The 72,089-nt window shown below is 30.1% G+C and overlaps 7 protein-coding genes across 17 annotated transcripts; all 7 read right to left on the bottom strand.

Moving 5' to 3' along the window:
- Positions 1–5,812: 5,812 nt before the first annotated feature.
- On the bottom strand, positions 5,813–11,443 carry LOC129295296 (putative F-box protein At5g62660). Of its 11 annotated transcripts, none has more exons than XM_054933799.1 (6): positions 7,932–11,443; positions 7,614–7,854; positions 7,402–7,434; positions 6,990–7,328; positions 6,628–6,724; positions 5,813–6,543 (listed from the first exon to the last, which is right to left on the bottom strand). In XM_054933799.1, the coding sequence occupies exon 1, from the start codon at positions 11,441–11,443 to the stop codon at positions 10,310–10,312; it is 1,134 nt and encodes a 377-aa protein (XP_054789774.1). In that variant the 3' UTR covers positions 5,813–6,543; positions 6,628–6,724; positions 6,990–7,328; positions 7,402–7,434; positions 7,614–7,854; positions 7,932–10,309. The 11 variants fall into 11 exon arrangements, with proteins under 11 accessions (XP_054789774.1, XP_054789776.1, XP_054789777.1 ...); XM_054933801.1 differs by having other exon boundaries at positions 7,735–7,854; XM_054933802.1 differs by having other exon boundaries at positions 5,813–6,166; positions 6,414–6,543; positions 6,990–7,854.
- A 3,028-nt stretch (positions 11,444–14,471) lies between these two features.
- On the bottom strand, positions 14,472–15,694 carry LOC129295299 (putative F-box protein At4g38870). Its single transcript, XM_054933808.1, has 2 exons — positions 15,397–15,694; positions 14,472–15,355 (listed from the first exon to the last, which is right to left on the bottom strand). The coding sequence occupies exons 1-2, from the start codon at positions 15,692–15,694 to the stop codon at positions 14,613–14,615; spliced, it is 1,041 nt and encodes a 346-aa protein (XP_054789783.1). The 3' UTR covers positions 14,472–14,612.
- A 2,776-nt stretch (positions 15,695–18,470) lies between these two features.
- On the bottom strand, positions 18,471–24,693 carry LOC129295297 (F-box protein At2g21930-like). The gene is made up of 4 exons (XM_054933807.1): positions 24,558–24,693; positions 19,514–19,636; positions 18,748–19,137; positions 18,471–18,673 (listed from the first exon to the last, which is right to left on the bottom strand). The coding sequence occupies exons 1-4, from the start codon at positions 24,691–24,693 to the stop codon at positions 18,471–18,473; spliced, it is 852 nt and encodes a 283-aa protein (XP_054789782.1).
- Positions 24,694–27,308: 2,615 nt separating this feature from the next.
- On the bottom strand, positions 27,309–28,789 carry LOC129295292 (putative F-box protein At3g16820). The gene is made up of 2 exons (XM_054933792.1): positions 28,457–28,789; positions 27,309–28,195 (listed from the first exon to the last, which is right to left on the bottom strand). The coding sequence occupies exons 1-2, from the start codon at positions 28,755–28,757 to the stop codon at positions 27,582–27,584; spliced, it is 915 nt and encodes a 304-aa protein (XP_054789767.1). The 5' UTR covers positions 28,758–28,789; the 3' UTR covers positions 27,309–27,581.
- Positions 28,790–46,516: 17,727 nt separating this feature from the next.
- Positions 46,517–53,074, bottom strand: LOC129295295 (putative F-box protein At3g16210). Its single transcript, XM_054933794.1, has 2 exons — positions 53,049–53,074; positions 46,517–47,981 (listed from the first exon to the last, which is right to left on the bottom strand). The coding sequence occupies exon 2, from the start codon at positions 47,826–47,828 to the stop codon at positions 47,280–47,282; it is 549 nt and encodes a 182-aa protein (XP_054789769.1). The 5' UTR covers positions 47,829–47,981; positions 53,049–53,074; the 3' UTR covers positions 46,517–47,279.
- LOC129295294 (putative F-box protein At3g10430) lies at positions 51,576–53,132 on the bottom strand. The gene has a single exon (XM_054933793.1). It carries the CDS (start codon positions 53,091–53,093, stop codon positions 51,942–51,944), a length of 1,152 nt encoding a protein of 383 aa, XP_054789768.1. The 5' UTR covers positions 53,094–53,132; the 3' UTR covers positions 51,576–51,941.
- A 12,487-nt stretch (positions 53,133–65,619) lies between these two features.
- LOC129295302 (uncharacterized) lies at positions 65,620–66,795 on the bottom strand. The gene is made up of 2 exons (XM_054933812.1): positions 66,623–66,795; positions 65,620–66,215 (listed from the first exon to the last, which is right to left on the bottom strand). Exons 1-2 carry the CDS (start codon positions 66,717–66,719, stop codon positions 65,995–65,997), a joined length of 318 nt encoding a protein of 105 aa, XP_054789787.1. The 5' UTR covers positions 66,720–66,795; the 3' UTR covers positions 65,620–65,994.
- Positions 66,796–72,089: the final 5,294 nt, after the last annotated feature.

The following is a 72,089-nucleotide window of genomic DNA, read 5'->3' as shown; positions in this document are numbered from 1 at the left end:
CACAGATTTTCATCAAATAAATTCCGTTCCCTTGAAAAAGATGTCACCGTTCACGTGCGTGCCCTTGTGATGAGTTATGTCAAACAGCAAGATTATACGTTTCATAAATATTAATAAAGAGATATCAAGAAAATTAAACAAATAAAAATCAAGCAAATCCATACTCATACGAAATATTTCAAGGAAAAAAATTACTTATAGCAAAATATAATCGGACATAGATGTCACAAAAATAAATTATAAGATGATAGATGCAACATAAACAAAAGACTTCATAGTTCTTCCACGTATATTCAATCAAGCTTATATAAAATTTAAGGAACATAGAGTTAAGGCTTACCTGTACGAGAAATTGACGGAAACTATACTCTTGCACTTCGAAAGTCTCTGTATAGATTCGTAATCAACTTTGGTAGAAAAATTGGATAGATCTTCTTCATTATCTACACCTATTTATAATATAAAGGAGAGAAGAAAATAAGTATTTTAAATAGTTTTTTATTGGATGTTTATTAAAAGAAATATTTTTTTTATTAGATACAGTTATAAAGAATCAGATTTCTTTCTCTCTTTCTTTTTTTTTTTTACGAACCAATAAGTATGTGAGCTCAACTAGATATAAGTCAAACTCAAATTCAAATGAAAATATTAAAAAATTAGAGAATTCACAAATTTCACATATCTGTTTGACTTTGTTTGTTCAATTTTTATTTAGATAATAATCTGGTTTTACATGAAAAATAAATGAAACTCACGTAAAGTTTTATTCAAAATAAATTTACCTCAAAGATTTAGTTTGAGATTGTCAAGTATATAAATTACAGGAATTTCCTTCTCGATTTAAATTATTTATATTTTAAACTAGAAAAGGTTAACAATATATATTTAATTTCCAATAGAGATAAGTTTAAAATATATTTTACAAATATCTTTTGTACAAAGATCGCATCGGATTGGTCCCAATGATCATATTCCACTAGTTCGTTATGGCGTGAAAACAATCCTTCTCAATTTTAGAGATTAAATTGAACTCAAATTAAATTAAACTATTGGCGAATTAGATAATTCACAAATTTCACACGCTTACGGGCTTGCTCAATTGCTTCTATATAATAATATAGTTTTACCTGCAAAGTAAATGAAAATTAATTAAAATTTTATTCAAAATAAATATAATTCAACTACTTAAATTGAGATTATCATGTTTATAAATTGCAAAAATTTCTTTCTTAATTTTTACAAATCTTTTTCGGTTTTTAGAATAGAATTGTTTATTTTTAAGCTAGAAAAGAATATATACATATACACACACACACACATATTAATTTAAAACAGAAATAAGAAAAAAAAATCTTTTACAAATATATTTTGTGTAACTATCATATCGGATTTGGTCCCAATAATCATATTCAGCCAGTTTCAATTTTTTTTTTTTTTGCCTTTGTTTTCTCAATTTTTCTTTGTATAATAATCTAGTTTTACCTGCAAAATAAAAAAGTTAAGTAAAATTTTAATGTCCGGGTGTTGAGAGAGAGAATTTTTTAAGTTGATAAGAAAAACTAACCCAAGTCAAGTTTAAGATCATTTATACACTCTCGCGTATAGTTTAGGGACAAAAATGATTCTTAACTCTATTTTCTTTTAAGAAAGTATTATTTAATTTTGTATGAAATTAATGTAAAATCAAACACCCTAAAGTAATGTAAAATTGCAAAATTTTTCAATTAAATTTGAGAAACTAAGTAATAAATTGTTATATAGTTAGTAACAATAACAAATTTTAGCAAATAAATATCATATTCCTCTATCTTTTTCCCCCTACAGGAAAGGAGGGGGAAATAATTCCAAAAATTTACTCTTTTATTTTTTGTAAATAAAAGTTTAAATAAGTTAGGTTATGAGAATCCTCAAGCCATGTTTCCATACTCAAAAAATACTCACAAAAATAATTATAGATTGCCTATCAACAAGGCCTTTTGATAATAGATTTGATCCAAAATTTTTCTTTCAAGATAAAAGAATTTGTCATTGAAATGAAAATATTTTAATGTAAAATAAAATTTTGGACCTTCAATTATAGACTTAGAATATACTTGAACCCTAAATTTATTTTTGTTACATTTGAAGCCCCTACCGTTAATTTGGACTTGCAAGTTAATGCCGTAACTCTATGACTCTGGAGACTTCAAATATTTCTGATCGATTCCCAAATCTTTCTTCTGGAGACTTCAAATCGCTTCCTGGTCAATAGTGTCAGGAGCACCATTGTTGGATTTGATCTCCTGGAGAAATATCTCCACGTCAAACCTTGGATCGAGTATCAACCGCCAAAGTTGTTGTTCTTTCAAGGTCACATCCGAAACAAAAACTCCAAGAAGCATCTCCTTTCCAGAAGATGTTGAAAGTGGAGATCATTTATAGAGTTGCTAGAAGAAAAGGAGAAGCCATCGGATCAGCACACACAAAGCTCGAGCTAATTCATGGGGGAGATACTATATGTTCATTCTAACGTCGCTGAAGTTGGGAAGTGCACAAAACTGCGACCAAGATGGGACAAGATTTCAAAGTTGCAAATTTGAAAGCTAAATTGTAAATATATGAAGTTGAATTGTAAATATTGTAAAATCACTTGCAAATCAGATTGAAAATTGTGAAAGTTTTTTTTTTTTTTAATTTTAGAAGGTCACTTGTAAATCCTGAAAATTTAATTATAAATAGTGGAAAACAAGTTGCAAGTCATTTGTATTTTTTTTTTTTTACCTAATTCAAATATTCAAGAGAGAGTTACATCCAAAGACCATTTTAAGAAATTATTCGCAAACAAAAACTAATACAAAATGAATTATTATTAAAATGCAAATGCAATTTGTTTTTATCAAATGAAACTTGTAATTCTTATTTATGAATAATTTGTTTGAATAGTCTTTAAACGTGATTCTCCTAATGCTTAATAACTTGATTTATAACCAACCTTAAACTTATAATTAAACTTCTAATATTTATAATCAATTGACAATTTATAGTTAATCCTCATTAACTAACTCTCATCTAACATATCTCTGTTTCAGTATCAAGTGAATTCCTTTTTTTTTTTCATTTATTTTTATTTTGTAATTCGCTTCCTGTGCTTGTTTTCTCAAATCATGCCAATTAACATGATTGATCTTCTTCTCACTCTTAAATCATCACAATTAGCATGACCTTTGAAATTTTTTGTTTGCCCCTGTAGTCGTGGTGCCAAAAGCAATACTAGCATTCAACTATCTGAAAAATATAATAAATTAATTAGACATAGTTCTACTAACAATAGGGGGTTTTGAAAAATAAAATTAAATATTAGGAGGGTTAATTTTAAATTTTTAAAGGTGAGGGAATTATATACAGCTGTTTCAATGTTTAGGAGAGCTTTATGCATTTAGCCTATTATTTAAAAATATTGTCATTTAAAGATTTAAACATCATTTACAAAAAAAAAAAGACATAATGTTAATAATTTTAAACTATTAAGTAATATAATGTTATAAAATGCTGGAGATTCTTTTCAATCACTACTTTTCAACAGATCACAAGTGTTAATGAATAATAATTTTTAAAAGTCAAATATGGAACTTCTTTACATTGAATTGGTTGTAAGATTAGATTTTTTTTTAAAAGATATATATTTTAAAAACACATTTACGAATGATCTTGAACGTGTTCATTTGAAGTCACAAAAATATGGGAGAATGAAAATAAAGTCCCAAAGCTGATTAAAAAAAATCTCAAAACTCAAAAACTTATTATAGTTAAGTTGATGAAAAAAATCCTGTAAAAAGAAGTTATAAATATTGATTCAAATAGTTAAAAAATAAGAATTTCAATTGCAAATGAGTATTTTAAATTCAAATATCTTATTTGCAGTTAAAATTTTTAGATTATTTGAATTAACATTTACAAATAATTTTTCAAAAAACTTAATCGGGGACCTAACAGTAATAAATTTTGGATTTTTGGCTTTAATCGGGGACCTAACAGTAATAAATCGGGGACCTAACAGTAATAAATTTTTAGATTATTTAAAGTCATCATTAACTGTCAAACTTTTAACGATAACAAGTGCATGTAGTTACTAAAAGTCTAAGTTTCTACAGCTTTTTTTTTATTCAAAAAACTGACAATTAAATTTGAAAACTTAATTCTAAGAGCTTAAAGTACCTTGAATAGATGAGATTCATTTCTTAAATGAAGATGTTCTATTTAAAACAGGGTTCTTAATAACCCTTTCTTTTTCGGTTTATTGTGATCTTTGAGAATGTTGATAGATGGAGAGGGTCATGTTCCACATACGGTTGTTATTGGAGGTTGTAAATGAATAGTTGTCGTAAAATGATAATCATATACTCATTCTAATCTGTCAGGGCATTATGAATGATTAAATGAGGGTGTGTCTCTTGCTATTTTGTATGAGTCGTCTGTTATAAGCTAACTTGCATATATTTTTTGCACCGTTAAACATTCAATTATGTTACTGTGAGTCTAATAATTCTTAAACTCTAAATGCTTTGAGTTTGATATCAGTGTATGCTATAGGATCGATAGGTTTCACAGTTTATTTTGGTTCGTCAAGACATGCACGTCTCTTTCAGGTACTTCCCCAAAAATGGCATTGTCAACTCATATACTTTGCCTATCATACATATTTATTTATTTACACATAAAAAATTTTATTCAACTTGTGCAAAGTTTGGAAGACGCAATTTAGTTATAAATACTTTATATAATATTGATAATTTAATAAGATTGATATGTTAATTCAAGAAATGAGTTATAGCTTTATAAAGATTAAAAATCTGCAGTTTTACAAACGAGAGAGAGGCAGAGAGGGAGGGAGATTAATTATATGCTGTAGTAAATACGTGTTATTCACTTTGAAAGGGATTTGCCACTCAATTCATTCCATCCAATACCATATTAATAAACAAAGTCAAAGACAGATAATATAATTGATGAAAAAATTGAAGTACATTATATTTTTAAAAAAAAAGAAAAAAAGTTAAACATGTCTGTACATGAGCGGTCCACAGTAATACCAATGGATAGTACACTTAAAAAAAGAGAAAAAGAAAAGAAAAGAAGGTAAACATGTTGAATATAATTAGTATGCATTCTTGCCAAGTCTACTGACTTTGCAACGAATGAGACATGATTACGTAAAGAAGGTAAAATTAAACTATAAATTCTTTCAATTCTTCTGCAAAAGTGCTGGCAAGAATGTGACTGCTGAATACAAAATATGCAATTCTACTACAAAAGTGATGGAGCTTTTGGGGTTTGACTTCCCCCAAAAATACGTAACATGAAAATCACAAGATAATGCATAATCATATAATATATTTGAAGGAATTCCTGAAAATGCTGAATACAAAATATGATGTAGTCTAATGCTGCAAATTCAAAATATAAAGCGAAAAAAAAATGCTTAGAATTAACAACTAACACAATAAACTTACTCAGTAATAATGTTCTTCTCCACTTCTCCTTGATGACTCTTGGATTCTGGGTTGAGTTGCAAGATGTACACATTTCACCTATACCCGTCGAATCTGGAATAGAGTGATTGACAATCATAGAATTCCTTTTCTTGCTATTCATTTCAGGAGCAGTAAATGACACGAGTGTAGCAAATTCTACGTCACCAGAAATCCTGGTATGTTTCAGGTTGCTCTTGGAACTGGAGGACTCACTTGGAGTGGAAAGGAGCTGATCACTGTCAAATAAGGCGAAAATAGAAGCCTATATTGAATTTATTTTATAAAGATAAATCAAATGAGAGTTGGTTAAACGACTAGTTCTAACATATAAAAGATTAAATTAACACACTTGTGGTTTGATCACATAAAGGGCAGGATCCTTTGAAACCCAAATGAGCAACAATTTTGTGACACAAATGAATGATAATAAAATATTGTTACATATGGTAACTGTGCTTCGAAGTATGTAAGCTTCTCCAGGATCTCTGGGTCATCACTGCATTGAGACACACTAAGAGAAGATGTTTTTTTGCCTAAGGTTGAATTCACCGATCTTGATTCTCATGACCATCTCTCTTCTAGCAAGAATATGAAGTGTTCGAGGGAAATATCTTTTCCTAGAATTCCGGGGGAAAAATATAGTATACACATGAATCCTGTAGGAATTGACAGTATCAAATTGTCTACCTGTCTGATGAAGGATAATTTTTGTTAAATTATTCTGCAAACTTGAGCAAGCAACTATTGAACAGTAGTTTCTGATCAAATTATTCTGTCAGGATTATTAAAAACCTTGGTAGTATCATCATAGTTTGAAAGTTGAGGATTGTCTAGAAGTGAAGGGAATAACATTTTAAAAAATGCCGGACTGATAAATTAAGAATGAAGAATAAGGAAAAATACCAGATTCACCTTTGTAGAATCCCAGAACACCCATCTGGACGACAACTACAGGAGGCACAATATCTGAAATCTTGTCATTCACAGCATTCAGAGTGGTGTCACCAAACAAACATAGTCTAAAAGTTTTTATCTGAAATGAAAAATAAGGTAGGATTAAAGGATATCATAACAGTGGCACTTGCATATATTATTCTGGATTTGGTAAAGTACTAACTCCTAATCAGCTATACATAGTGTTAGTCTTTTGTAGTTCTCAATCCCAGTCTGGTGATCCTGGATGGAACTGAACCATCGCAAAAACCCCACAACATCTGTAATGAACAACTAAACATTAAAACAGAGAGAATAATGAAAAAGATACCACAGAACTTGTCAAATTAATAAAAAACCACACTAAATATCTGTTTTTCATCCATCAAACATATCTTGTTATTAAGACTGCTCAAGTTCAATGAAGAAATTCATATCCCTGTGTGTTCCTATCTTTTTCTTAAGCCATTTTACAAGTTCAAGTCTAAATGAAGAAAATATTAGAAATGGTGAAAAAAAGTTAGTGCAATCACATGATGAACTTACTCCATAGATAGGCATCTCAAGGATTCCTCAGGTCTCAGGATCGGTATCACTTGGCTATAAAGAAAAACCATTAATGTCAATGTATATGCAGCCACTTTGCCCAGAAGTAGTAAGACGTTTGCAGATTTGCTGGGAGGAGAGAGGAAAAATAGTTTTGAATCAACTATCTTGGAGTGTACATGATTTTTTGTTTTTTTTGTTTTTTTTTTTTGTTTTTTGAGGACGATCAATAGATAGGCATCTCCACAATGAATTTACTCCATAGATAGGCATCTTAACATGTCAGCATTGACAGTCATGAACTTGAAATATTGTAGGGACTTCATATTTAAGGTTGTACTGAAAAATGAAGCAAATGACTGGGTTAATGATTAGTTCCTTCAAAAAAAAAAAATTACAGATAGAAACATACCAGCAGAAATAGACAACAGCTGAAAAAATATACCTGCAGACTCAAGTAAGGGGCATCATCAGCACGAGTTATGATTCATGAATCAAGAATTGGAACAAAGAAAAAAGGCACAGAGCATAGGTAACAAGTAGTAGGAAAACAGAGACCCAAAAATTGAAAACTTGTGAAACAATAATGATAATGGAAAAATAAGATGAATATATGGAAGGTACTTATTGAGCGGTTGAGATGAAGAAAGATCTTTCTCCCCAGGCTTATTGTGGCCAAAGATGGCCAGTCTTTCTTCAGCAGGTGAGATGAAGAAAAATCATGGAACAAAGAGCGACAGCTAACCTTTCTCAGCAAAGACGAGAGAAGTGGAGGCTGCGTTGGCCAAAACCTAAATCGGACTTCTGAAAAAGCAAACGTGTAGTCGCCTCTAAATAGGGCTTTTCTCCCAGCAAGTTGCATCGCCTTTACAGAACAATTCAGGCAAAGTCGCATAAGCACCAATTTCCACATGTATTAATCAAAGAGCAAGTGGCATTTACCTGATCAGAGAGAAACTACACTCTGAGAAAATTGCCGCACCTGCATGTTGCAGAAACAAAGAAACCAAATAGAGAACAAATGAAAGAATAATCAGAGAAATAATTCAAAATTCAAAGTAGAAGATAAGAGGCGCCAGTTACAATGAATGAAAGAGAATGAATAAATAAAAGAAGAATAATAGCAGCCGAATGGATGAGCAGAGTTTTCATTTTCAAGGCCTTTTTTCTAAAAGAAAAAAGAAAAAGAGTTGCGAAGAAGGGCATCAATTGAACAGTAAGAGGGGAGAAATAGAAAGAGAGAGAAATTATACATTATATTCAAGATAGACCATATAATAAATGAATCCAACCAATAAGGGAAGAGGAAAATTCCAACCTGTCCAATAAGATATCACCAACACCCGACCAATGAGCTGCGTTTTACAAGATTTGTATAATAAGGTTGATTGATCACAATTACATAACCCATACTTGCTGATTCTATAAATGGCATGCCATTGGGCTGCAAAATTTTCTTACCTGCAACATGATGGCTTGATAATGGTTGATGATGATTGGTATCTTATAGCAATGAAAAAACATTTTGTTGGCACTAATAGGCTTTGATTTAAACATAAAAGACTATGATTTCCTAAACATAAAACTTCGAGTTTAAGTTACTATAAATATGACATCTTTAGGACTTGGGAATAAGTATATCTGAGTGCTGTGTAGAGGATTCAAACTCAAATTGTTAATGAAAGATATTGTCTTTTCTTATTATTTGAGCTATTTAGATTTCCACTCTATTAATAATTAGTCCCTTTCAGCAATCATTTTACAAAAATTTACCGTTGCCAAAGTTGGTAATATGCAAGATTTGAATCCTCTAAAGTTGATAAATGTAAAATTTTCTTTCTTTTTCCTTAATTTTTTTATCATTTTATAATTTTTCATAAAATATTAAACCTTCTCTTTCTTTTTTTCAAAGGCAAGTTTTACAAAAACTTACAGATCTCAATTCCAAAAAAGTTAAATCTCATTCCATGATATTAAGATTCAGCTAATCCATTCATTTATGTGCAATGTACTACTTGAAACTGAACCATATGTTATAGTTGACAAAGTTGCAGCAAGCAATAATCTTCTTATGGCATCTTTTTTGTCTAAATAGGTGCATGCTTTAATTTTCTTTTGTTTAAAGGTTCAGAATACCTACGTATCCAAGTAGAGCAATCAGGTGTTAGCATCAAAGCAAACACTTCTTCTACCATGTCAAATGAAATTATTACATTGTAGTAACAATTTGTATCTTTCAAACCCATACCAAAATATAGCTCCAACAATGATATAATTTCAGATATACCAATGCCATTTTTTCTATATTCTACTTCCTTCCATGACCCTGAACTTAATAAATACACTTCAACCAGAAGAACCTCAAAAGAGTAACATAAATTATCACTATCTTGTAATCATTAAAAAAAATAGTTTGAAGCCAAATCCTAAATAGAAAGGACACCCTACACCTCTAATAGATACGGACACCTATCTGACCTTGCATAAGAAAAGATTTTCATCCAATCAAAACACAACATCTGGTAAAATGCATCGCTAATTAGACCAAAAGTCAAGTTTTTATGGAAGTCAAGCGCAATGCTATTGTTGTGACAGCATAAAAAACTAAAAGAAAAAGGGAAAGCAGAACAGGGAAGGAGAACTATGATGATAGATACTGCCAAAATAAGATCTTCCCAATGTTTGCACAAGGATTTGCATATGATGTGTAATCTTATAAGAAGTCGATTAAAAATGTCAAAAATAATACCGAGGTCCTTCACATCACACATTGTCATCTATTTCTTAGTGCTCAAGGGAAGAAGGAATTACTCGTAAGGAAGTGAAAAATGGTATGTGACATCAAAAATTACATCTACATGAAGTAAATTCTGTGCAAATATAGTTCTAATCCCCCAATGATCTAAAGAGCACATATCCTCTTGCAAGATGAAAATCTGCTTCCACCAACAATTGCATTTAATAAATTTCTACCTTACAAATGAAATGAAAAGGCAGGATATTCAATTTTTTTCCCCTTGTGAGTGATATAAAATCATCGGTATATTACATGGACAACAAATCCAGCCAAATCCAAACATCAATAACTAAATTATATATCCATCTTTGAAAGAGAACTGAACAACAAAATCTATAAATGAGTCAAATAAAGTTAGAAACGTCCAGTAGTAAATATACATGTGCATTGATATATCTTCTTCGAAGTGCATCAAGGATTACAAGCACAGTCATCACTATTAGTAGTGAGATTGAACAAAAAAGAAAAAATTTTGCTGCATCATTCTCCACTTAACATTTAATACCATCAATGACTCTAGACCTTATACAAATATCACACACAATTTCTTTCCTCCAATTGGCATTAGGCTTTCTGTGTAGGTGAAAATAAAGTTACTTCCATTGACATCACCACATTTGCTGATATCAAACGTCCTCAATTCATTGGTAGTGATATTTATCAGAGAGATTTTTTGTTCATGATTCCACTCTTGGCGTTCATTTTCACAAACAACAATACCATCACAAACAATTTGATTCCTCCAAATACTCACCGGACGTGCCAAGCATGGAAAGAGACAGCTACTACATTTCTTAGACCAAGATGCACCTGTAACATCCTCCATCACCCACCATTCAATCCAAGATTCAGAGTCTTGAATAGCAGGAAAAGAAAGCACAGCAAGTTTGTTCTCATACACAGTAAACCCAGATCTTGAAATTGAAGTAGACCAATCAGGTATTGATGTCAAAGTAAACACTTCATTTGCTATGTCAAATGAAACTATCACTTCGTAATAAGTATCTGTATCTTGTTTCCACCCAAACCCAAACCAAAACATAGCTCCATTAACAGTGATGCTTTCAGAACAAAGACCTACGCCCTCTATCCCATATTCTACTTCCTTCCATGACCCTGAGCTTAATGAATACACTACAACAAGCAGAACCTCATAAGGACAAACAGAATCATAAGTTACCACTATCTTATAATCATTAACAATTGGACTGAAGCCAAATCCTATACTGAAAGGGCTATCTGCACCTGTAATAGAAGGTGGCACCTGTCTGACCTCTCTAGTCGCTGGATTCCACAATAAAAGGGAAGGAGATATAATATAATGATTGACCCAAACACAGAGCAAGCCATTGCTGGAACCGACGACTCGAAAGGTATTCGAGGAATCGATCAAAGGTGCGTTATCAACTTTATCGAGTTGCATGTCACGATTGAGCAACCATAAGTCATTCCGTTCGAGAAGAAGAGAAGGATTTTGATGACTAGTGTGATTGAGATGTTCTTCGATGAAAGATGGGGTCTTGAAGAGATTTCTCCACTGTTTGCACACACGCCGAAATCGGATCAGGGATTTTGCCGGAAGCCGTTTGAGAATGTTTCTGATTATTTCTTCTGGAAGAAACGGCCCGTCGCCAGCCATTACCATATGCTGCTTCATAGTGCTCGACTGGAAAGAAGGGAGCATCAGGGCTCTTATGCTTTATATTTCTACATGATTTAACCTAAATTTTCTATTGTCGTAAAACAAATTTAAAATTTAACCTTTTTTTTTTTTTTTTACCAACTGGCTAGGAGCTGGATTCCCTCCCCTGCAAAGTAGAAAAGTAAAAAAATCAATACAAATCTAGACTGTTATATTAAATTTAAAAATTTAAATTTAAATTAAACAGTCTCAATTTATAATGAAGAGATAAAAAAAAAAAGGTAGTGGTGAGAAACCCACCCTCCGTAGTTAGGCGATCCAAATGTCTTGTCCAAAAAAAAAAAAAGATGATTCAAATGTCTCTTTTTGTTATTAGAATGGTCATACAAATAATTAGGTTAGCTAAAATTACTAAATTTAATTCGAATTGAAAGAAACATTTCTTAAAATATTTACTCCCTTCATTTAAAAATGTAAGACATTTTTAATAAAATCTTATCTCCAATAAAATAGTTACCTACTTTTTAACTAACTTTATTTTTTTATATTTATCCTTATTAAACACCATATAATAAATATAAAGTCATTATTAATAAAAGCACTTTTAAAGAAAAAAATACAATGATTACATTTCAAAAGACTAAAAATATTTTATATTTTTTAACATATAACTTCTCAAAAAATGCCTTGCATTTTTTAATAGAGGGAATACCCATTATTTCTTTTTTATTAATAACATTATGTGATTTTTTTTTTGTAAGACATTTTACGATTTTTATTTAACAAGTTTTTCAAAGTCTTAGAGAAACAAGTTTATCAAAAGAATTACTTCTTTTTAAGCCCAAAAATAAAAAATCACTCAACATTTTTGATGATGTGGAGAGGAGAAGTACTAAAATTAATGCATAATCAAAAGAAAATGTCAAGAATCTATATTCATTCTCATATTTACAATAGTCAAGGGAGTCTTGAATTAAAAAAAATCATATAATTTATGAATTATGAATAATATGGTATGATTTGCTTCAGGCTTTGGGCAACATAAGAAACCACATATGCTTTAATGATAACACAAGTTCAGTAATACATTAATTGACCTGCAGTATTAAAAAGAAAAAAAGAAAAAAATATAATTTTAGATTTCTATACTTTGCTCAAATTTTACTATAAATCATTATTTTTTTTAGGTCCTTATATTTTTATTTTTCATTATTCTAAATATCTCTATAAGTAGTGTTATAAGAACTTAGAATATTGAAAAATAAAAATATAGGGATTTAAAACACTGAAAAAATACAAAGACTTGTAACAAAATTTGAGCAAGATATAAGAATTAAAGTTATGTTTTCCCTAAAAAAATCCAAGCTTTTCAATAGTAATATGCAGTATTGTTCTTAATATTGATTTTATACATTATGCATATTGACTAGGGGAAAGGATTCTCCTATCTTCCCTTTCCATCCTCTTCCCAATTTCTAATCCTTAGACCAAGACTTTGGATGGTCTAGATTTGAACTTCTATAAAATATTTTATTTTATTTTTATTATATATTTTTAATGCTCATATTAAATTTTAACAATTTGAACTTTATTATTTATATTTTTTATAATTTAACATTTTAACAATATATTGGGGGGATACTTGCCTTGTTAGTTTGTTCATTGCAGAACTATACATGCACAAAACTTGTACAGAAGTATGTCAATCAGTGTCAATTGTAGAATTATTTCTTCTTATTTCATTGCCTTATGCTTTATTAATATTTATTAGAAAAATAATATAATTACTATTTTTGTCAATAAAAATTTTATAATTTTCAATAATTTATTTATTTTAAATTTTTATTATTTTTAAATTATTTTCAAATTTAGAAAAAGTTAAATTATGCATAGTATTAATTTTTAAATTAATTCTAGATATATTGTTAGGTAAAAATGATTTTTAATATTTTATATTTTTATCAAAAAATTTTAAAAAAAATAGGATCTACACATCATAATGCTACTAAATAGTTAGAAAAGTCGGGTTTCTGAATTTTGCTTTTAATAACCGTCGTATTAAGGAGTACATGCCATGCCCATGTCCGAGTAGTATATGGTGGAATTTTCACAAATGTGAGTTTCAGTAAAAAGAATAATGATTCTTAATTTTAAAAAACTTAAGGGCCTTGATAATTAATTAATGGTCGTCAAGAATTTTTTTTTTATGTGAGAAGTTACTAAATAAGAAATAGAAAAATTACATAAAAATCCTACATAAAGAAATTAATCACTACAAGAGTCATTAATATAAATTATTTTACATTAATAAATATTGCAGTAATTAATTTTTTTGTATAGGGCTTTAAACATAATTCTTTCTAAGAAATATACAAAAGAGAGATCTATAAGTATCTCTTTACTATGTACATCTCCTAGTTGAAGAAATACACAAAATCTGAAGAATGTATCATACAAATAAAATAAAAAGAGTATTAATCCTTAATGAAAGATGACATATTGATAAAATTATTTCAATCTTTCCATAACAACAAGAGAACCTACAAGAAGTTTTTTTAAATTAATATTGTGGGAGAGATGATTCGTGGCCATCCATTGCCATCTATTTCATAGTGCTTGAGGCAAGAAGCACTTTCTCACATGGACGTGAAAAAATTATGTTAAGATATGCATAAAATGATGAGAAGAAAAATATATATTAAAAGTTGGGGGAAAGCTAGAAATTGAAATGATGGAATAAAAAAAATTCATTTTGTAGGCACTAAAAGGTAAATTTAAGAAAAGAAAATGTTACAAAATAAAAATAAGATTAAAAAACTAACTTTAAATTTAAGTTTAGCGAAATCAATAAAGATTCACAACAGAGAGACAGAAAGAGATTAAACTAGATAAGAATAATCAACTAAGAATTGTATTGTAAAGTGTACAAAAAACTTAAATACTCTTCTAATTCACCAATATAATGATTCAAAAGAACACAATCCTTTGCAAAAGGTGAAAACTATCACAATAAACTGGTAAAGTTAAATAATTTCCCTAGAAGTCAAATAAAATTAAAAAAAACACATATAAATTAAATTTGCTTCACTTGCTTTCTTCTCACACTCAATTACAAGGCTTTCCGAATAATTGAAAATGCCATCAACAATACCTTTAGATTGTATGGAGATAGAATAGTTTAACCCTACACAAACATTGTACCTACAAGGCTTTCCACATAATTGAAAACACGACGCAGATGAAAGTTGGAAAAGTGGCAACGAACCCTATTAAATTCATTAGTAGTGATGTTGATCAGAAAATTTTTTGTCTCATCCCCACCAATTGCAATGCAGATAATTTCATTCCCCCAAATAGCCATTGGACATACACGTGGTGCAAGCGATGTAGTTAAAGGGTTGCTAGTACATTTCTTCATCCAATTCCATCTCTCCGCAGTTGTAACTGTACCTTCCTCCATCAGCCATAAATCAATCACAAAAGAATTCTGGTTTTCACTGACAAAAAGAGAGAGCACAGCAAGTTTTTTCTCATACACAGTAAGCCTTATTCTTCTTTCAGGATGGCTTATTATTGGAGGCAATGGTGTTAATGTAAATAATTCCATTGCCATGTCAAATGAGAGCATAGTATAGTGATCCTCACCATCGATTTTTCCAATCCAAAATATAACTCCATTAACACAGAAACTTTCATAGCTAAGGTTCAAGTGTTCTAAGAACAGACAATCTACTTTTTTCCATGAACTTGAGCTTACTGAATACACTAGCGCTGGATCATCCCAAATATGCGGAAAAATTATCACTATCTTATAATCATTAAGAATTGGACTGAAGCCAAACCTTGTATAGCGATAGCACTTTAAATAATCAATGACAATCTGTCTCGCCTCTCTGGTAGCTGGATTATATTCCACAATAAAAAAGACTCATGGAAAGACAGAACACAAATCAAGCCATTGCTAGAACCGATGATCCAAGTAGCATGTGAATCCACCGAAGCTTCATTCTGGACTCCATGAAATTGCATCTCGCATTCAAGCAAACGTAAGTTCATAGCCCTGTTGTGGTCTCTATAGTCAAAAAGAAGAAGAGGGTTTTGATGATTGGAGTGGTGAAGATGGTCAGCAATGAAAGATGGGCTCTTGATGAGATTTTTCCAATGCTTGCAGACGCATTGAAATCGAATTAGGGATTTTACCGGAAGTCGCCTGAGGATGTTTCTGATGATTTCTTCAGGAAGATATCGTACGGCGCGTCGTTTCATTTCTGTGAAGGATAGGGGGAACTTTCCGATCAACTAGTGGTCTGAGACGATTAAATTCAATCGCAATAAGAACCAAGAAGAAATAAGCGTCGTTGCAATTTTATTATTTTCCCATTATTTTTTTAAATTATAGATAAATCCGTATTTCTCGCCAATATCAGTATCAATAATCAGCAGTAAATTGTTAACTAATAATGCCGTTATTATTGGTATTATTCTACTGCTACTATATAATTTTTTGACGAAAATGGGTATTATTATATTAGGAATTTGAATTTTTTCATTTTTTAACAACATTTGAACTTTTTAATTGAAGGATGAGAATATATAATAAAAAAAGATGGTAAAAATTTATGATTGGATCAAAATAATTTTTTGAATTTGTTGAAGCCGCATTCAAGTTGGTGCTATATCTCTATATTTACTTGATAGAGAAATTTTCGCTAACAGATTTCCCTGTTCTTTTGATAACCACACTTTCCTTAATTATTATCTTAGCTTGTCAAATTCAAATTATAATTGATCAATAATTTAGAGATCATCAATGTATTGGTTATTCAATGTATTATTGTGTAGAAATATATTTTTTAAAAAATTGTTTGATAAATTTATATAAAATTTGGTTAAAAACAATCCTCCTTACTTTTCTTATAATGTAGGTCTAACAACTTCACCAAAATCAAAATCAAGGAAAGGTAGTTAAGTGATGAGGTAAATTTTATTTTAATAAATGATTTATATCGATATTCTTAACCTATATAACAAGGATGTTTTTGTTACCAAATAACACTTGATTAAATATAATTGAGATATACGAGGGATTTTGTTATTTTAAACTGTGTGTATTGTTAAATTTATTTGAAGTATACTTGAAATATAAAATAAATCAAACTAAATATTTTTAGGGAGAATGACGGATGAAATCATGAACTATGATAATCCCAACTGATTAACTTGAAATGGCCTAATCACTTATTCACTCTAATAGTGTCTGGAGACTACTCTAGAATTAATTTTTTTTCACAAAATTACCAAACTAACCCTCAATATAATTCAACTCTCTCACTGTCCAATTCCCCTCTCCTCTCCCTTCTCTCACTCTAAAATTACGGGCGCCGTAAATGGGATCACAAAATTATTTTATATTTGGTTATGATAATAAAAATAATAATTAGTAAGTTATTTTAAATATTTATAAAATAATTTATTATTTAATTATTTTAAAAATTTATGATCAATTTGTGTGCATCTCCATATTTCTACAACATCCTTCCTCATCTTTTGTATCATATTATTTTTAAAAGTTACTTAAAACAATTAGGAATCTACTGTAGGACATTTTTTAATAATTAAATCACTTTTTTAAATTTTGTTCTTTATTTAATTAGTGTGAATTTATTTAATATAGTTATATTATTATTTAAAATTAAAGGTGAATATGAAAGTACATCTCATTTTTTAATGAAGTCAAGAAAAAATTAATTTTTTAATATACATGAAATGATTAAAAGTAATAAAATACTTTTTTTATATTCTGATTATTTTTAGGCTTGTTTGTTTCAGATTTTTTTAATGAAAAATCACTTTATTTAAAACAATATTTTGTAAGTTTCTATGATTTGTTTAGAGTCCATTTGTTTTTAGATAATTTCTAGATTTTATATAAAGAGATTTATATAAAAAGCACATATTATTTTATATTTAGTTACACTAATTGTTGCATCCTATTCAGAATTTTCTGAAGATAAAAATCTGATAAAAAATATTTCTGGGAGTTGTCACCAAAATTTTAAATGATAATTTTGAAATCATTTTCAACCTAAATATTTGTGTAAATATTTCTCTTAGAGTCATTGAAAATTGGGATTAGGTGTAAAAAGGAAAAACAGTAGCATGTATTTTTATGGGAATGAGAACTTTATTGATATATGAATTTGTGCCAAAAATTATTTATACTTTGGACTGGAGGAATTAATATTGAAGAATGAATTCACTAGCGCCGCACTCTTAAGTTTAATATTTTTCCTAAAATGAAAAATTACTTTTTTGAATAAATTGGTTTTTCTTGGCCATTAATTTCAAAGCATTAATTTGTTATATCATACTCTCTTCAAATTAGAGGTTCAGATCAAATTTATGTCAAAATTCAAATCTTTATTTATATAAACAAAATGTCAATAAATCTTGTGAGAAAACTTCCCATAAGTCCTTTTTATTGTGGATAACTTACTAGAAATTTTTTAAATTAATTAATATTGTGGGAGGGAAAATTTGTGTCCTCAAAAAGTGGACAAGTTGAAATGGATGAAAAAAATTTTGGAGGCACCATGACCATAAGGTAAGAGCAAGAAACAAAAATGCCACCATATAGATTGAACAACTAACTAGTATTTAAAATATAATTAAAAGAAATGTCCACATTTAATAGGCCACTGTGTGCAATTGTCACCAATAAAGGGATGCTGTAAATTAAAAAAAAAAAAAAGAAACTAGGTGAGAACAATCAAACATTGTATTGTGGAGTGCACAAAAAGCATAGCATATGCTCTTCTAATTCACCAATATAATGATCCAAAGAACACACACTCCTTTGTAAGGCGGAGAACTTGCTACCTCAAGAAACCGATATATTTAAACAATTTCTTCCTTAAATATCAATGAAATTAAAATAAAATAAAAAACACTGCAAGATCTTGTGGACTGGAAATGTCTTGAACTGATTATAGTATAATGAGATTGAATGGAGATGGAATAGCTTTTGCTCCATTCAATATCACTACACAAACATCGTAGTAGATTTGATTCCTCCAACTGCTACAAGGCTTTCCACATAATTGAAAGCATCACATAGATCAAGGTTGAACAAGGGGTCATTAACCATCTTCAATTCACTAGTAGTGATATTGATCAGAAAAATTTTTGGTTCACACTCATCCCCAAAATATACATCGCAGACAATTTCATTATTCCACATAGTTACTGGACATGCAAGCATTCCAGTTAAAGGGTTGCTAGTATATTCTTCGTCCAACTCCATGTCTCCCGAATTGTACCTGTAACTTCCTCCATAACCCATAAATTAGTTACAAAAGAATTCTGGTTTTCACTAATGACAGAAAGCAGACCAAGTTTATTCTCATAAACAGTAAGCTTTATTGTTCCTCTTCCTTCACGAGGGCTTATTGGAGATATCAAAGTAAACAATTCCATTGCCATATCAAATGAGACCACGAAAAGGTCATTCTCATCCTCCTTTGATCCAATCCAATACATAAATCCATTTACAGTGATGGGATCATCGTGAAGATCATGCCAGTCGTTTAAGATTGTACAATCCACTCCGTTCCATGACCCTGAGCCTACTGAGTACACTTGCGCTGAATACCGAGTCGGATGAATTATCAATATCTTGTAATCATCAAGAATTGGACTGAAGCCAAATCCTGCAAATAAATAGAACCCTAAATAATTAATATATATCTGTCTGACCTCTCTAATACTTGGATTCCACAATAAAAGAGAAACACTATATTTTCCATTCTTATTAGTGCAAAGGCGAAGACAAATCAAGCCGTTGCTGGAACCTATGATCATAGGATTATGCAAGGAATCCATCAGAGGTTCTGTTTCGACTTCAAGAAATTGCATCTCGCGGTCAAGCAAACGTAAGTTCATAAGGGACTCTCTGTCATTGTATTCGCAAAGAAGAAGAGGGTTTTGAAGATTGGAGTGGTGAAGATGGTCAGCGATGAAAGATGGGCTCTTGATGAGATTTTTCCAATGTTTGCAGACGCATTGAAATCGAATTAGGGATTTTACCGGAAGTCGCGTGAGAATGTTTCTGATAACTTCCTCGGGAAGATATTGTGCGTCGCCTTCCATTACTGTGAAGAATAGGGAGAAGCCTTCTGATCAACTTGTACTCTGGAACGATCAAATTCACTAGCAATAAGAACAAAGAAGACAGAAGCGTCCTCGCAATTTTATATTGTTTCCATGATTTTTTTTTAATATCAATAAATCCATATTTCTCGCCAATATCAATAATGAGCAGTAAATTGTTAAATAATAATACCGCTACTATTGGTATTATTATTGAGAAAATTTCATTGAGGGATTCTTAAAAGAACCTTTGAATTTATGATATTTCAACACAGGATCCGATATTGAATTAAAATTAAATTTGTAACAGAAATAATAAAATTATACATATTTAAATAAACAACATACTATATATAAAATAATTTATTCATTTTTATACTATATATTATTCATTTACTTATGAAATGTTGTACATTTTTCACTTCACTTATTTATAATCCTACTTTCACTTGATTTCATTCCAATAACTAGTGAAGTAGGAAAATGAATAATATTCCGTAAGTAAATGAATAATATATAATATAAGAATGAATAAGTTGTTTTATCATGAAACTAACATTTGAAATAAAATTAAGTGAAACTATAACTATAAATAAGTGACGTTAGATAATTAATAATATTTTAGAAGTAAATGAACAACATATAGTATAAGGGCGAATAAATCGTCTTATCTACGTATGTTGTTTATTTAAATGAAAGTAATTTTATTATTTTTGTTGCAAATTTAATTTCAATTCAGTATTGGGTCTTACAGTAAAATTTCAAAAAATTTTGGGTTCTCTTTTTTTAATATGTTCGGTCAAGGGTCCTCACCTGAAAATTTTCTATTATTATATTAGGAATTTGAATTTTTTATTGAAGGATGAGAATAATTAAAAATGATAGTAAGAAATTTGTAGTTGGATCAAAATAATTTTTTGAATTTGGCAAAGACGTGGGATGCAAGCCGGTACTTTCTATAATTACTTGATGGAGATATTTTCTCTAAGAACTTTCCTTATTATCATACTTTGTCAAATTCAAATTATAATTGATCTATATTTTAGGAATCACTGTATCGGTAATTTAATATATTATTGTGTAGAAATATATTTTTTCTTCAAAAAACAATCGTCTAATTTATTTTTGTTGCCTAGTCAACATTGAACTTCCTAGAAACATGGCATTCAACCCATTATCAATAATGAGATGAGATTATGAATTAATTAATTTATATAAAATCTGTTTTAATATACCTTTCATGATTTTAAATCCGATGCTGTATGCTGTAATTCTATCGCACGGGAAGCTTAAACGTCCTTGGTCGTTTAAGAAATTGCCAAATTATTTCCTACTTACTAGGGATGAGATCATCAATTTTATTTTAATAACTGATTTTTGGAATCATCTATATCAATATCAATATTTTATATCTAGTTAAAAAAAAAATCTATGTCTATGTAACAAAAGATATTTTGTTAGCTGAATTAAACTCAACTAAATATAATTGAGATATATGAGGGATTTCATAATATTTAAAATCAATAAATGACCTCAATCTATTTATTTAATAAGTGCCTTATATAGAACGATAGTAGCCGTTCTATTTAATCCATTGGCTAACAAAAATTTTGTTATATAATATTTAAAAAATATCAAATATCAAATTTTTGCAATGGATGTGAAGTGTTTCCTTCTTTCTTTTTGGCTGAAATAGAATGTGGAGTGAAATTATTTTGAATTTTTCAAAAAAATATTGATAATTTTTAAGCATTGATATAATATAATCATTGTAATTGAGGCACTCATTAAATGAATAGATTTATGTTACTCACCAAATATGAATCCTAATTTTTAAAGTAAAATTTAAATCAATTTAATTAAGTAGTTGTTTAAAAATACCTTGTTAAATTCATATTATGCTTGATTAAAATGTATTGTTGTATATAAATATAGTATGTCTTTAAAAAAATCGTCTGATTTATTTTTGTTGCCTAATCAACATTGAACTTCCATTTTAGGCCTAGCATTGTACTTCCTCGAACATGGGATCCAGGCATCCAGCCCATTAGTGATGACAAGACTTTTAGCCTCATCAAATTAAAATAATAATAATAATAATAATAATAATAATAATAATAATAATAACGAGATTTTAATTTATATAAAATCTGTTTTAATATACCTTTAAGGATTTTAAATCCGATGCTGTAATTCCATCACATGGGCTCATGATTTGTGGTCGTTTAACAAATTGCCATATTATTTCCAACTTTCTGGGGATGAAGTCAATTTTGTTTTAATAAATGAGTATTGGAATCATGCTTGTTTAATTTCGTTTAACAAATTCCATCATGCTTGTTTAATTTCGTTCAGGCTTTTTGCCTCGCTGCTTAATTAAAACAAAAAAAAAGAGCATTGGAATCATCTTTATCAATATTTTTTGACCCATTTATTTAATATTAAAAAACAAATAATTTTTAAACAATTTAAAGATTTTATTTAAAAAATTATATTATAAAAATTTTACAAAAATATAGAGATTATTTTATATTTGGTAATTAATTATAAAAATTAATTAATTTAAAAATAATTTATTATTATATTATTAAAATTTTATAGTATTTCTACATATCTCGTTTTTTTAAAATATTTTCTTTTTTTAGCCCATTTTTAAAATATTTTCTTACGGGCGTATCTGCTTGAAGCAAAGTAGGGGTAATTGCCTTACAAGAAAAGTAAAAATTGTACTTAATTTTTGGTTAAAATAGCATTTGCCCCTCCTAAATTTACAACTATCCCTCATAAGAAAAAATTATCGCCCCACATTTTTTTAAAATTATCAAGCATATATATATTTAAAAATATTATTTACTCCTGTTTTTTAAAAGAAATTTATGATATAAATGAAATTAATATACTTATTTTTAAACTTCTCATATAATTTATTTATACATTACTTTAATTAATATTTAGAATTATTATTTTCTAAAGAAATATTTATATTTATATTTAATATAAATATTGCTTCCTCTAATAATTTTTTTTTGGATCTGTCACTGCTCTTTCTCCTCTAATCATTTTTAAAGGCTACTTGAGGTGTTTCTTAAAATAATAATAAAAATTTTATTGGATTTTAAATATTTTTAAAAAAATTTTCCAGAAAATATTTTTAAAACTTTAAACAAATATCACAAAAATAAGAAACATATTTTTTTTCAGAAAATAAATAATTTTTCATTAAAATAAGTTAAAATAAATAATTGATATATGTGAGGGATTTTGTTAAATTTAAATTATGTGTATTGTTAAATCTATTTAAAGTATACATAAAATAAAAAAATTAATCAAAATAAATATTTTTATGGCTACAATCGATTTGAATAAGTTTATAACTTTCTTTAAAAAACCCCTGATTAATTTTTAAATTTATTTCAGTCAATTTTTAATGTAGTTTTTAAATTAAAAGTTAAATCCAATTGTTTGTGTAGTCGTTTAATTAATTGGATCTAACAAGGAGAATTATTTATATTTTCTAATTTAAATTTAAATAAAGGGAGTACCGCTCCATTTGGTTTTAAAGAAGGAAAATAATACATATTTTTATAATTTATAATTTAAAATTGCGCCCAAAACATCATTGATTACATAATTTTTTTTTCATGGATCCAATATACCATGTTATCCATGTCCATCTAATAAAATTGCATCAATTTAATTAAATAAAATCTTATATGTTATTATTTTTAATGATTTAAATTTTATAATATAAATGCATATTTAATTTTTTGTCTTCTCTACCTACTATCATTAGTGATATAATTAATTTATATTTATTGTCATATAAATATTAAGTTTTTATTAGAAGCACGGATGATATGGTACACCAAGTTCATGCAAAAATTTCTCTACATGACATATTGAATAACTAAATCTTACTTCTCTCATTCAAAAATGTAAACCATTTTTAATTGAATCTTACTCTTAAATAAAGTAATTACTTGTCTTTAAATTAATTCTATCTTTTTATATTTATCCTTATTTAAATAGGGTATTTCATTCTAAAAAAATATAAAATCATCTATTTAATAGGAGTACTTTTGAAAAAAAAAATAATGATTACATATTGAAAGATTAAAAATATCTTATATTTTTTTAACATTTAATTTTTTAAAAAATACCTTACACTTTTAGATGGATGGAGTATTATTTCTCCACAACAATGCTATCAAGCATTGTATATCATGTGAATATCAATCAATTTCCATTTACATGGTTAACTTTTTCTGAATTTTCCCACAAATCTCCTCCCTTCTTATTCCTTTCCATGGTTCAATTTTTTTATATATAAAAATCTAGGTGAGTTAGATCTCAAGAGCTTACCATAGTCAAGGCAGTTCAATCAATTTTATATATAATTATTTGATTGTGTCAAATTCAAAAATTATCAAGTTTAATTAGAGATAGATCCCTTCAAAACATTTTTTGCATTCATGCATCAATTTTGTCCTTCCCCTTTATCATGTACATTGATCAATGAACTTCTCTTATAATAAATCTATGGAGTTGGGTTGATCCTTCCATTGTATTAACAAAAAAAAAAAGTTAGTTAATTAATATTGAAAAATGAATTCACTAGCACCGCACTTTTATGTTTAATATTTCTTCTTTATGAAAAATGAAGTTTATGAATAAATCAATTTTTATTGGCCATTAATTCAAATGTCTCTGTTATACTTAAAAATACTCCCTCCAATCCAAAGTATAATTTCTATGTAATTAATTTTCCAGAGTCATTGCAATTTTAATCCCCAACTAGCTTGTTTGGTATTGAGAAATAGTTCTTTATTGAAAAATGAAGTTTATGAATAAATCTGTCATTGCTCTCACAATTTGCAGGCGTATCGGAGAAGGAGATAGGGGTTTTGAAGAGTGGAGTGGTGGAGGTGGTCTACGAGGAAAGATGGGCTCTTGAAGAGATATTTCCAATGCTTGCTCACACGTTGAAATCGGAATCGGGATTTTGCAGGAAGTTGTTTAAGAATGTTTAAGATGATTTCCTCAGGAGGCAATGATATGTCGTCACCAGTCACGATCTTCTTCATAGCCATTGCCGGCGAAGAACAGATCTCTCCCATGAAAGCCTTCGAAATCGAGGGATTAGATATTGGGGGAGAGCACAGTAGAAATATTGCTATTTTTTTTTAAAGCAATAAATGGTAACATTTTTGGCAGCTTGACCAATCTTTTCTAAATTGCTAAATCGAAGTTTCGCAGCAGCAGCAGCAGCTATTTTACTTTATACCTCTTCCAGTTCTATTTTAAATTATAAAATATTTTTTAAAAAAATTTCACATATTAATAAATTTTATTAAATATATTTAAAAATTTTATTTTTTTAAATAAAAATATAAAATTTTAAAAATACTCTTTATATAATAATTTTAAATCTACACTTAATTAGTATTAAATAGATATAAAAAGATAATATTAAAATAATCCTATTTTATTAACAACAACAACCACAACTAAGGCGCTAAATTTTATAAATATTTTACTTTATACCTCTTCCAATTTCATCTTAAATTATAAAATATTTTTTAAAAAAATCTCACATACTAATAAACCTCATTAAATACACTTAATAACTTTATTTTTTAAAATAAAAAAATAAAATTTTAAAAATACTCTTCATGTAATAACCTTAAATTTACTATTAATTAGTATTAAATAGAGAGAAAAAGAAAAATATTGAAATAATCCTATTTAATAAACTTAATATTTTCAAAATATCTTATATTATAGGATATCAAATCTCTTTAAAAAATGTCTTATAATTTAAAATGGAGAGAGTAATATTTATTGGATTTCAAATTTGTTAATGATATATACAACTTTTTATTCAATTGGATTTTGGAGTCTAGGATGCATAGATACCAATACAGGTATCGGCGATGCATAATTGATACGTCGATACTTTTATTTTTAAAAATATAAGATACAATATGTTTCCAATACATACATATATATTTATAAAAAAATTATAAAAATATTAAAAATAATAATTTTAATTCAAAAATATTCAAAACTAGCATACATATATAGTTCTTTATAGTAATACCAAAAAAAACATAATCATTAATTATACTTTTATTCAATTTATGCCTAATTGCTTACCACCTAATCCTTACTAATAAGTATAATATCAATAATTTCTCTCCCTCGACTGTCATCTGTAAAAAGGATAGTTTATTTATCTTGTTCATCGAAAGATAAGTTTGCCACTCTTAACATTTCAGAACCATCAAGGTCATTCCATTCATCTCCACTAATGTCCTACATCTTTGATTTGCCTTGCTTGTATTCTTCAATTTTTTTTAGCCAAGAGTCACAAATTAGTATGGATATAAACCAAATCTGCTGCTTTTTAGGATTTAACTTGTTTCTTTTCATTGAATGAATAAATGGGTAGGTACTCCAATTCTTTTCACGATATGATGATGAGTAGAGCAAGCTTTTGAAGTAGAGGGGTTGTGGAATCATGCATCACCCATTAAGATTTGGGATTTAATGTCTATCTATCTTCAGTGAAGTTAAAAGAAATACATATCGACTCACAATCTTAGAGTATAAAATACATATCGAAAGCTAATTTTTTTTTTTAAATTAAAAAATCATATTCCAATATTTTTTGGATATGAAAAAGCATCGATATCGATACAGATACGAGAGACAATTTGACATATCAATGTATCATAGTTTGGAGTAACTTAGAATTATGTTTTCTTTTCAAAATATCTGCACTTTTCTATCCATATTCAAATATAGCATTAAGGTCTGTTCTACATGTATGTTGCTTGACCATATAATTAACATTGTCTAAATTTTACCTCTTTTGCTTTTGCGATATTTGGACAATTTGGTTATAGAGCTATCCCATAATGTTTTGGATGCACAATTAACAAACTCATTTAACGAGACTCAACTACCATTAGTAATTAGTATTAATAATATAATTCAAATTCTGTAACTTGTCCAATGTTTGTTTGCCCTCACAAATGCATTCATCTTGTTAACTTGATATCTGTCATTGGAGTGGACGGCAAATTACAGCTCTCCTATGAATTTAGACTATACTAGAATTTAGAGCTCTTGTTCTTCTTCGTGAAAATCTTAAAAATCAACTAAAAAATTGATTATCTTAGCTAAAAAGCTCTTCCATCAATTCTCTACACCAAAAAATTTCCTAACTATAATAACACAAATACTTGCAAAAGCTTCATTCAGTATTCCCAAACAATATGGAAATTACTAATTCTCAATTTTTTTATTTATTTACAAGTATCTTCCTATTCAAAGTAATTTGTTCGTTGAAAACTGAATGTAGATATCTCTCCTGGCATGGATTGATCATTCACATATTTTTACGAAAAGATTTTCCCTACTCCATCCAATAAAATCTGTTTTTAAAAAGAGCAAGCACACCACAAGCAAGAACCTTAGGTTCAACTGGCAAGATGGCATTTGAACCACGCCTGCAAATGTTTTGACACTTAAAAAAAACAAAGAAAAAGCATGCAAAAATGATGTGCAAAAGCAAGCAACTCATATTTGCTTCACTTTTCACCCTCTCATATGATATACGTATATTACCCAGGCATAAGGTCACAAACAATCCACACACCAGCAACTAAATCATACCCACGCTGGAAAGAAAACAGAACAAACTGCTCTTACAGATATGTCAAACCGTCAAAGGCAGCTACAAGCAACTGGTATTACACATATGCATACATCATTCTAGATAACATCTCTAAAGGTCAAGCCTTATAGGTACAAAATAATCCTAACTGGTAAGGTTCGACTTTCATCAAACGTGCCTAAACTAAGTAAATCTGCAAGATGAAGATGAAGATTTAGGAAACAAACATCTAAAATTCGTAAGCTGTGAGATTGATCAGAGATAGGATAGCTTTTGCTAAATCATTTTCCACTTTGCATCCAATATTATGAATGAGTCCAGACCCTACAGAAAATTTGCCAGTGATTTCATTCCTCCAACAGGAACTAGGCTTTCGGCATAATCGATAACAAGATGGTGATAGTCAAATTTGCTAATAGCAAACACCTTACATTTTTTAGTAGTGAGATTGAAGAGAACAGTAGTTGGTTCATCATTCTCCACTACTTCAACCCCATCTTCAGTATTGCCTCTGGGTCTTGAAACCTTGCAGACAATTTCATTCCTCCAAATGATCACGGGATATAACAAGCGTGGATAAGGGCTGCTAGTATATTTCTTAGTCCAACTCCATCTCTCCCCAGATGCACCTATACCTTCCTCCATTACCCACAGATCAATAACACAATGTTCTCTGTTTCCAATCACAGAATGAGAAACCATAGCAAGTTTTTCCTCATACACAGTAAGCCATGAAGTAGAGCGTTGCTCAGGTACTGGTATCACTGTAAGCACCTCCGTTGCTAGGTCAAATGAAGCAATCCGTTTCTCATCATCATCATATGTATCCAGCCCAACCAGGTTTGACACAAACCAAAACATGACACCATTAACAGTGACACCTTGAGAACTAAGACGCACGCTACCATCGAGCGTAACTTTTACATCCTTCCACGTACCTGAGTTTAAAGAATACACTTTCACAGCAGAAAGCTCAATATAATCTTCAAAAACATAAGTTACCACTATCTTGTAGTCATTAATAACTGGCCTGAACCCAAATCCTATAAAATAAAAACAATAATCCTCTCGAAAATTAGTTTCGGGTAACAGTCTGATCTCTCTAATCGCTGGATTCCACACTAAAAAGAAATGAGGAGATACATAATACTTATTGATTTCAACACAGAGCAAGCCATTGCTGGAATCAACGATCTTACCGCGCTTCACATAATCGAGCAAAGGAGGGTCCTGAAATTCCCGGACTTGCATATCAGAATCAAGCAAATATAAGTTTGAAGGAGCATCCCAGCCGTGTAGCTGGGAAAGGAGATAAGGGTTTTGAAGAGTGGAGTGGTGGAGGTGGTCTACGATGAAAGATGGGCTCTTGAAGAGATTTCTCCAATGCTTGCAGACACATTGAAATCGCATTAGGGATTTTACAGGAAGTCGTTTCAGAATGTTTCTGATGATGTCTTCGGGAAGAGATGGTGCGTCGCCATCCACACCCTTTTTCTTCATAGTGCTCGACGGGGAAGAACAAATTTCTGTGAGGGAAGGCTTCACGACCCACAAAGGCATTAGTGATTACAGGAAACGGTATTAATAGGCTCATTTTCGACCCTTTTCCTTCCTTTCTTATTTTTTTTTTGGGTAAACTAGCGAGCATTTTCTTTCAAATTTTTTTAATTGTGTTGTTTCATAATTTTATTTTGCTACAATGTAGATTCTGCCTGCAATTCATTTATTAAAAACACTTATAATCTGCATGAACATAAGTGATAAGTGCATAACCACTTGTGTAATAAAAATTTCATCATAAAAAATAATAACATTTCACAATTACATATTGCAAACAGGCTAACAATTACATTAAAATATATGTTAATAATTAATATTGAGTTCAACGCCATACATAAGAATGGTCTTTGGAAACATTTACTCCCCATACAGTGCACACGGCAAAAAATTACAATAAAAAATTAGATGAATATTAATTGCAAAATAGAATCTTGATACAACTTCCTCTGCTCGCAACTATTACAAATTAAATACCGTGTCAGTAGAATGTGGATGAGGATGCGGAGGACTCATCAGAGATTGCTCTGGAACTTTATAGTTGGTTTTAGTCATAGTATGGACCATAGGGATAGTCTCACGCCAGAACTTTGTGGTATTTTTCTTGACATCAGATCAACATGGAATGCTGGGTATTGTAAAGTAATCATAGAATCAGATTCGATGTAAGCTATAAATCTTAGCATGAAGGATGATATTTGTTTGCATGCAGAAGTGGACGTTTTGAAGATGATATTTGAACTCATGCAAAGACCTTGAGAAATTCAACTTAACAATCTTCCTCGTACAGCCAATAAAGCTGCTCGTTACTTTGCCCAAAGAGCTTTCTCCTGGGTGGGACCAGTATGTTATTAGTTGTCCTTTTATAGCTTTTTTTTTTAATTCTTATCAATAATTAAAAAATCAGATTAAATTGATTCACAAGATAATGGTTCGGTCAAGTCAAAAAAATTATTTGAGGAGTTAACTAATGGTAGGATCAAAAATTAGGATCAAGCTAAAAATCAGGTCTGGTTTTCAAAATTGGACTGTTCAAAAATATGTCCTTGTACTTTTTTTAATTTTTTATCAATTTTTTTAAAAAATAACTAATTTTTTAATCATTGAATATTATGTAGTATCACATGATTTGTTAAGTCATGATAAACTTCAAATAGTTGGTTTTATTTTTAAATTAAATAAAAATTTTATATTTATTTCTTATATTTAAATTATTATATTTTTTAATTTAATTATTACGTCACCGGTTCAACTATTGATCCAACCTGATTGGATCATATGAACTATGAACCGCTGAGCTTTTCAATTTAATGAGCATTCCAGTTTTGAAAGCATTGATTCTTACTAAGGATATTGAAGATGCCCATGACCTCTAGTTGAGGTTCTATTTTATCCAAAAAAAGAAAGAAAGCTAAGAATGTGAATGAGAATATTTTGTGTATAAGTATAACTGTAGATAAATTTTAGAAAGAATTAATCTCTTACTCCTTTAACTTTTAACTCACTTGTAACTCAGTCCTTCAACTATAACTCACTACGATTCAGTCTCTCAACTTTTGATTCACTTATAATTCGATCTTTATTTTTTAATTGTTTTAAAAATTTCCTTATCAAATAAGAGGGATACAAAAAATACTCATATATTATTCTAAAATATCTTCCTCTCACTTTATAATGTGAGATCTAAACTAACATAGAAAAAAGAAAATTAACAAAAATTGAGGGATTGAATTATAAGTAAGTTAAAAGTTGAGAAATTGAGTCATAGGTAAGTCATAATTGAAGGGCTGAGTCATAATAAGTCATAGTTGAGGGACTGAGTTATAAATGAATTAAAAGTTAAAGGACTAAAAAAATTATTTTTTCTAAATTTTAATAATAATTATAAACTTTTCAAAATAGTTTAGCATGCGAAGGAAGTTTGCAAATATTACAAGAGTAAATGGTTTTTATTTTTGTTTGTAAAAAAATTTGTTTTTGATTTCTTGTGCCAGTGCCATCTGTTAAATCAAGACATGTAAATAGTTTTGAGTACATTGCTTAATTTTTTTTCCCAGAAAAGACGTTATTTTATTAATTTTTTCAAAAATATTATACACACTAATTAAAAAAACAGTAAAAGCATCCTAGAATTATGATTATAGAAACAAACAAAGACCATTAAATCCTACCATATAACCTATACCAACATATATAGAAATTGATATATACTACATATTTTGCAGTTCACAAAATATTGCTTCGGTTGGTATATACTATTATTTTTTTTTTAATGCCTACAAAGTCTGACTCAATTTTTTTAACATCTAAAAAAAAACTATTTAGGGCTTCAATTGATATGTTGATCCATGGATGCTCGCATTTTTCCCTCCAAAACGCTTGCATCCTCAAGCCTACCAAAGGTGAATTGAATATGGTTGCTTCCTTAGTATAAAACTAAAATGATGCTTTCAGATCATATTAATGACCTCAAAGCATAAGAATTGTAATGATGTAGACTAATGCATAAGATAAATTAATATAGTGGATGACTTTTTCTTTTGTCCTAAAATTTGCAGTTTGCAGTAGTCAAACTTCCTGCAAGCTATTACTTTATTACTTTTTAGGTGGAAAAATAAAGATAACTTTCTTTAAAAGCTCACCATTTCTTCAGCAGATTTCAGATAAAGTTTACACGTGAATCCATACCTTCTTGCTACACTGTCTCACCGATCACTTTCCCCAATATATCATCACATCCAATGTATACATACGTTCATGCTCTATATCTGCTTTTTCTGATGACCTTTTCCTTTTGTTAATATATATATATATATATATATATAGCTCCTGCAATGTAAGCCAAAAGATTTTCTGACTTTTTCTTATTTTATGTTTCTGCTGCTGGATATGACAGATAAATTAAAGCATGCTAATAATCTTGCTTCAAAGACTCCTGATAATTTGAATAATTCATTGACATATTCACAATCACAAGTCTATTTTTTGATTTTCTTCTTTTTATATAACTTTTCAGCAACTGTTTGTTCTATGGTTAATACTTAATAAGCAGTTTGGTGGAGTAAAGTATGCTTTTGGCTGAGGTGGAACTTCGGCCATTAAATGCAAATATAACGTTTTTCAACGTTGGGACAATTTACCATTGTTTTCGAAGCTTACTGCATTAGTTTAAGCAGTTTTTCTTTTTTTTTTTTATAGTACCTAACAAGTTAGAAGCAAAACCCATAGTAAATATTGATCTAATTAATAAAGATTTAACCCATAACTTACAAAATTATAAAATCAAATCTTGTTGTTAATATGAGAACCTTGTTGTTAGGTGTTCTACACGTACTTCTATGAGTATTTTTTAAGTTTGGAGGCATGTTTTGACTTTAGCAAACTTTAAGGATCCAACTCACTTAAACTTTAGCTGATAAATAAATAAAAAAAAATATAAGCATAAGAATGATTTAATGTATAGATGGGTAAAATTTCAAATTCATCCCTGCTTCTGTTAAAAAAAAATTGATTTGTAAAATTTATTGTAATGTCCATAGAGAAGTTGATTTTGATATTGTGAGGTGAAAAAACATAGATAGCTAAATTTGCAATTTAAAAGCTCTTGTAAAGTCCATTAGAAATGACCAGATTTTAATAATTGCATCTTGTGGGTCGTTACTTTTCAATGTCTCCATGTAATCAATGAAAGTTCATTTAATGGTTTTACTTTTCAATGTTAACACTAAGTCCTTAAAAATGCTCCTCCAAGAAGGTCCAGAAGTACATCCACAAATTCCCATCCAGGGGTTCAGTTTTTTGTTATAATTTTCCCATCTATGGGTATTTCGTTTCTTTGTTCCATAATGCTCAACCTATATCATGTGACCTTGACCATAGATATTGCTAAATTTGACAGTCATGAAAAGTTTCTGTAAGGTCATATTTGATCTGGGTGGAACAAAGGGAAAATTAGTAAAAAAATAAAAAATAAAAACTAAAAAAAATTCATGTCTATCTGTAATATCCTAAAAGCAAGTTAATTAGTAATTGTAAGGTCATATTTCATGAGTTTGTGAGTACAGCATTCAGGAGATAGAAAATAAACTCCATTAGCCATGCATTGATATATCAAAACACCTTTGATTTGTCAGCAAAAGATAAAATAGTTCAGCAAGGAATGAAGCATATATTTGAATTAGTTTGAACATGTCAGGAACTTGATAGACAATACAATATATATCTTCCAGCTTCCAAGACTTCTTTTTCTTTAGCTTTTTCATCAGAGAATCAAGGAACCTCAGTTTACAATATTAAACCAACTCTGGATTGATATGTTCCAAAAGAGGATCAAGAGAATTACTGCATCCTGACATATAGGAATCCTCATTCATATCTGATCTAATCTAAGCAACTGCAAACGTACTTGAGCAGTTCAGCTATCCATCAAAGTTATTAATTGTTCCAAGACAGATACAAGTCCAGGAGCCTTTGCCATCCATAGATCACATATTCACATATGTTGGCAAACTTGCAGTTGAAAACCAATTGGACTGTGAAAAACCAGGCATCTACGCAATTAACTGATTAACTTTCATTTCCATCGATAATGATCCCTTTGACTAGGCCTCTGAATATTCCACTTAAACATAAATGATTAGTCTCCCTAAAGAGTCTTTGGCAGTGCATGATACTCTCTTTTACTTTTATCCCCTAAACTAAAATCTTAAAATTTTTTGAGGCCCCTTAATAATTAAGTCACATCCTTTATCCTTATTTAAAATTCTCCCAATTATAAATGTCTCCTGATAAAAATGTATATTTGACTAAGCATTTTATTCCAAAATTTTATTATCACAGATTGCCCAAATTTCATTTTTACAATAACAATTTTAATTTTTTAGCTAATTTTCAATCACCAATTTAATATAATTAATGAGAATTCAATGACATGTATTATTTTTTGTTAACGACAAATATTATTTAACAATTATTAATAGGAACGTTTATTAAATCTTTTCAATTGAGAGATAGCGGATGTGCCTGCAAATTATGGTCCTGGTCAACTTTTATAATTATTTTACTTATAGTTTATAGCATTTATTGAATTTCAAATAAATTAATGATATACACAAATTTTTATTTATTTGGAGAAACTTTGAATATGTTTTCTTTTCAAAATATTTCTACTTTTGAATAGAAAATTTGTCAGCTATGCATATTTTTCTCCACGGTTCTTTCCTTCTTATTTTAAAAATTTATGTTCCCTCGTATCTTTTCCATGCTTTAACTCGATAACAAGGGGGAAAACAACTAAATAGTAGTGACGTCCTGTGACAACATAAGTCCTAAATCAAGAGGAGGGGAAAAACATGATGAAAACGAACAATATAGGACAAGCACTGTTTAACAGCAGCTTCATTCACGTCACTTGAGATATGAAATGCCTTCTCAAAAATAACTTCCCTATTCAAATGGGAGGAATAATTTGCACCATTGAATAGTTTGGCGACTTCAAGTGAATCTGATTCAGGAATTAATGTTCAATGTGCAAGGTTCCAAGCCATTTTTAGACCTTACATGCAAGCCCGGAGTTCAACAAACAACGGGCCACCATCATTCATATTAAACATATATCTAGCTTTGAGCTCATCATAGGATCTCTAAAACAAGCCACCACACCCTACAATGTTATGCGTTATTGAGAAAGCACATTTCACATTTATGTTTAAGGATCAAAATCCTATGAAGTTTGAGACTTGAGATGCATGAATTTCTTTTATAGTTTTTTCTTTTTTTTGTTATTTTTATTATTTTTATAAAATATAAAATATTTATGTCCTTTCTTTAAACTGAAAACTTCACTGAAATTTACATATCACAACTTTAGAGGATTTAAATCCTACATTTAATATGAAATTTGTTATACATGTATGTTATGCTTATATATATCTTCTCATTAAAAACAATTCAATTCAAGGTATGATCAAATATTAAATATGATGTGGGCACTTCTCACAACAAGAATTCAAACATTGATGATTCACCATATTATAAAGGATTAATCCTTTTCACAATACTTAACTTTCGTCAGTCATGTATATTGTTCATTGTTGAAAAAGTTTCTAAGGGCTCGTTTGGCGTCAATTTCCATTTTTTATTTTTAAAAATTGTTTTACAATATACTTTTTCAAATTTTTTTCCAAGACAAAAAAAAACTTGAAAATCCATTTGGTTATAGTAATTTTAAAATCAATTTTAAAATTAAAAAATAGACTAATAGTGATAATTAGAGGTAGTTAATGGTGGTATATATTTTGAAAACCAAAAAAATAAAACCAAAACAACTTGAATTTTTTTTTATTTTCTTGTTTTTAAAAACATAAAAAAATGAAAACAGTCCTCAAAATAATTAAACCAAAAACACTTATCCAAACAATTTTTTATTTTTTTTATTCTTAAAAATACAAAACAGTTTTTAAAGTTAGAAAACAAACAGGCCCTAAGTTTATCGCTTATGCTGCTATGGTATTTTGGATACACAATTAATAAAGAATTAAATGGCAATTTGCACATTATGCAAGGATAATTTCAACCTTAAACAATTAATTTTTGGTCAATTTCTCTATCGACGTTGGTTAATGTTTAAACAATGGGGCCCATCATCACTTCATTATCATCCCTCTCCTCTCCCCTTCCCTATCTCTCTCTCCATTAGAGCTGAGAATAAGAAACAAGCTTAAAGGCCTTATTTAAATAAAGATTTAAATTTTAAAAAATAATTTTTTTAAGTAATTAAATTTGAGAGCCTGATTCTGATAAACTCTGTAAAAAATAGTTCGAGCTCAAGTAACTTTTCAAGCTAGGTTAAATTTTTTATTTTTTATTTAGTGAAATAGAAGTACAGATCGCGTGTGAAGTTTTTTTTTTTTTTGGTCAAGGCCTCATTGTGATGTTTGAAGTTTGGCGTTTTTCAGTATTAATAAAAGAAAAAAATTGAAGTCTCGCACTGTGAACCCTAAGTCCTTAATCAGTAATCATTCCTCAGGCCTCACCCTCAACCTGCGAGCTCCACACTTCTCCCTCAGCCTCACACCGTCACCCTAGCCCCTCTGCCTCATGTCGTCACCCTCACCTTGGCCCCTCTGCCTCACACCTCTTGTTCTCATTCGCCTGACTCTACTTGGCTCTCCTTCTTGCCTCCCATCTCTCAGTCTTGCAACCTCTTCCCTGTCGCAGCTCGTCACCCGGAACCTGCTATTGCTTCTCCTTCTTGCTCGTCCATCAACCATCATCCTGCCTCATCAATCACACCTTCATGCCTTCACGCCATCGTCCTATGATCGCTCCTGAGACTCTGCTCTGCTCTCCTTCATGCCTCACGTCTTTGCCTCTTGTCTGTCTCTCCCAGTCTCTCCTCTCAGCTTTCACCAGGTGATGAAAATGAGGAGGATTTGAATATTGATTGATGAATGTGTGTTGTTTAGGTTTTTAAATTTGTTATTTAATTTTTAAAATATTGTGAGGATTTTAATTTTTTTTAATTTTAAAATATTTTAATTGATTTATAATGTTTAATTTTATTTTAATTTTTTTAATTTTTTAGAACAGGATTTGCGGGCCTGGAACCCTTCAAATAAAGGGCTGGGTCTTAAAAAAAGGAGTTAAAAATAGGGAACCAAACCTAAAAGTTCAGACTCTTAAGGGTCGGACTTGCCATTTTTCCTCCTACCATTCCCTTTAGCATCGATCCGTCCATCATCATTGTTGGCACCAGTCGAGTGAGTCTATATGTCTCTCTAATAATATCTTCCAACGCTGCATGCAAGGAAACCAACATAACACCAAATAGATTCTGGTACCCTCTGCAACCATCCAGAACGACCACGTCTAGTTCAGTGAACAAAGCATAACTAAAAGGGATCTCACTAGGTCGACTCTTTATAAAGGCGAAGCAAGGGCATATATATGCTCACGAAAGCCTCTTACGCTTATGACTTAGTACACTTTCTAGATTTCCTATGGGCTCCGTCAACGGGGTTTACTTCGTTGCCAATAGCGATGTATTTGACGTCGACACTGACGGGCGTCGTCAGCGTTGGTGGCAAGTCGCTGAAGGTCAGAGTTGAAGATGCGAGCATGAGCTCGATGCTAGAGTTTTAAGAGCTTCAATAGCCTCCTGTTGGTTCGTACAGTCTCATTCACTTAATGTTATTGGCTCTGTAAAGATCCACCTCTTCACGTTGAGATGGCAAATCATTACCCAGCAATAAGGCTGTGCAAAAGTTTGGTTTATCCAACCTAGACAAAATTCGTCCTGTCTTGGTCTAGTAAAATAATTAGTTCAAAAGACTAAGGGGATTAGATTAATTCTTTAAGTTGAACTAAACAGGAGACTACACTCTCAAACCATTTAGTTCAGTTAAGTGCTATGAAATTATTTTATTATAATTCAAATTATTTTTAATATATTTAAATAGTATGAAATTCAAGGCAATGTTTCCTTCATTCATATTTCATCTTTCTATTTAATATAGTTTATTACTAAATTGTTGTGCTAAAGATTATGTTGTTAAAGTTTGTTGAATATTGTTATTGTTAAATTATGATTTTAAATCATTTGGATTATAACTCAAATATTTTTTTTATTATTAGAGATTGTTATAGATTTTTTATAATTATAAGTATTTTTATTATTTTAATTGAGTTTATTATATTAAAATGAATTGTTTCATGTCATAGGGGACAAAAGGCAAAAAAAAAAAAAACGAGCCAAGTGAGTATTGAATTAACAGGATCAATTTTCTAATCTTATGGTCCAAATTTGATCATGTTACTCTTTGGATTACGATTGAACCAAACTAAAATATGAGTTGCATAATCCAATCTTTTTTCATAAAAGAAACTAAATTTTGAGTTATGTCAAAATTCAGTTTTATCTAGCCCTTTGTGCAGCCCTAGCCAATGCGCTATAGCAAACACCTATTTCAGCACCATCTGGACACAATTATTATATGCTTAATCAATAACCGTTGAATATAATATGAATTGACTTCCTACTAGCACGTGCATGCGTGCAAAACATTATTGATGAAGAGATCGCTGTGTAGGGCAGAGCCGGTAATTCGGGCCGAGCCCGACGGGCTAGCCTGAAAAATTTTAGGGCCGAGCTTTAAAAAAGAAATGTTTTTTTATGTTCAGGCCTATTCAGGACGGCCCGAATAGGCCCGACAAAATTCGGGCCAAGCCCGAACCCGAATAATTTTTTTTATTTTTAAAAATATATAATATATAATAAATATTAATTAATTCTTTAATTTTTAGGTTATTTTATACTAAAATATCATATATTTGAGTCCTAAACATCATTTAAGTATTAAAAATATATATTTTATATTTTTTTATAAAATAATTAATTTTAAAGTAAAAAATTTAATTAAAAATAATTTTAAAAATAAAATTTGAATATTCGGGCCGCCCGAAACCCGAAGGAATTTGGGCCGGGCTTGGCCATTCAGGCTTTTAAAAAAAACGGGCCTGTTTGAGTTCGGGCCTATTCGGGCTCGGCCCGCCCGAATTCCCAGCTCTAGTGTAGGGTAGGAAATAGAGTGAGGGCGGGAGAAGGAGTGGAGAAGGAGTGGAGAAGGAGAAAGGAGAGAGACGATGATCAAGTGATGATGGGTCCCCTCGTTTAAAAATTAATGGATGTTTAATTCATTAATGGTAGGAGAAAATTATTCCAAGTTCAATTGTTCAGGATTAAAAATATATTAAATATGAGTTTAAAATTTAAATTACTCTTGAATTTATAGTTCAGAGTCTAAATTACCATTCAACTCATTAATAAATTATACAATTTCCTTCCATCGTTTTAGTTAACTGAATATATGAGGTGCTAAAGGTTGAATATATATGAGAAGGCGACAAATTTTTTTTTTTTTGGGATATGGCTTTATGACTGCAATGACATAATATATCAGTTGGGCACAAAGTTTGTGTCATGCTAAGTTTAAAATTGATTGTCTCAAACTAGTAGTAGTGTATTTTTCTTTCCCACCTTCTTTTGATAAAAGTTCAAATGACAATGTTAATAATAAAAGGTCCTACAAATGAAAATGAAGCATAGACAAGAAAAGAAATAATTCGCTGGCCACTGAGTTTTCTGCTTATACAAAGAAACAGAATTAAAACAATTGAAATGTTGAATGATACCAAGCGAGATGCTATTGGTATTTCTTGTGTCTCTAGATGGAATAAAAGCACCCAGATGATAGAAGATCTGGAGGTCTCCAAACTGATGATCTGATAAAAGCACCCTGAAATTCCTGGACTTGCATCTCGGAATCAAGCACGTATATGGTCGAAGGAACACCCCAATCATCACGTTGAAAAAGGAAATAAGGGTTTTGAAGAGTGAAGTGGTTGAGGTGGTCTACGATGAAAGATGGGGTCTTCACCAGATTTCTCCAATGCTTGCAGACACATTGAAATCGGATAAGTGATTTTGCCAGAAGTCATTTCAGAATGTTTCTGATGATATCTAAGGGAAGATATGGCACGTCGCTACCCGCTCCCTCATTCTTCATAGTGCTCGGCAAGAACGAATTTCTCAGAGGAAAGCCTTCGCGAACCACAAAGGTTGGGATTACAGGAAACGGCAGTAATAGACGCTGCTACGATTCTTTTTTCTTCTCCTCATGTTAATGAACGCTATAAATACTGAAACATTAATATTTAATAAATATTAGAAATTAATGTATTTATTTCCAATTAAATATATCATATCCAAGACCTCTCAAAATATATTATTGATAAACATTAATGATTAATACAAAATTATTTATTATTAAAATGGTAATAACAACTTATTTTTCTTCCAATATATAAAAAATCATATTGGCCATTGAATTGGCCAAGATAATAGTTCACTATTTAATGATCAAACCATGATTTGAACTGTGATTTAACTATTCATGAATAAATTAATATATTTTAAATAATATATATTTAAAATGAAAAAAATAATTATATATAATAATAAAAATTAATATTTTATCATTTTATTCTAAAATATATATACTTATCTCATAATTTATTATCTATAACTTTAAAATATATAAATATATACATATTCTATATATATATATATATATATTTCTTGCATATTTATTCATTTTTTCATTTATCAATGCTTATTAGATATAAATATGTTTAAATTATAATCTATAAATATGAATTAAAATTTTTTAAAAATAAAAAAATTAGCACGATTGATTCACCAGTTTTGCTGATTTTGACCTATTTAAGATTGGTTTTGACAATTCTAGGCTGGTTCTCAAATAGTCTAATTTTTTCCTATAATGTAGGATTAGTTTCCAGTTTAACCGATTGAAACCAATTGGTTTGATCTAGTTCTCATAACAATGGCTTTTTCTCAAATGGTGACTTATTATTGATTCTTATTTGTGAATAATTCTCTTAGAAAGTCATTGAATGTGATTCTCCTATAAATTGTCCAGTCTTCTCCTATAATATAGGATTGGTTCCCAGTTTAATTGATCGAACTAGCTAGTCTGATCTAATTCTCAAAACAATAATTTTTTCTCAAATAATGACTTATTATTCATTATTATCTATGAATAATTCTCTTGAAAAGTCATTGGATGTGATTTTTCTATAAATCTAAGACATGTGATTTTTTTTATAAATTTTTTATTTTATAATAAACCCATGTTATTAATATTATTAACATATTAAATTCTATTTTTTTGATTGTATTGGATAAGAGTATAAGAAAAATATATTTATAGGTCTTTATATTTTTTCTCAATTTTAAGTTAAATCTCTCTAATTTATTTTGTTTTAATCAATTGAATTTATTAATCTTGGGATTTAGAATCCTTGAATTTCTTCTTTAAAAAAAATTACAAACTTTGATGTTTTATTAAAAGATATATAACTTTAAAATTAATTTTATAATCTTTGTAAATCCAAATTTATATAATTATGTTGTCTTCTAGATAAGTTTTATACATATAGATTTTTCATTAAAAAAAGTAATAAAAATTTAAGCATTGTATTAAATCAAAAAAAATTGGAAAAAATTATTAACTATCAAAGATTAACAAACTATAAGGGCTTAATTAAAATAAAATAAACTATAAGAGTCTAATGCAAAATTAAAAAAAGTATAAGAACTTGTGGATTAATTTTTTTCTAAAATTATATTAAGTATAAAAAGTTAAAAAAAGCTAAGTATTACCCTTTTGATATCAATTATCAATTAATCAATTATCAACTATATTTTGCAAAGGAAAAATTACAAAAAAATTCTCACAAAATATGCAAATAATAATGAACTCTCATAAAATATGATAATTTCTCTTAAATCCCTGGGGATCTTTGTGACATTAATATCTTTTATAAAATGACTATAATGCCCTCAATTCAAATGTAACTCATTATTTATTATTTCATTTTAGTTATTGTTATAAAAAAAAAGTAATCATTACTTAAACTGAAGTAGGTATTGATATTTATAATACTTGAATTTTAGTGATTAAAAATTTTGTGAAGAAAGTTTTTATTTTACTTATCTTATTTTAGTTATTGTCAGAAAAAAAGTAATTATTGCTTAAATCAATAACTAATATTTACAACACTTGAAGTTCAATTATTAAAAAATTTGCATTATGAAACATGTCATTTATTGTCCTGTTTTAGTTATTAAAAAAAGTAGTTATTATTTAAATTAAAGTAGTCATTGTGTATTTTTTTTATTTCAAATTAATGGTGTTATGGTCATTGACAAAAGACATTAATGTTACAAAATTCTCAAGGGACTTGAAAAGAATGATCACATTTTGTAAAACTTTATTGTCATTTACATATTTTAGGTGAAGTAACTTGGTCTTAGGCTTTCTTAGCCCTTTATATAAGTCATTTTCCCTTGTTTTTTGTAAGCTTATGATGCATAATTCCAAAATTACCTTCCAACAAATTCTAACAAGAAGTGTCATATTTTAATTCTCAAGAAAATTTTTCACATATTAAATCACTCTTTTTTAAATTTAAAGACAAAATTAGAGAGTAATTTCTTTTTAAGATCATTTTATTATTCTAACTAACTCACCTTGAGTTTGACAAGTTAGTTAGAAGTTGCTTATAAAAAAGACTGAACGGATATATAATACTCCCTCCGTCTTTATATATAAAATATTTTTAACTGAATCGTGCAAACCAATAAAAATTAGTTATTTAATTAAAAATACAGCAACATTTTAATTTTGCCTCTAATTATTGTAAATAAAAAATGAATCTATTTTTTCAAAATAAATTAATAAGAGTACTTATCCTTTTTTTCTTTTCAATTTAATAAGGGTATGATGGTTCATTCATTAAAAATATGCTAACAATTCTTTATATTTAGAAATTTAAAAAAAATTCTAAAAGACTTTTCATATATGGAGACAAAGGGAGTATCTATTTTGGCATCTAATAGCCTTTTATTGTAGAAGGCTCTTGATTGATAGCCTGACAATTTTCGTAAGTTGTATTTCTTTAATTGATATATTCTAATTGGCTAATTGGTCTTATTTCCTTTTTTTTTCTGATTACTTGAATAACAATTAATTTGTGAGCGTTTTATTTATAATGTTTCATTTTTCAATGCAGACACTCTTGACAGCCTATCTTCCAAGTTCCAACTCAATCATAAATTTTCAAATTCTCTTTGATTCTCTCAAGATTCAAATTTCAAAATTCAAATTTCTTTCTACATCATCTCCATCAACGATCCTATGCTAATATCCTCTATATTTTTTTCATTTCCATTGAAGGGACATTGAGCTTCACCAGATTAGACTGAAAATCACAGCTATCGTACATCATTAACTGATAAACTTCCATTTCCATCAGTCATGATCCTTTTGACTAGGCTTCTAAATATTTCAATTTACGATACATTCCCTAAGAGTCTTTACCAGTGCTTGTTAGTCTCTTTTAAGGCCTTATAATGCTCTCACAAAGTTTCCTATAAGTACTGAATGTACACTCATGGATTACAGTCTAAATCACAAGGGATACAAGTGTATAGCTCCTAATAGTAGGATTTGAATTTCTAAATATGTTACATTGAATGAAACTCACTTCCCATTTAAAATATGCCTCAGGATCAAACTTCAGCTATTTCTTCCAATTGCACACCATCTATAGCTGAATCAGAGTCTCAAATAAGATCTCAACTAAAGCAGTGGCTTTATCAACAATCTGCACTAAAGGATATGATGAAGTTGATTACTTTTTCAGGTATTGAGGTTGAGCAGATAGATAATCATACGCTTGACCTATCTCAATGCGTATATATCCTAGATTTGCTTGACCGGACTGGCATGGTGTCTGCTAAATGTTCTGTGAAAGAAACTGGTTTTACGAAGGAAATTTAAAATAAAATGATATATTGAAGAAACCAATTGCAGGATCTGAAATCATTAATAACTTCAATACAACAAGCGGAAATAATAACAAATTCAATAATAAGTCAACTTCCTATCACTAAAGCTATTTACAGTACTGAATATATAATAAAAAAATACTTAAAAAAATAACCAAACGTGAAAAATGACGCAACATGGTACTGTATCATCCTACTAAACCCATGATGAGTATAACAAAGCTGTCAAAGGGTAAAACTGAACTTATGTCTAATCTCTCTCGAGTTGTATAGATCAGTTATAGGAGGCTTCAATATGCCACAATCACAAGACCTGAGATTGCATATAATGAAAATAAAGTCTGTCAGTATATGCATCAGCCGCGTGAGCAATATTAGAAGTAAGGATGTTCAAAACCGATCCAAACCGAAAGGATTGATCCAAACCAACCTAAACGGAAAGAAACCGATCAAAACCGAACAACAATCAAGCCTGCTTTGATTTTTATGATATGAGAACCGGTTGATTTGGTTCAAATTCGGTTTTGAGTATAAAAAACCAAACTTGATTAAAAAATATTGCTTATTTATTTATAAAATATATAACCATTTATCTACAAAAAGCATTTTGTTTTAAATTTTTTTAGTAATAGATAAACATTTTTAAAGGACTTGAATGGAAATGAATAATATTAAATAATTATAATAATGATGCTATGACCAACATTTAATTATTTACAACTTGAAAGCTTCAGTATTCAATTTATCTACAAGAAGTATTTTGTTTTGAATTTTATATAATAAGTTTTTCATTATTTATTAAATATAGATACATAGATAAACATTTTCAAAGGACTTGAATGGAAATGCATAATATTAAATAATTTTAATCTTAAAAACTTATATCAATTTTTATAATTAATTATCGTTATCACATTGAAATTTTATTATATTTTTATACCTTTATTTATGAAAAAAAGGAGCCAAAAAGAATTAGATTTAATTTTAATACATAGCACCATTATGAAGATGGAAAAAAAATAAAAAAAAATTAAATAAGTGCATTGAAACCCAATCCAGACCTCAACCAAATCGAACCAAACTAAAAATTAAACCGAACCAAACCGAGCTCCATAAAAATCGATCAGGTCTCAATTATAAGTAAATCGAATGGTTTGGTTTAATTTGGTTTTAGCCTATGAACATCCTTAATTAGAAGGTTGTGAAACAAATTATTCACTATCTTAATGTTAACGGTACAATGGTACTATCACTCAAGTTCTTATGCTTACCTAAGCTACAAATTTAACTCTCACCACCCGCTTATTGTGATGCTGATTGGGCAAGCAATACAGATGATAGAAAATCAATGTCAAGGTCTTGTGTTCATTTAGGACCAAATTGTATCTTGTGGATTGCCAAAAGCAGCTCATTGTTGAATGATATAGTGCACTGGCAGAATATAGGAGTTTTTCTCTTGTAATTGAGAGCTCATGTGGCTGCGATAATTTTTGCATGAGCTTAAGCTTCTCAGATCAGTTCCAGTGATAACTCTAGAACAACGCAATTAACCTATACATCCCCCGCTCCACCATTGCACTTAACATATGAAACTTCACTGCTTGTTTTTTTTGTAGGAGAGCAGGTTCCGCAGAAGAAACTGACTACATGTCACATTCCTTCTGTTCTATTAATCAATAAGTAAGTGATATATTAACCAAGCCACTGTTGGAACCAAGGTTTAATTTTTCTCAAGGAAAAACTTAGATTCAAAGACACCAATTCACTCTAAGTTTAAGGTAGGATATCAGCAGGGGAGAGTATTAGCAGTAGTTTGGAAAAGGGTTTTAACTGTAATAGAAAAAAATCAGGAGGGTTTAATTATTGAATCACTTCCCAATGGTATGTTCCAGGTTCGTTCCTTTAACGAAAATAAGATTCTAGATAATGAAAATATGGATTTTAGGTGATCATGTTTCCGGAAGGATTCGACATAGTTTTATACGGGGAGATAAAGCAAAAAATAGAAGTAAATCATTTTGATTCAAGCAGAGGGTTATAGACTCCGGAACAAAAATTCAAATGATTATACTATTTTTCAAGATATCAGCAGGGGAGAGTATTAGCAGTAGTTTGGTTTAAGTTCGGTTGCAACAGGGATAAATGAGTATGATTTATATATATAAATGAGTTGATATATATATATATATATATATATCATCTTGTAATGAACTCTCGAAGTCAATGATAGAATACATTTTCTTTAGTCAAATCTTTTTTCCCTCTTTCGTTTGTTTTTAAAATCTTACAATCTGAGAATTAAAGAGAGATCCCAAGTTATTCCAGGTTAACATACAAAAAGGAACTCCTTATTTACCAAAAAGACTATTGCATAAGGATGAACTTTGCCAAGCATTATTACCTCATGGATTGCCAAACTTCAGTAACAGAAGTTATTGTAAGATCTTTATTTGGTGTTCCCTGTCAACGTGGAAATTGAGTTCGCATGGTTCTGCTGAAAATTTTACCACATTACATCTAATAGTAGTTTTTTTTTTTTTAGGTTTTCTTTTCCAGGATTAGCCATATGTTTTCAAATTGGTTCAAATGTTAAAAAAGCAATGAATATTAGCGAACTCTACCTAATAAGATAAAACTTGTTGAAGCAATAGAAATTGCAATTTGTATTTCAGATTCTAGCACTTATTACATGTACATATGCTACTACCTTCATTTGAATTGTTTGTTGGGAAAAAATGCGTTTTGTAGACACTTGTAAGTCAATAATTGGCTAAAGTCACAAAACATTATATCCTATTCATACGTCTTGAATGATTTCCTATGGTGTTTGGCAATGAAGGACTCTCTTACAACTTTCTCATTATCATCTCACTCTTGTTATTTGGTTAGTGCTTGAAAGGATTTTTAAAATTAGAAAGCAAATTCCATTCTTAGTTTTTAATATAAGACGACTTGTAAATCTTAATGGTCAGTATAAAGATTTTAGTTGTGGAGATGTTATATCTTATTCTAATCCACCAATGATCCAAGATCACGCAACTTGCGAAGAAAAACTACTCACAAAAAGTCACAAACTGTGTATTAAGTTCATTTCTCCACTAGAAATGAATAAACAAAAGCAAAATACTCAAATTTGTTTCACTTACTTTTCTTCCCACTCATATTATACCGAGCAATAGATACATTAGCAGAACAAAAAGGTCCCAAAAAAATCCAAACATCAGCAACTAAATTACGTATCCATCTTTGAAAAAAAACTGAAACCAGATAGTATTGATAATGCAAATAAACCTATAAATATCTGTTATCTCATATATACATTCACCATCCATCATTCTTGATAAAACCAACGAAAGGACATCAAGTCTTATAGTTACAGAATGAACTAAACTCTCATAGGTTCATTATCACCAAAGTGCTTAAACAAAGAAAAAAAATGCCAAATAATAATGAAGATTTCGTACCAAGGCTATTCAATGTGGATGTTAACAACTGGCACAAGGCTTTCGGTATAATTTAAAATATTATAACTAATGGTAGGTTTGCGGATATAAAAGGTCTTAAATTCATTAGTTGTGAGATTGAACAAGACAATTTTTCGTTCATCATTCTCCACTGGCCTGCACGATGGATAAAGATTGCAGACAATTTCATTCCTCCAAACAGTCACTGGACCTAACAAGCTACCTAAATAAGGGTTGCTAGTACATTTCTTAACCCAACTACATCCCTCTCCAGATGCACATGTACCCTCCTCGTCCCTCACCCACAAATGAATCGAAGATGATTGGGAGTCTCTTCTTGTATCATGAGAAAGCATAGCAAGTTTGTTCTCATAAGCAATACTAATTGCAGAGGATGCAGAAGGTATTGGTATCAATGTAAATACTTCCGTGGCTATGTCAAATGAGACTATCACTTCAACATCATCTTCACCCTCCTCGTCGACACCAAGCTTTACCGCATCCCAGAAGATGGCTCCATCAGTATTGTAACCGTTAGAAAGCACAGCTACACGATCTAAGCCCCCAAATTCAACTTCCCTCCATGACCCCTGTGCTTAATGTAAGCACTTCCACTTCACCAATTAAACAAACACGAATGTTCACTATCTTGTAATCATTAGCAGTTGGACTGAACCCAAATCCTACACCGTAATCGTTATTCTCTGAGTAACTAAGAGCTCCAGTCACCCGTGCCTCTCTAATTGCTGGATTCCATACCAAAATGCAAAGAGATATAGGATAAGTAGAGAGTCTAAGACAGATCAAGCCATTGCAGGAACCCAATATCGAAGGACGCCGTATAGGATCGACAAAAGCATCGTTCCGAAGTTCAAGGACTTGCATCTCACGATCGAGCAAACATATACGAAAAGAATCAGATTTGTCATAATCTCCTAAAAGAAGACAAGGGTTTTGATGAGAGGAGTAGTGGAGGTGTTCTGCGATGAAAGATGGGGTTTTGAGGAGATTTTTCCAATGCTTGCACACACATTGAAATCGGATTAGGAATTTTACCGGAAGCCTTATGAGGATGTTGGTGATGATATCTTGAGGAAGAACCGGGCAATCGCCATCCATTTAAATCTGCCACAAGCACTCCACTCGGAGGAACGCGCCTCTCAGACGAAAGCCTCAAGTCCTCGCGTCATGGAAGATTGAAATTGGGTTGGAAGGTAGCGAGGATGGTAATTTGCACTCGAGCGCGCTTGAAAAAGACAATCAACTGGGTGTCTGTTCAGATAATTTTTTTTAATCAATTTTAAAAGCTAAAATTATAATTTTATAAAAATATATTCAAACATTCTTAATAATTTTTGAGCTCACTATATAACAAAACCACAGAATCAACTATCTTTATTTTATTATTAATAGATCGTTTTTTTCCCCTTCCACATTTAAATAATTTTCAAAAACTTTATAATTTTAGAGCTAACAAATTAAGGTAAGGTTGTGCGTGTGTCAAAAAACAAAAAATTAGGAAAACACCCCCGGCCCAAACAATATAATGAATTATTATATATCTTGTCAACGAGCTTCTTTAAATTTGTGAAGTTTGCAATCTGAACTCTCTTATTTGTTATTTATAATACTGAGAATGTGATTTATCGTTAAATTAAATACGAGTCCATGGATTATAGTCAAATTGTTCATAATTAAATTAATATATTTTAATTTTATACTAATAAAAATTATGAAAATAATAAAATATTTAAAAATTAACTTCAAATAAAAAGCAAGAATAAAATTACTTAAAAATACTAAATGAGTATAGATAAGAAATAAAATATAATTTAAAAAAGTTACTAAACATTTTATAATTTAAAAATAAAATTAAAATAATTATGAGATGTACGCTACTCCCTATTTCTTAATTACCTCACACATATTTAAAAAATGAGTTAAAAATTGGCTTAATTATAAAATTCGTCAACCAAAAAAAAAAGTACAGATAGTTTCTATCATTTTTCTGACTAATTACATTAAATTCTAATATCAAGTCATCATCAAGGATATAACTCTATAAATGAAAAAGTAAGTAATGCAATGGCCACCTAAAGTACTTGTATTTTGGGTTAATATAATGTGACTAAGAATCCAATAGAACATCAATAATTAATACACCAGTTTCATAATTTATAATTTTATTATTACATGCATATTATAAATTTTATAATAGGTATGCATAACTCAAATATTGTGAGGATACTAGCAGTATAACTGAGATGAAATCTGGATATCATGAATAACAATAATGGCATCAACAGGTACTTACCCTGTAAAGCCTATGACCACCTCAAAATCCAAGAAAAAGAACCTTATTGGAAGAAAATTGGACACTGGTAACAAAATTACTAGTTGAAACTTCTAGCTCCTAAGTATAAAGATCTTATTTTATGCTGCAAATACTACAAGAGGATTCTGCACATTTAACAAGCATTATTGCCTTAGTTCTTCTGAGTTCTAATTGAGCACCATCTGCAAATGAACTAGTGTCTCAAATACGTTCTTATCGGCTTCAACCAGTACAATCTCACCAATTTCTGTTTCAACTTCCATTGACTTTCCTGCACCACATAATCCACATGTCCTATACGAAAAAATTCGATCATTCTTCACAAAGATCCCTGATTTTCAAACCTGAAGTTCTTACAGCTACTTCCCTATCACTACACATGTTCAAGCCCTTACCAATCCTAACAGGTTCGAAGCGATGGCAGAAGAATATGAAACTTTAATGCACAGTGAAGTTGGTCCTTTGTCCATCCACCTGAAGGTAAAAAGTGATTGGGCGTTAAGGGGTTAGAGAGAGAGAGAGAGAGAGAGAGAGAGAGAACCCTAGTGGAACCATAAACAAGTACACAACCATGTGGCCAAAGCTTTCCATCAAACACATGGTTTTGATTTTAAGAAACCATTCTTTCCAATGGTTAGAACCATTCTTACCTTGGCACAAAGAAATAATTGGCCAGTGTCTCAAATTGATGTGATAATGTTTTTCTAAATGGCACTCTAGAAGAATATGCTTATAAGCAACAGCCTACAGATTTTGAGCATCCCAAAAAGTCTGCTTTTTACAAGCTAGGCAAAACCTTGTTTGTGCTGAAACAAGTTCCTGGAGATAGGTATTATTCTTGTTGCAGATCTTGTAAAATATAGCTTTATAGAAAAAAAAATGTGTGACCTGTCTCTTTTTATTTAAGTCGCAATTACTAATCAGGCCTCTATTTCAGACTACATAGAGGATAATTTGCTCACAGGATTCTCATCAATGTATATCTGTCAACTAAAGAAGTTGATTTATAAATAATCATGCCAGAGGATCTAACTGAAATTAATTACTTTCTAAGTATTTAAGTTAAGAAGTCAAATGATCACACAATCGTACGACCTCAATGTATGTAAATATATCCTAGATTGACTGAACTGGTACCTTGTCTCCTCAGGGTTCTGCTATACCCATGGCCACTACAACAAAGCTCTCAAAAGGTGAAACGGAACTCATGTCTAATCCTGAGTTGCATAGATTAGTTGTAGGGATCTTCAACTTGCCACAATCACACGACCAGAGATTGCATATAGTGAAAATTCAGTCTATCAGTATATGCATTAAACCTTGTGATTAACATTGAAAGACTGTAAAGTGCATTTTTTGTAATCTTAGTGGAACTATCACTCAAGGTCATGTGTTTACACGTGCTGCTAATTTTATTCTCACCTTTTATTGTGATGCCGATTGGGTAAGCAATGCAAATGATAGAAAACTAACTTCAGGATTTTGTTTTCATTGGAACCCTATATCTTGTAGATTGCTAGAAAGCAAACTTTTGTTGCTCTCTAGTGCAGAGGCAGAATATGGGTGTTTGGCTTTTGTAGTTGAGAGTTAATGTAGATGAAATCACTTTTGCATGAGCTTAAGCTTCTCATATCAGTTCCACTGCCACATGTCTATCGTGACAACTTGAGTAACATGCAATTAACCTATAAATCCCAATAGCACTAAGCATATGAAAGTATGAAACTTGACTTGATTGTTTGTAACAGAGAAGGTTCCACAGATGAAACTAAATACTTGTCAAATTCCTTCTATTGATCTTCTTGTTGATGTATTAACCAAGCCACTGTCAAGACCAAGGTTTAATTTTCTGGTGTTTTTCTAAAATGTTACCATCTGAGAAAAACGAGCCATCCAGTCATTCAAAATGAATCTAAAAAGAAGGAACTACCAAAAAGACCCCATAAGAAAGAACTTTAACAAACAATTATTACCTAATAGAATGCCTAGCTTCATTTACAGAAGTTCTGGTAAAAGCTTTACTCAATACACCAACTTAGGTTGGGGCAAATGATAATGGCTCTTCGCACTTACACAAGTAGTTGAGAGTTTGAATCCTAGCTCTTATATATGTAACAATCTAATTATCCAGTACTTCAAGAGAGATTAAACTTTGCTATTGGGAGAGCATATTCTTTATGCCTCACCCAAAAAACAAAAGCTTTACTCAATGCTCCTAGACCAGGTGGAAATTGAATTCTCACGTTTGTACAGAAAATCTTACCACCTTACATCCGGTAGCATGTGTTTTTTTTTTTTTTTCATACTTTCTTTTCATGGGTAAGCTTAGCAAATGCCATGAAACTGATCCAAATGCTAAAGCTGTAGGTGTTGCAAGTAATGGTCTAGATTAGCAATAAAAAAAAAATTGAATTATTGATAGGAAATAATGAGGGATCATATATCCAAAATGGGGCCAACAGAGATACTTCCACAAAGTCACAAACCAGTGTATTTAACTCATCTATCCATTAGAAATGAACGAAAAGACATGAAACTTAAATTTGCTTCACCCACTTTTATTCCCTCACATATTAAAAAAAATATTAGGTACATTAGCTGGATACAAAGACCTAACTAATCCACACACCAACAACTAAAGTATATATCCATCTTTTGCTGGCAAAACAAAAAATCTATCTATGACAGAAAATTGAATAACTTGATATCATAGATAATTCAGATAAAGCTAGAAGCATATGTTATTGCATATCTGCATTCATCACTTTTGATAAAAACTCTGAACCACACCAAGCCTTGTAGTTACAGAATGAACTAAAACCTTCTAGGTCCATTTCCACCAATCGTGCAAAAACAAAGTAAATATGAAATATAATAATCAACATTTAGGACCACTGCTATTCAGTGTGGATGTTGCCGACTGGTACAAGGCTTTCTGTATAATTGAAAATACCATAACCAAGGACAGATTTGCGGATATCAAACGTCTTAAATTCATTGGTTGTGAGATTGAACATAACAATTTTTCGTTCATCATTCTCTGCATCATCTTCAACTTGATCAATGGGTTCGAACAACGTAGAAACATTGCATACAATTTCATTTCTCCAAATAGTCGTTGGAACTAACAAGCAACCTAAATAAGGGCTGCTAGTATATGTCTTAGTCCAACTCCATCTCTCTCTAGATACACATGTACCCTCCTCCATCACCCACAAATGAATCAAGGACGATTTGAAGTCTCCACTCAAAGTGTGAGAGAGCAGAGCAAGCTTGTTTTCGTATACAGTAAGATACCTGGGATATGGTGTATTTGTAATTGACAAGGGTGAAGAAGGCATTGGTATCGATGTAAACACTTCCATTGCTATGTCAAATGAGACAATCAAATCAAAATCATCTTCATCCTCCCCCACACCCAGCCTTGACCCAATCCAAAAGATAGATCCATTAGAAGTGAAACCGTTAGAAGTAATCGCTACACCATCTAAGTTCCCGAATTCTACTTCCCTCCATGACCCTATGCTTAATGAATAGGCTTCTACTTGATTAACCAGACAATCATTCCCAGAAACACCAATTTTCACTATCTTGTAATCACCAACTGATGGACTGAACCCAAATCCTACATAGAATTCCTCATCTTCAAAAGAACTAACAGCTCTAGACACCCGCCTCACCTCCCTAGTCGCTGGATTCCATACAAAAAGGGAAAGAGATTTAGGAAAAGTAGCGACTCCCATGCAGACCAAGCCATTGCAGGAATCGATGGTCCAAACACACAACCACATAGAATCAATAAAAGGATCGTTCGGTACTTCAAGGACTTGCATCTCACGATCGAGCAAACATATTCGAAAAGGATCAGATTTGCCATAATCTTCTATAAGAAGAGAAGGGTTTTGATGCGAGGAGTGTTGGAGGTGTTCAGCGATGAAATATGGGTTTTTGAAGAGATTTTTCCAATTTTTGCAGACACATTGAAATCGAATTAGGGATTTTACCGGAAGACGTATAAGAATGTTGGGGAAGAACTGGGTTGTCGCCATCCATTTCCATCTGCTTTAGCTGTTTCTAACTTTCTGTGACTGGTGAAGTGGTGATGGTAAAAAGTTGTGACTAAGGTTATTGCTAATAGGGTTAAATCTCTCCTCCCTACTATTATTGCTCCTAATCAATGTAGTTTTATTTCGAGAAGAACTAGCTCGGATAATATCATAATATTTCAGGAAGTTATTCATTCTATACGTAATATGAAAGGAAAGAAAGGCTTTATGGCGATTAAGATTGATCTTGAAAAAGCCTACGATAAAGTTAATTGGGATTTTCTCATTTCATGCCTGGAGGAGATTAATTTGCCAACTAAGCTGGTTGAGGTTATTCAGCATTGTGTAAGATCTTCTAAGATGCAACTCTTATGGGAGGTAAGTAAAACAGAAGAATTTAAACCGACTAGAGGTCTTCGTCAAGGAGATCCTCTTTCTCCTTATCTTTTTGTTTTATGTATTGAAAAGCTTGCTCATCTGATACAAGAAGAGATTGTTAAAAGTAATTGGAGACCCATTCGCTTAAAAAAAGATGGTCATCTTCTCTCCCATCTTTCCTTTGCTGATGATCTGGTTATTTTTGCGAAAGCAACTTTGGACCAAGTGCAAGTGATTAGATAATGTCTGGATCGTTTCTATGCAATGTCCGGACAAAAGGTAAGTCACTCTAAAACTAGAGTGTTTTTCTTTAGGAATGTGAATCATAATAGAGCACAGCAGCTTAGTGACCTTCTTGAATTTAACCGTACGGCGGATTTGGGAAAATATCTTAGAGTCCCTCTCCATCATAATCGTGTGACCAAAAATACTTATCAATTTGTGGTGGATAAAATGAAACAGCGACTATCTAGTTGGAAGGCAACTTCTATTTCCTTTGCAGGACGAACAACCTTAACAAAGTCTGTGTTGAGTACTATTCCTTTTATTGTATGCAAACTGCTCATCTACCTGTGAGTACCTGTGAGTAGATTGATAAATGTTCTCGAGGTTTTCTCTGGGGCTCAATAAGGGAAAGGAAAAGGATTCATCTTGTAGCGTGGGATGAAGTGTGTAAACCAAAAATAAATGGTGGACTAGGTTTGCGACATGCACATCTTCAAAATAAAGCCTTTATGATGAAAGCAGGATGGGGCCTTATACATAACAAGGAGGCTTTATGGGCTAGAGTTATTAGAAGTAAATATAAATGTGGAAGGGAGCTAATTCCACAAGTGAATAGGACTCTCCCCGGATCTCAGTTCTGGAGAGGTTTGAGAAACAATTGGGAGAAAGTTGAAGCAAAGTTAGAACTTATAACCAACCAAGCGAATGAGAAAGTTGTTAGATGGAAACTTGAGAAGCATGGTATTTTTACAATTCATTCTGCTTATGATTCATTGATAGATAGTTATGATTTCCCTGATCAGATGTGGGCCAAGATTTGGAAGCTTCGAGTGCCTCAGTGGTGTAGATCCTTCCTTTAGCTCATGAGTCATGATCGTATCCTTACTAATAAATCTCGCTTTGACTGTCATTTGAATAATCAACCGTGGTGTAGTTGTTGTCCTGAGGAGTTTGAAGACACTCTACATGTGATGAGACAGTGCCCTGAAGCTAAGGAAGTGTGGATGAAATTATTACGCCCTTCTTAAAGACGGGCTTTCTTTACCACAAACTTACGTGAATGGTGCAAGATGAATCTCAAGATTCAGGTAACAGTTAATAATTTCAAGTGGTGTGATTTGTTTGCTGTTCTGTGTTAGGCAATATGGAAACGTAGGAATGAGAGAGTTTTTGAGGGACGAAGATCGACTACAGTGAGTGTCATCGCACAAGCTACTGTTATCCTTAACTGCATGAACGAGGCTAACTGTCGTTTACAAAATACATCTATTGCTGGCATTCGTCCTAATAATCAAGTGGATATGACTATCTTAGCTACTGATGAGCTCTTTGTTTATGTTGATGGGGCTTTTGCGGCTACTACGAATTCTAAGGGTTGTGGAGGTCTAGTTAAGGATACCAAAGAGAATATCATTGAAGCTTTCATGCTTCGTTTAGAGAAGGGGGATAATCTGACGGTAGAATTATGGGCTTGTTATATGGGCCTAAAGCGTGCTTGGGATATCAAAACCAAGCATGTAAGAATCCATAATGATTATCTTGAAGCACTGTCTCTGTTAAGAGCTAATAATTACGACCTTTATGAAGACTGAGAACTTATTGCTGAAATTCAACAAATACTTCAAAGAGACTGGCAAGTTGATATGAGATGCATTGGAAGGGAGTTCAACTCAGAAGCTGATTCCTTAGCGAAACGTGCCTTATCTCTCCCCATGGGTCTTCACGTAGTGGCTGGTAACTCTATTCCTTCATTCATGGAGGAGTTTTAGTTTTTATTTGCTGTTTGTTTTGATTGTTTCTTATTTATCAAAAAAGTGGTGATCGTAGAAGACCATAGAATAAAGCACCCGGGTTTTTATCAAAATAAATAAAATTATAAATCAATTTTCCCCATGTATGGTAACCAGGAAGGGGCTTGGTCTCTATTTATTTCCCCATTATCTCTCTACCGTAAATATAAATCATTTAAATCAAATTTATATTTTTAAAATTATTACATTTAATTTTTTTTAAATTTAATTTAACAGTTCAAATCTATACTAATTTTTTCTTTTCTCTCCTTTGCAAGGGAAAAAATTCAAGACTTTTTGTTTCCACTATCCTTTCTCTCTATTTCCTCTCCACTACCTTAAAATAAAATTTAGACTGTCCAAATTTGGTACAGATTAAATCCAGATGGTTTAAATTTAATATTTTTATTTTTTTTATTTATATTTATATTTTATATTTATAATTTTTGGATCCTTAAAATTAAATCTGGATTGTTTTGATTCGTGATGGATTTATTAAAAATTTAAATTTAAATTTAAATAAATATAAAATTTAAATAAAAATAAAAATTTAAAATTGGACCATCCAAATTTAATCTATACCAAATTTGGATGGTCTAGATTTTAGTTTAGGATAGTGAAGGGAAAATGGAGAGAAAGGATAGTGGAGACAAGCCAACTCCAAAAATCCAACTCCAACCAAGAGAGTTTGAATTTTTAAGCTCGAAAAAATTTATTAATAAACTGCTATTTTAAAATATGAAATGATAATTTAGGTTTAAAACCACTGATCTTTTTAAGCTCTAAAATAAAAGTGTCGGCCCTTTTACACTCTTTTATAATTTTTTAAATGTTAATATTAAAAAGAATTAAATACTATACTAATTCTAAAATTCTAATCTTATTTCACAAGGATGAAGAAAAAATGTATAAAAAGCTTAATATCTTTGTCACTGATAAAGCTCTACAATGAGAAGGATAAAATTATATTGATGTTTGATGATCATGAAAATTATCAAGATTTAGCTTATAATGCCAACAAAGTTTAAGTATTATCAATGTTGATTCTTGATTTTGTGATATTGTTACTTTTTATTAGACTTAGATTTACTGTTGTGTACATTGACCTAAATTTATTTTTTAGTTTTAATGTTATGTGTAATAATTTTTTTGAAATTTTAAATATATCTTTTTTAAATTTTAAATTAAACAATAAAAAATATAGGGTCAGGGTTGGGCTGACTAAAATGAATCTCTAAATTATAATCAAGCTTAATAGGAGAATCTTGTTTAAACTCTGATTCAGCTTTAATTGACAACTCTATTTGCAATGGCATGAGCTTATATCTTTATATATAAATATAATTGTCACGTCCTAAAATAGAAGGTGACCGACACGGGTGTGAACCACTTTCACATTCCCGTAAGCCTTCAAGTGAATATTTATTCTATTTTTCGAGAAAGATAAAATTCAATTAAATCATATGAGAATTTAAATAACTTCTTTAAATTCATTATCATAAGAAAGTGTCAACGTTTTTGTAGACATTTCGGTAAAACCTCCCTTGTAACTAGGATCTCTCGAAAGTTCTACAACAAAATTTTTTTTACGAATAACAGTATAATTCAGGAGCGTAGCTCCTTCCAGCTAGCAATCAATATACAAATCAAAAATAAAGTTCATCAACAACCTATGTGGAGCATCTACTCTTTCTTTCAAGTCAAAAAGACATACATATTATATATTTACATTAAAGCAACAGTACCAATCAAAAGGTCCACCCACTGTAGCTAGTTGCCCTTTAGAGGTCGATAGTGGGATCAGCGTCAGCTAACAAATCTGAGCCCAAAATAATTTTTCAGTGAATAGCATTCCCATAAAAAAATTCTTAAAATTTTAATCAATAATCTTTAATAATAGTATCAAATAGTTATAACAATTCCACCAAAATTTATAAACATGTAAGTCATGACCATTTTTATGAAATAAAAGTAAATTGAAAATAATTTATGTTATCATGCTTAAAGAAAAAAATCTGCTCTCATACAACTCAAACTGATACAAATTACTAGTCAAAATCAAGGAAATTTTGAAAACACATATTAATCAACATTTAAAATTTTGAGAACTCAACAGAACAGGTTACAAACGTAAACACTCAGTCTACAAGGGTAAATAACCAAACACGCCTTATGCCACGAAACAAATGTGGACACATAGTCTATAAGGGTAAGTGACCAAATGCGGCTCAGGCCACGGAATCAAATGCGGCTACGAAGCCTACGAATACCAAATGTGAGAATAAAACTCACAAAACAAACTAGCTAGTATTTAACCACAGCACGCTACGGGCTAACGGAACTGCCGTTAGCAACAGTGTTCTATTTTGAGTCCTCTTAAAAATCACGTTTCAAACATGCAAGAAGAATAATTACTGCTATAATAAAATTACTGTTCTCATTGCCAAACTCGTATGAACTATTTCAATTCTCTAAATTTATGAAAATCATACTTGTAGCTAATATGCCAAACTTGTAGTAATTGAATAGCCAATACATTTCAAAGCTTAACAACCATACAAAAATACCGTCATCAATCTTGAAAATACACTTTTGAAAATAATGAATGCATGTATCATAACTCGTTTATTCTTCGTTGATATTTCATAATTTTCAAAATTAATATAATTCATAAGAATAAAATATTTTAGAAAAAAAAGGCTATTAAAAATAAATTAAATTGAATGCTATTCACTTACTCGTCAGAACTTCAAATTCTTAAAGATATCCTTTCTTTTAATTCTGATCAGGATCTCATTCGTCCTCACCCCCTATCAAGATAAAAATAATTTCATAGATTCCCAATCTTTAGAAACAATTCCAAATTAACCATCCTCATCCAAAATTTAAAACTAAATTTATGATTTAAAATCGGTCCAAGTGTTATCACTAATTCAATCACTTTTCTTGATTATACAACTACAATATTCATTTAATTTAAAATACTCCTTTCTATGTATGCACATGTAATCACAAGGAAGGATAAATATCTAAAATTTCAACCCCCAACCCACATTTATCATATATTGTTACTAAGTTCAGATGGTTTCTTGCTTAAATTTTTGTCTTCTCATCTTTATGTATCAGTATAGGTGACAGCAGAAAAATTTGAAGCTTCCATAACTACACATAACCGAGAAGTAATAACAAGGCACACACTAACTTTTACGTTTTCACATACATACAACACTTATATTCTTACGTACAGCAACAGAAGCCTACGTGCACAACCCAACAAAACTAATGACACAAAAATTAAACTCCTCACCTCAACTTGACTGACTCAGGCAGTGACAGACAACAATGGAGAGAGAAGAAGAAAATGAAGCTTGCAGCAGAACAAGGAAGCAGAAAACTGGACACTACTCGCAAGGAAACACAATAAATGAATTAGCAACAATAATCCACACTCATAACAGCACTGTCGCAGCTCTGGGAACTTGGTTTCTCATCCCAGCTGTTACTCGAAGGTGACGCCACAGATAGAACCAGAACAGAAAAACGAAGAGGAAAAAAAAAGAGACAAGGAACATGAAAGATAGCCGGAGCAATCGGTGCAGCACAAGTCTCCAACTCTTTCCAATGATAATCACTAATGATAATAAAGGGAAGGAAGATTTAAATACTTACACATGCACCTGGATAAAGAAGAGAGAAAGAGCTCAGCAATCTGAAATAAATAGAGAAAAATAGAGTGCAAAGATCACGAGTTAATTGACCAACGACGGATGGAGTAGAAGCAAGTATACCGGTGATAATAATAGATGAAATTGAAAAGAAGCTATAACGATTCAAGGAGGAAGAAGGAGAAGGTTTAGCGTGCTCTTTATAACACCAAGAAAAGAGGAGAAAGCAAGTTGCAGCTCAAGCCCGCATGCACACCAGACGACGTCACGGTAGGGAAGAAGGAAGCCACGTACTCACACACTCAATCAACTAGCAACGGCAGACGGAACCTCTATAGTCACCAACACCAGTGATTGCTGCATACGAAGGAAGTGAAATTTCTAGACCTAAGATCCCTCTTACTCTCTCCACCGATTCTCTCTCTCTCTGTTGCTCCAGAATCCTCTCCGAAGAATGAAGGAAGAGTTTAAAAAAAGTTTGATTATAATAAGGGTAATTTGGTAATTTTCACAAGGAAAATCAGCAAAGGAAAAAAAATGTTCCATGGGCTCACTACGGTTCGAACTTGGGACCAAATGGAAGTAATCCAGCCTAACTACCACTACATCAACTTCCTCTATTGGCATAATTGTGTAAGGATTTAATATAAACACACATAAACAAATTATCATATATGTTAATTTATTTTTTTATAAGGGCTATCACAATAATGATAAGGTATTAAGCCACGTGTTCATGCCATGTGTTTCCCTTTTTGTTATTATATCAAGTATTAATAAATGTGCTTAAATATAATTTCAGTATAAGTTTTCAAGTTTGATTAATTTTAATATCATTTATGAATCTATTGTGCAGATAGTGTGTGAAAATTACCTTGTAATGCCCTCATATATTTTCATCACTAATAATTAGCTTATCTTTCATTTGGTTTGCAGCAAGTTTATCTTAATATTTCATTTTACTATATCATAGTTATATGGGTTTTGTATTAATCATGCTATCAACCTATTGAGATAAGAGTGGCAACTCACATTTCAAGTAATTCATCTTAAAAAAATACTTGATCAAAACTTATCAAATAAATCGAATGGTATTGCATGGGTATTTCAAAATGTTGAGTTTTTGTGACTATAATATTATATAAAGTAGTGTCAGTTTCATTTATATATATATATATATATATATTATTTACTAACTTATACTTGTGCTTCCTTTTCATAAGGTGATTAAACTTTGATAGTTGTTTGCAAGTTATTTAGGAGATATTATAGTATAGGTTTCAACAAGTGAAGATACACGAGAAGCTTCAAAATTTGGTGTCTAAAGTGATAAATTGATGGCTCAGATTTTAATTTATGTATATATTAATATTAAATAGCATCCTTATTCTAGTTTTTTATTGGTTGTTTTAATTGGATTTTTATTTGGAACTTTTTTATTGATAAGTTTAAATTCAAAATTTCCTCCCACACTAACTAAGGTAGCATCATCATCATTATCATCATATAAAATTAGGATTAGCTTTAGTGTACTTTCTAAGATTATGTGCTTCAAAATATTTTCTCCAAAATTCTATATTTTGAGATCAGGTTCAAATCTTGGTTAAGTTTGAATTGATATTTTAATAATTTATACATATAAGTTAAAAAGGTAGTTATAATATGTGTATATTCTAAATATAATATATTATTTTTATCTGCCTTCAACTAAATTTAAAATTTAAATCATTGAAGTTCAAATCCACTTATTTGAAAATATTGTTATTTTATATAAGGAAAAATTAATTCCGCAACCCTTATAATTTCACCTAATTCTTACATAAGTCCTTAGGCTATGTTTGCCATGCAACAATAAGTAGTTGGGTTTAGGATTGGTATTGGGAATGGCTCAATTTAGTATATTTGGTATAAGGTATTGAGCCTCACTTGAGTTTGCTTAAACTCACTTAGATGGGATTACTTAAACCCACCTTCCCTTGATAGTTTTTCTTATTTTCTTCATTTGTCCTCCTCCTTCAAAATCATTCACCATGGACCAATGCACGCTTGACTATCATTAGAGAAGATTGAGGTGGCCCATAGCTGTATTAATATAACAAGTAGAGGTGGCAAAAAGGGCCAACCCGGCCCTGTAGGGTCGACCCTTGAAGGGCTCGGGCCTAAAAGGGCCAGCCATTTTAAGTCCCAGTTTCTTTTAGGACCCTGATATTTGAAGCTCGACCCTTGACATAACGGGCTCAGGGCTGACCCTACGGGCTTTAAGCCCTTTTAACTATTTTTATTTTTTTAAAATTTTTTTAATCAAACAAAAAATTACTTCATTCTAATATAATACTCAATCAAGAAAGGTACAAAAAAAACTAATTAAATAACATCTAAATGAACTAAAAACACAAATAAAATAATAGTAATGCAATAAGCAATAGATCGGCTAAACCAACAAACACTCAATCAAAATTAGAAGGGTAAGTGTTGAATTGAATGAATTATTATCATGGATTTAGATGAATTAGGAGATTTAAAATTGTATTTTTTTTAGAAAATAGTAGCCTAGGATTTTTGTATGAAATTTATATCAATTAAGAATCAATTGTTGTCAAAATCTGAATGAAAAACAAGCTACAATGAACTATTGTTAATTTAAAATAAGTTGTTATTAAAATCTAAATGAATACTTATTGATAAAGGCTAACCCAAATCTACAAATATCTACTCAAATTTTGACAACAAGTGATTCTTGACTGATATAATTTTTGATCAATGATTCTTCATTGTTATTTTTCCTTTTTTTTTTGCCTTCCATCCTCAGTAAATATGGGCTAATATGTGATGTGAAGTAAGATTTAGTTTAATTTTTTTTCAAATTTAAAAAAAGTAAAAATTATGAGAATTAATTAAAAAAATGTATATATAGTCTTAAACGGGCTGGCCCTCGGCCTTGTAGGGCCAACCCTTTTAAGCCCTAAATTAAATGGGGATTTATTATTTTGAAATTCTATTTATAAGCCCGGTCTTACTATTATATGGGCTTAAATGGGCTAGCCCGATGAGCTCGTCCCGTTTTTCTAGCTTTAGTGGCAAGGAGGACATTAAAGATCAAACAAAAGATGATAAAAAGCCTTATACATCAATCATGTTGGCACATCGTCTTCTCAATTTTATTCGGCATCACCGTTGACACCGATGAGCAACGAGCAAGAGCATCGTCTTCTCAACTTCCCTTTCTCCACTTATATTTATCATTGGACCAAATTTAAATGATTGAGATTTAATATCCACAAAAGATGACCATGAACACAATACCATCACAAACCATTTTTAATTACTTAAAAAATAAATAAGTATATAACACACTCCCTCCGTCTTAAATTATAAAATACTTTTAAACTAAATCTTACATATCAATAAATTTCATTAAGTACACTTAATAATTTTATTTTTTCAAAATAAAAATATAAATTTTTAAAAATACTCATCATTTAATATATTTAAAAAAGAATAGATGAAAATTAATTATAAAGAGAGAAAAATAATATTAAAAATAATCTATTTATTGAAACCTTAATCTACTCAAATTATTTTATATATTGAGATGAAAATTTTTTTTCAGAAGTGTTCACTAATTTGGAATAGGGTTAGTACATTTGAAACTTTTTAAAATAATTGAATGATGATAATTAGTATGTATGACTAAAAGTTCCAAATTCCATTACACATTATAAACAAAGCGTCCAAAATCAAACCCATTACAACCAAAAAACAATAGGAGGCATTCTATAAACATAATTTTTTCAGGGATTGGCAAGTATTTTGAAGATAATCTTTTAGAGGTCAAACTTTTCCCCAAAACCAAAAAAAAAAAAAAACACACACACACACACACACAAAATTTATTTATTTATTTCAAACCCAGAATACGCACAAGTGTTCAAACTGATATCAGGAAACATTATTAATTGATCACATTTCTGCAACAAAAAATCCTCCATTATTACACAAGCTGATGAAACCAAAAATAATTTCTATCGTTGATTTTAAATTATTTTTTAAATATTTTAGATATTACATTTGTGAAAATAAAAATTATGAAAAGTTATTATTAAATCTTGAGTGTTTAAAATATATTTAAATAGTCAATCTATAAAAATTATAAACAAATTTTATATTAAATTTGATCGTTTAATTTATATCTAGATTGTGCAAATTATATCTGGATGGTCGATTTATAAAAGATATAAAAAATTTAAATTAAATTGAACCATCTAGATTAAATTTATACTGATAAGATTGATTATCAAAATATATATTGAAAAATTGATCTTTTTATGCATTTTTATTTTGATAAATATAAAATTAAAATTAAAATCTGGATTATCCAAATATTGCCAGAAGTGATATGTATGATAGTACTCATCATGTAACAAGCAACAAAAGCAATCTAAATTTAACATTAAAATTTTTTATAATTTTTATTTTCACAAATATAATATTTAAAATATTTAAAAATTAATTTAAAATTAATGACAAATATTATTTTAAGACAAATGAAGGGCCAAGATTATCCCTTGGGGATGATGAGCATGTCGTGTTCATCAATTTGATGGGCAAGGAATGTGGATCCCTCATTATTTACTTGGGAAAACATTAGTGCTTACAATTTTATTTAATTTTAAATTAAATCCTATAATTTATTTTATTTTAATTAAGTCTTTATAATTTAATTAACTAAAAATTTTAATTTCTGAAAATTAAAATCCTTACATATTTCTTTTAAAAAAATAAAGTTAAGAATCTTTTATATTTTTATTAAATAATTATATGACTTTAGAATTAATTACATAATTTTTATATCTCAAAATTTATATAATTAAGTTGTCTTCTAAATATTTGTTATACATGTAGAATTTTAATAAATACATAAACAGTGGATTACATTAAATTTTATTTTTTATTTTAGCTAAAGGTATTAAATTAAGCTGCAAACTCCAAGAGTATTTTTATTTTGTAAAATTTAATAATTTATTATTAATTTTAACTTTTAAGAGTCAATATATATAATAGATAAAACTATAAGGGTTTGATTAAAATAAAATAAACTGCAAAAACCTAATTTAAAATTGAGTGAAATTGTAAGAACCTTCAAATACATTTTTCCTTTTTATTTTCAAAAACTATTTTATAAATTAATTTTTAAAAATTATTTTTCAAACAAAACAAAATAAAAATATATTTGATCATGTTAATTTGAAAATAATTTTGAAGTTAAAAAATTGGCTAATAGTGATGGTTGCCCATGATTAATAATGATGGTCTATGATAATGATTGGACATAATTAGAAATAATTTATAATAATTAATTGTATGATGTAAAAAATGAATTTTTTTTAAAATATTTCCATTTTTTTAAAAAATTAGAACAGTTTAAAAAAGATAATTTAAAACACTTACATAAACAAATTATTTATTTATTTTTATAAAGAATAGAAGCTTTTTTTTAATTACTTAATTAAGTATAACTCAGGCACTCCTGCCAAAGTAGAGTTTGAGCTTTGAAGAAGGTGGCATTTTCATATTAAAAAAAACCGAAATTAAAGGCCCCCTAAATTTTTAATTAACCATACCTTCAATAAGTATTTGAAGTTTTCAAAGTACTATAATTTAAATAAAACAAGTTAATAATATAGATCATTATATTAAAAATAAATAATGAACTATATTGTTTATTATAATAATAAGGATGCACAAGACAAGAATAAAAATGATAATGAAGAATTGAAGATAGCTCATTGATCTATGATGACAAATAACAAATGAGCACTCAAGTGTATGGGCATGTTGGACTAGCAAGGCATGATATATTTGTGAGAGCCGATTCTCTCAACTTCCCTCTTTCTATTTATATTTTTTATTGGACCAAATTTAAATGATTGAGATTTAATATATCCACAAAATATGACCGTGAACAGTATCATCACAAACCACTTTTTAATTACTTAAGAAAATAAATAAGTATATAATTTTCATGTGAAACTCAATTAATGATAAGAATTAGCATGTATGACAGACTTCCAAATTCCAATATACATCATAAACAAAGAGCCCAAAATCAAGAATTACTGTTTACCAAGGGCTTGGTTTCATCTGAGCCCTTGATTCCATCCCTAATTGATCTTTATTGTTGATTATAAATTTAATTTTTAGTATTTTTAATATTGTATTATTAAAATAAAAAATTATAAAAATTTTAATGTTAAATATATATTTTACAAAGTATATCTAAATAATTAATTTATAAAAATTATAAAAAAATTTAATATTAAATTGAGTTACTCAGATAACATGATGAATGTGCAATTGCATCAGAATAATAGGTACATTTCTTATCCGAATAAAAAGCCCCAAATAATCCACACAACAGCAACTAAAATACGTATCCATCTTTGAAAGAAAACTGGATAGCCTGGCATCATAGACAAGTCAAATAAAGCTATAAACATCTATTATTGCATATCCGCATTCATCATTCTTGATAAAATCACCGAAGGACATGAAGCCTTATGGTTATAGAATGAACTAAACTCTTATAGGTTCATTTCCTCCAAAGTTCTTAAACAAAGTAACTACATAATAATCAAGATTTTGGACCAAAGCTATTCAATGTGGATGTTGCCAACTGGTACAAGGCTTTCAGTATGCTTGAAAATACGAGAACCAAGGGAAAATTTACTGATATCAAGCGTCCTAACTTCATTAGTTGTGAGATTGAACATAGAAATTTTCCGTTCATCTACATAATACTCTGCTCCATCTTCAACTTGACGGAGCGCCACAACATTGCATACAATTTCATTCTTCCAGATAGTCTTTGGCATTAAACCCATGCCTAGATAAGGGGTTGGTGGTATATTTCTTGGTCCAACTCCATCTCTCCCTATCTGTGCCACCCCCCTCCTCCATCACCCCCAAATGAACCAAACACGATTTGGAGTCTCCACTCAAAGAGGCAGAAAGCACAGAAAGCTTGTTCTCATATGCAGTAAGATGTGTAGAAAACGATGTAATTCGATCTGAAAAGGGTGAAGAAGGCGCTGGAATCAATGTAAACTCTTCCATTGCTATGTCAAATGAGACTATCAAATAAATATCATCTTCATCCTCCTCTACACCTAGCATTGACCCGATCCAAAAGATAGCTCCATTAAAAGCGAAACCATTAGAAGCAATAGCTACACCATCTAAGTTGTCAAATTCTACTTCCTTCTATGACCCTATGCTTAATGAATATACTTCTCTACTTGATCAACCAGATCATTTCCAGAAACAAAAATTTTCACTATCTTGTAAGCATTGACAGTTGGACTGAATCCAAATCCTAGACAGAAACCTCTACGTATATCAAAAGCTCCAGGCACCTGTCTCACCTGTCTAATCGCAGGATTCCACAATAAAAGGGAAACAGAAGGAGGATCATTACCGAGTCCAAGACAGATCAAGCCATTGCAGGAATCGATGGTCCAAACAAAGCACATAGAATCGATGAAAGGATCGTTCTGAACTTTAAGGAATCGCATCTCACGATCGAGCAAACATATGCGAAAAGGATCAGGATCTTCGAAAAGAAGAGTGAGGTTTCGATGAGAGTGGTTATGGAGGTGTTCTTACATGAAAGATTGGGTTTTGAAGAGATTTTTCCAATGTTTGCAGACACATTGAAATCGGATTAGGGATTTTACCGGAAGCCGTACGAGAATGTTGGTAATGATATCTTGGGGAAGAACTGGGCTGTCGCCATCCATTTCCATTTGCGTCAGTGCGCTCGACAGGGAAGAAATAATCTCTGAGTCAGGACTTAGGAGAGGGCGATGGAGCGATGACATTGCAAGGTAACTTGGGGCTGCCGAAGAAGAAAATAAAAGTAACGCACTGAAAAACCAAAGCGGTCATTCCTTTCCACTGATAGAAATTAGGAGCCAGGAGTGAGCGATTCAACCGGGTCGAACCCGGGGTCAACTCGGGATCCAACATAATAATTAAAATAATATAATTAAATTAAATTATATAAAAAATATTTTTATTTGACTAAAAATAATATATAAAAGATATTTTGTAAGCCATAACATTTTTTAAGATATGGGCCAAAAAATGTAGGATGAAATGCATAAAATATATAAGATTAAATAAAAATAAGTTTTATTTTTTCTACCCAATATTCATTTAAAAAATCATAATAATAAAAATAAGAAAAAAGCTAATGTAATAGAAAAAAATAATGATAATAATAATAAAATAAATAAGAAATTAATGAAATTAAAAGATAAGAAAAAAATAAAATATAATTGAAGATAAAAAATACTAGGATTAAATGGATTAATACATTGGAGAAAAAAAATATAGAAATAAAAGTCAGTAACCGAGGAATGAGAATCCAAAAAGTGAGTTGAAATATTGTGTTAATAATATTATTTTAAATGTTATTTAATTTAGTTAAGTGATGTTCTAGACTCCAGGATATTAAGTATGCCTAGCTGAAAATTTCGAGTATAAATTTATACATCAACCTAATATAAAATAAAATGATGGAGTTTTAATAATCAATAAATAAATGGCTTTTCATAATAAAACCATTAAAAAGTAATATATATTTCTATCAATAAAGGATTGGTTATTTTTTCGGTTAATCCTGGCCAATAGAAAATAGTTTTAAAAAAAAATCAAATAGTCCTTAATGCTTGCTTGGTTTATTCGCATTTTTTATTTTCAAAAAATATTTTATAAATCAATTTTAAATTCAAAACACAATAAAATAAAAATATGTTTTATGATGTTAATTTAAAATTGATTTTAGTTAAAAAAATCGATCAAGAGTAGTGCTTGTCAACAGTTAATATTGATCCCCCATGATAATGGTTACACATAACTAAAAGTAATTTATAATAGTTAAATGTAATGTGTAAAAAAAACCTTTAAAATAAAATTTTTCCATTTTTTACCTTTTTATTTAAAAATTTAGAACAATTAACAAAAACATTTAAATTTAAAACACTTGCATAAACGAATTTATTTATTTTTTATAACAAATATCATTTTTTAAGTAATTAAGTAAACATAACTTATGCACTCACCTGCAAGTAGGGTTTGAACTCTGAACCTCACACTTGAAGAGAGGTGGCACTTCCATTAGAAAAACTAAAAAAACTAAAATCAAAGGCTTTTTAATTGTTTTTGGAGTAAATAAATTTAACAATCGTTGCAAAGGCAAGAAAAAATAAATTGGCTAGGCAGAATGGGTTGGGGTGAAATATAATATTCCTTCTATTAAAAAATATAAGACATTTTTTAGAGAATTAAATGTTTAAAAATATAAAACATTTTTAATCTTTCAAGATATAATCATTGTGTCTTTTTAAAAAGTGTCTCTATTAATGAATGATTGTATATTTATTGTAAGATGTTTAATAAAGGTAAATATGAAAAGATATAGTTAGTTTGAAAGTAGATAACTACTTTATTGGGATAAGATTTGATTAAAAATACCTTATATTTTTTAATAAATGAAGTAATAATTTTTCAATCACCATACAAAGATTGAAAATCTCAACGGATTACACGAGAAGTAATTTGAAGATGTTTATAGCATAGTTGCCCAAAAACAAAAACAAAAAAAAAACATGTCTGTAGTATGCAATCCTGGGACATAAGATTTGTGTTCAAGGCCATTTATTTCACAGTGCTGAGGAGAAGTCTTTTCTCACCATAAATAAATGAAGGTGAAAATTAATCTTCAATTCATTAAAATTTTTAAATTTTAAATTAACTTCATGCAGGTTATTTTATTTTAATCAACCTTTTATAATTTCATTCATTAAGTATGTCACATCTTGTAGATTAAAATTATTAATAAATGATTAACTTTCTCAAAAGAAAAATACTTTTAAGATTTATAAAAAAATATGATTTAATAGTATATTTGCATTTTAATAAATTTTGGGCTAAATTACATACAACTTCTATAAACTTTGAACCATATAAAAATAATTCATGTAGCCTTTAAAACTTAATAATAAACTTCACTGAATTTTCAGGTTTATACAAATAACCTCTAATTATTAATTATATACTCCTTTAAACTTTATTTTTATATGCATTTAAGCCTCCATTCTTTGATTGATATATGAATAAACCCTTAACTTTAAGTTATATATAGTTAATCAATGTATAAAATTAATCGTATAAAGTTATCTATATAAATATAAGAATTGGAGGGGGTTCATTCTAAAATTTCAAAGGTCAAGAAGCTTATGTATATGGTTAAAAGTTTAGAAAAGTAATGTATAATTTAGCCTAAATTTTATATGAAAAATATATATGTAACAGAACTATTTAAAAGGCATAATCTAATTTTATATCAACGGTTGGTGGTATTAGTGGCAACACAACTTTTCTATCTTGAAAGATGCTATAATTGAGATATTAATTTAATGAGTGGCCGGATTTACGTCCCTTACCGTATCTAAATCTGAAAGGTGTTGGTAAAAATTGAGAAATATTTGTGAAATTTATAAATTTGATAATCTCAAGTCAAATCTTTGAATTATATTTATTTTGAATAAAATTTTATGTTACTTTCATTTATTTTACATGCCATTATTATTATACAGATAAAAATTGAACAAACAAAGGGAAATAAATATGTGAAATTTGTTAATTCTCTAATTTTCTAACAGTTTGATTTAATTAATTTGAAATCAAATATTTATTACTTCATAAAAAGGAATCTGATACTTTATTAAAAAAAAAAAAACCATACTTTTTCAGTTAACATCTATTAAAAAATTATTTCTTTTGATCAAGATCCAATAAAAAAAAACTATTTGAAATTCTTATTTCTTTAGATCTTGTAGATTATAAATAGGTGTAAGCTGTGAATAAGAGATCTAAAAAATTTTAATCGAAGAAGTTCTGGAATCCCCACGAAGAGACTTTTAAAAGACGAAGAGTATAGTTTTCATCCACTTTTCTCACATGAGCTGAATTAATATGATGCTTTTTTTTTTTAGATATATAATCATAAATTTAGAACGATGCATAGTTGAGCATAGGAGGAAGAACTTGACGTCATTTGTTTATAATGCAGCTATCATCACATGATTATTATTTTTTTTTAAAGTTCTATATAGACTATATCTTATAAAAATATCAACGTGATGATTTTTATTTGTTTGATTTTTCCTCATATCTTATTTAATTTGATCTTTTCCAATATTTCAATCATCATATATCTTTTGACGAAAAAAAAGAAAGAAAATAATCATATATCTTATGTCTTCTCCTTTTCTCTCCCTCCTTTTTCATCTAAAACGCTGATCCTCATCATCTCCATCTCCTTCTTCCACCTTCACCTTCCTTTTTTCCAACGACTTCTTCCCACGTGTGAAAATGTTAAGTATATAAGTTTTTTTTTTTAACCATCATCAAACATTTTTCATGCTCATTATTCAACTCCTCAAAGCCAACTTTTTTTTTTTATTGCCTAAGGTATCCTGATAACCGGTAACTGTGAGATTAATCTCTCAAAAAATTTGAACACTATTTAAGAAGTTGTTCCCTTTAAGTAATATTTTTTTCATACATCTCTCTAATAATTGAATCCAAATTGTTTATTCAATTGATCTTCAAAACATCATGGGCTACCATGGCTAACAACCCCTAAAGCCTTATTTGATATAAAGCACTGATAAGGTAGGAATGGAATTAGTATTGAACAATCTCACTTTTTGTTATGTTTGGTACAAGATATTGGGAAATTTAATTATTCAATACCACTCACTTTTTGGTGTTGAAAAATTAATCCTGACATTGATTATTTTTGGGACCAAAATACCCTCTACCCCTCCTCGTCTCTCCCTCTGCCTGCCACCCCCGTCTCTCATCTCTCCCTTTGCCCTCCAGCCTTCACCCCTCCTCACAGTCATGACAGCGACGGCGACGGCGATGGCAACACAAGCACAATGCTGATGCTTGAACCAGGAGGAGGAAGAAGAAGAAGAACAATGATGATGCAAAGCCTCTGCCTTTCACCTGTTCTCTCTTGTATCTCCCTTCGTCCTCCAGCCTCCACCCTTGTTTCAGTGGCAACAGCAACACAGGCACAATGCCAATGCTTGAGCCAGGAAGGAAAAGAAGAAGAACAATGATGACGTGAGCCTATGCCCTCCACTCGCTCTCTCTCGTATCTCCCTTCGCCTCCAGGAAGAAGAAGAAGAAGAACAATAATAATGGGTTTAAGCATAAATCGTTGGTGACTAGAAAAAGAGAAAGAGGAAGGTCTTGCTTAGTTGATCTACGTCGCCGGTTGGGAAAGAGAGAAAAGGAACAGCATCACTAGCAAGATAGTGAAAAACCAGAAAAAGAACAACAAGAATAGTGGTCTTTTGAGCCACCGTCGTCGTGCTCTTTGGGGAGAACAAATTGTGTGGATGAGTTGTAAGCCAAAGGTCACATATTTTTCTTTTAATTATTTGAAGGGTATTATAGTCTTTTCATTATTATTTTTAATTGTAAAATAAAATAAAGGTAAACATTCCCTCTAAATATTATTCCATAACAACAACAAAACAACAACAACAAGCCTTTATTCCACTAGGTGGGGTCGGCTACATGGATTGCAAGACGCCATTGTGCTCTATCATTTATTAAGCTTTTAGAAATATTATTAATTAAGAGATCACGTTCAACAACTTCCAAGAGTGTTCTCTTAGGCCTTCCTCTACCTCTCTTAATCGGACTCAAAGTTATATGTTCCACTCTTCTCACTGGTGCCTCCCTTGGTCTTCTTTGTACATGCCCAAACCATCTCAACCGATTTTCTACCATTTTTTCCTCAATAGGTGCCACCCTCACTTTTTCGCGTATGTGCTCATTTCGAATTTTATCTTTACGTG

Source organism: Prosopis cineraria, unplaced genomic scaffold (genome assembly GCF_029017545.1).
Source record: "Prosopis cineraria cultivar Desert tree isolate PC_DT_omini unplaced genomic scaffold, ASM2901754v1 PC85, whole genome shotgun sequence".
Lineage (NCBI taxonomy): Eukaryota > Viridiplantae > Streptophyta > Magnoliopsida > Fabales > Fabaceae > Prosopis > Prosopis cineraria.
The sequence above is the reverse complement of the archived record's forward strand: the minus strand, read 5'-3'. Positions and strand labels throughout refer to the sequence as shown.

What these genes read in the sequence shown, in the direction of transcription:
- LOC129295297 (XM_054933807.1), bottom strand. Translation starts at nt 24,693, where the DNA reads ATGGGAGAGATCTGTTCTTCGCCGGCAATGGCTATGAAGAAGATCGTG. An exon ending in ACATTCTCACGCGACTTCCG is followed by an intron (nt 19,138 to 19,513) that starts GTAAAATCCCTA and finishes ATTTATTTGCAG; the next exon opens with GATTTGGCTTCAGTCCAATT. An exon ending in GGTTATGGAGGAAGTTACAG is followed by an intron (nt 18,674 to 18,747) that starts GTACAATTCGGG and finishes TTGCATGTCCAG; the next exon opens with TAACTATGTGGAATAATGAA.
- LOC129295294 (XM_054933793.1), bottom strand. Translation starts at nt 53,093, where the DNA reads ATGGCGACAACCCAGTTCTTCCCCAACATTCTTATACGTCTTCCGGTA.
- LOC129295295 (XM_054933794.1), bottom strand. Translation starts at nt 47,828, where the DNA reads ATGGATGGCGATTGCCCGGTTCTTCCTCAAGATATCATCACCAACATC.
- LOC129295299 (XM_054933808.1), bottom strand. Translation starts at nt 15,694, where the DNA reads ATGAAACGACGCGCCGTACGATATCTTCCTGAAGAAATCATCAGAAAC. An exon ending in ACATGCTACTTGGATCATCG is followed by an intron (nt 15,356 to 15,396) that starts GTTCTAGCAATG and finishes TCTTTCCATGAG; the next exon opens with TCTTTTTTATTGTGGAATAT.
- LOC129295302 (XM_054933812.1), bottom strand. Translation starts at nt 66,719, where the DNA reads ATGCGATTCCTTAAAGTTCAGAACGATCCTTTCATCGATTCTATGTGC. An exon ending in CTTGATCTGTCTTGGACTCG is followed by an intron (nt 66,216 to 66,622) that starts GTAATGATCCTC and finishes CACCCTTTTCAG; the next exon opens with ATCGAATTACATCGTTTTCT.
- LOC129295292 (XM_054933792.1), bottom strand. Translation starts at nt 28,757, where the DNA reads ATGAAGAAAAAGGGTGTGGATGGCGACGCACCATCTCTTCCCGAAGAC. An exon ending in GCTCGATTATGTGAAGCGCG is followed by an intron (nt 28,196 to 28,456) that starts GTAAGATCGTTG and finishes CTTTAAACTCAG; the next exon opens with GTACGTGGAAGGATGTAAAA.
- LOC129295296 (XM_054933795.1), bottom strand. Translation starts at nt 11,443, where the DNA reads ATGAAGCAGCATATGGTAATGGCTGGCGACGGGCCGTTTCTTCCAGAA.